At 40.0% G+C, this 72,089-nt stretch overlaps 6 protein-coding genes across 6 annotated transcripts; 4 read left to right on the forward strand and 2 right to left on the reverse strand.

Moving 5' to 3' along the window:
• Nucleotides 1-1,540: 1,540 nt before the first annotated feature.
• K441DRAFT_521787 (ankyrin) lies at nt 1,541-1,828 on the forward strand (the record flags this gene model as incomplete). Its single annotated transcript, XM_067642147.1, has 1 exon — nt 1,541-1,828. A coding segment is annotated over one exon (288 nt), but the record flags the coding sequence as incomplete, so codon positions are not given.
• A 3,290-nt stretch (nt 1,829-5,118) lies between these two features.
• On the reverse strand, nt 5,119-5,792 carry K441DRAFT_701064 (DNA binding methylated-DNA--cysteine S-methyltransferase). The gene is made up of 2 exons (XM_067653299.1): nt 5,545-5,792; nt 5,119-5,485 (listed from the first exon to the last, which is right to left on the reverse strand). Exons 1-2 carry the CDS (start codon nt 5,749-5,751, stop codon nt 5,333-5,335), a joined length of 360 nt encoding a protein of 119 aa, XP_067497187.1. The 5' UTR covers nt 5,752-5,792; the 3' UTR covers nt 5,119-5,332.
• A 374-nt stretch (nt 5,793-6,166) lies between these two features.
• Nucleotides 6,167-8,411, forward strand: K441DRAFT_670305 (uncharacterized protein). Its single transcript, XM_067650266.1, has 2 exons — nt 6,167-6,435; nt 6,498-8,411. Exon 2 carries the CDS (start codon nt 6,586-6,588, stop codon nt 8,230-8,232), a length of 1,647 nt encoding a protein of 548 aa, XP_067497188.1. The 5' UTR covers nt 6,167-6,435; nt 6,498-6,585; the 3' UTR covers nt 8,233-8,411.
• Nucleotides 8,412-21,384: 12,973 nt separating this feature from the next.
• Nucleotides 21,385-22,846, forward strand: K441DRAFT_670307 (glycosyltransferase family 25 protein). Its single transcript, XM_067650267.1, has 2 exons — nt 21,385-21,908; nt 21,962-22,846. Exons 1-2 carry the CDS (start codon nt 21,856-21,858, stop codon nt 22,746-22,748), a joined length of 840 nt encoding a protein of 279 aa, XP_067497189.1. The 5' UTR covers nt 21,385-21,855; the 3' UTR covers nt 22,749-22,846.
• A 1,017-nt stretch (nt 22,847-23,863) lies between these two features.
• K441DRAFT_592829 (uncharacterized protein) lies at nt 23,864-24,685 on the reverse strand (the record flags this gene model as incomplete). The annotated part of the gene is made up of 3 exons (XM_067644902.1): nt 23,864-24,143; nt 24,230-24,369; nt 24,440-24,685. The coding sequence occupies 3 exons, from the start codon at nt 24,683-24,685 to the stop codon at nt 23,864-23,866; spliced, it is 666 nt and encodes a 221-aa protein (XP_067497190.1).
• A 4,749-nt stretch (nt 24,686-29,434) lies between these two features.
• Nucleotides 29,435-30,066, forward strand: K441DRAFT_670309 (uncharacterized protein). The gene is made up of 2 exons (XM_067650268.1): nt 29,435-29,755; nt 29,815-30,066. Exons 1-2 carry the CDS (start codon nt 29,750-29,752, stop codon nt 29,956-29,958), a joined length of 150 nt encoding a protein of 49 aa, XP_067497191.1. The 5' UTR covers nt 29,435-29,749; the 3' UTR covers nt 29,959-30,066.
• Nucleotides 30,067-72,089: the final 42,023 nt, after the last annotated feature.

Genomic DNA, 72,089 nt, shown 5'->3' on the forward strand with positions numbered 1-72,089 from the left:
GCAGATGACTTATAAGGTATTGGCGGTAGTATTTAATAGGCTTATAGAGGTCGTGGGGCCTTACCCTTTTAGGAGAGCTTTGTTAAGGGGTCCTTCGGCGCATTCCAGCTTTAATTTGAACTCTATAAGATATACTATAGTTAAAATTAAGACTTAATTCTGGTGATACAATTACAGAAGTTGCATTTTAAAAGTTTTAATTTTTGTAATATGGATGCATATAAGTTAAACACACGTAATATTCTAACTTGAAGTAGAAGGATCTAAGCTTGTTTGGGTAGGGGGTATATACGTATTAATTGGGGGGTGTACGCGTATCATTTAGGGGGTATATAGCTATTAGTGTCCTTATAAAATGTATAGTATATGCAAAAAGTAGGCAACTCGCTTGTGCGGGCAACTCGCGTTAATAAATAACAGAGCACTTTAGCGTATTTAGCGGCTTGGCCCAAAACTTACCCTTGACCACAGTACATAATCCTAGCCTTACGATCCCGTTCTTACTTAAAGCGCCTACGCCCTACATTATAGACATATGGCGGATTAAATGGATAAATCGGAAGACTTCTCGCCGGAGGAGGCCTGGAAGGCGCGCAAGCCTAGGCCCGGGCCTAGGCCCGGGCCTAAGCCTAACCCACCCCCCCTAGGAACCCGCCCTGAAGCTCCTCTCTCGAAGAATAAAGCAGTCTTACACGGTAGCGGCCAAATCCAAATCCTGTCTGCAACAACGCCCCTCGAGAGTGCTAAGGCGGTGGACAAGGACGGTCGGACCCCTCTCTACAACGCCGCTCGGGCAGGCTTAGTAGATATTAATAAAGGTGCTAACATTAAGGCGGTTGATAAAGACGGTCGGACTGCTCTCCACAACGCCGCTCGTGCAGGCTCAGAAGATACTATTCGTTGGCTTATCGCTCAAGGTGTAGACGTTGAGGCGGTTGACAAGGACGGTCGGACTGCTCTCCATGACGCCGCTCGAGCAGACTTAGCAAATACTCTTCTTCTACTTATTAATAAAGGTGCTAACGTTAAGGCGGTTGACAAGGACGGTCGGACTGCTCTCCATGACGCCGCTCGCGCAGGCTCAGAAGATACTATTTGTCAACTTATTAGTAGCGGTGCTAACGTTAAGGCGGTTGATAAGGACGGTCGGACTGCTCTCCATGACGCCGCTCGAGCAGACTCAATAAATATTGTTCCTATACTTATCTATAAAGGTGCCGACGTTAAGGCGGTCGATAAGGACAGTCGGACTGCTCTCCACGACGCCGCTCGAGCGGGCTCAGAAAATTATACTTTTTGGCTCATTGATAGAGGTGCCGACGTTAAGGCGGTCGATAAGGACGGTCGGACTGCTCTCCACGACGCCGCTCGCGCAGGCTTAGAAAATTGTATTTATTGGCTCATTGCTAGAGGAGGTGCCGACGTCAAGGCGGTTGACAAGGACGGTCGGACTGCTCTCCACGACGCAGCTCGCGCAGGCTCAAATGCTTGTACTTTTTGGCTCATTGGCAAAGGCGCCAACGCTAAGGCGGTTGATAAAGACGGTCGGACTGCCCTCCACGACGCCGCTCGCGCAGGCTCAGAAGATACTATTCGTGAGCTTATCAGTGGAGGTGCCGACGTCAAGGCGGTTGACAAGGACGGTCGGACTGCTCTCCATGACGCCGCTCGAGCAGACTCAACAAATACTCTTCTTCTACTTATTGATAAAGGTGCTGATGTTAAGGCGGTTGACAAGGACGGTCGGACTGCTCTCCATGATGCCGCTCGCGCAGGCTCAGAAGATACTATTCGTGAGCTCATTAGTGGAGGTGCCGACGTCAAGGCGGTTAACAAGGACGGTCGGACTGCTCTCCATGACGCCGCTCGAGCAGACTCAGTAAATACTCTTCTTCTACTCATCGATGAAGGTGCCGACTTTAAGGCGATTGACAAGGACGGTCGGACTGCTCTCCACGACGCCGTTCACGCAGGCTTAGAAGATACTATTCGTCGACTCGTCGTTCAGGGTGCAGACGTCAAGGCGGTAGACAAGGACGGCCGAATTCCTCTCCACGATACCCTCCGTGCGAACCTTCAGGGTCTCCTCGAAGAGTTGGAGGTGCAAGCGATAGAGCCCGTAGATAAGAAACTCAAGGCGATTGAACAATCAATTCGCGCCGTTTGTGTTTCCGACCAAAAGTCTGCCTTGCACTTCGATTTACCGCGGGAGCTTGTCTACTTTCTACAGCAGGAACTTAGTCAAGATTGCGACCTAGGCCTGGTCCCAACTGTCACCGGCACGCCAACTAAAGCATTTGCCGCTACAGTCAGAGATTACATGAATTTTGCATGGCCATCGGCGGAATTCGATACCTTAGACCTTCTCACGAAAGCCCGAAAAGATCAAGGTCATGCGGGTAAGCTAATCTCTAGTGTCTCAGAGCTTTCCCACGGTATTCAATGTTCAGGCGACCCAATTAATGTCATCACGGATCACGGAAGGCTGTGAAAAAATAGCACTCATATTTCTTCATTTTATACTCTGCGACTAATGTTATTGCTAATACGTCGCTGACTTTCCCCAGAGATCAGGTCGAGCCAGCTTACCGCGTCGATTGCCCCTGCGTTATCGACTAATGGTGGCACTATGATATGGAGAGTTTCAGCTCGCGCATTTCAAGATGAGCTGATAACGTTTGCTCATCAGATATGTTGGCTTTCCGCCTGCTTCAGATCAGCTCCCAGACTAGGCATCTCGTGCTCCAATGTTTTTATTCGAGCAACGCCTCTAAGACCAATTCACATTAGCCTTGCAGATCTTCAACCGATACAGAATGCAGAATCGGAATTAGAACACTGCTGGCATCAAATGTTTCAAAGCTTTGTCATTGCGATTGGATTTCCGATTCCGAATCGCGAACATCAGAGAGGTATTGAGCTTCCATTAGAGCTCATGCTAACTCTAGGCCGGGTTCGGTATCCAGTCGATTGCCTTGAAAGCGTCGTTCTAAAAGGTCACTCCACTGCATTGATTCCGATGTCCCAGACGCAGGAGTCGATGCAGTGGCATTTTGAATCTCGGAAAGATCGAACAGAACCTATTGAGTTGGAGACGATCGAGAATATATGCCAAACGGCACTGAAAGGAGTAGACCTGGAATCGCTGTGCGACAGCTCCAAAAGGCATTTTCTAGGATTATGGGAGCATGCAGAGATTCATCTCGGAACAAATGACTCGAATCACAGGGTGATCACGAAATCTAGCGCTGATGAAGAAAGCTTTCGGCCGGTAATCGTTCGAGAATTTCCATTAACGATTGGATCAAGTGGAATGGGAGTTTTTGGCGTGCAAGGCCAGGCTAAATTTGCTTGGTCAAATGCAACTGAGGCTGAGCTCCGCGCTGAGGATCACCTCCTGATAGACCAAATACGACAAGCCGGAGAGAGCGCGTCCATCCTCTACGACAACGAAACGAAGTGTGGCTGGCTGGTATCGGAGCTGAGCCTCATTTACGAACTGATTCTCGCTTGGGCCATGAGGCAAAAGGACACTCACCGCCAAGCCTTGCTATCACGTCTGCCTCGAGCAGAAGTTGACCGCGGCAAAGGGAGGGCTGTCAGCGACCTCCTTGATAAGGAAGGCAACAGAGTCATTCTGCCGAGGAGCGGGAATCAAGGGGAGGTTCTTCTACGTGACCGATTCATCGCAATGTTCAACGCATTTCAAAAGCGGAAAGACCAAGTTCAACTAAAAAAGAGGGACGGCTTTCAACTATCACGAATCCTGCCATCATCTACCTTGTATGGTTGGGACTTTGATGATATTGCCTCTCAGATTCGTGTTGCCAAACGAAGAAAAATCTCTATTTCAGGTTCCAGTGGAGGGTGGGAGACGATCGCCTCGCAAAATCCAGACATCGTTGTTGTGCTCTGCGCCAAGGCAGGTTTCCCAATTCGGGCCAGGAATGGGACACACATTTGTGGCTATTGGACACCACTTCCACCGCAAAAGAGTTATCTGATTGCAAGTGTACCAACGCTTCTCTCTCTTAGCAGGAACCTTCCAGGAGAATCAACGGCCCCAAGGTTATCGACTGGTAGTCATTACTGCTGTAGACGCCCACACTCGAATCTTTTTGAGCCATGTCAGTTCAACGGCGCTGATCACAAGTGCAATCGACTCCAACAATTAATAAGCCGCCCTTCAAGAGATTTCCTATCCTTCAACATGAGAGGAGCGGAAGGCGCCGTTGTGTTTGGTGGAGGTAGGATTTCTAGGGAGGATCCATGCATGCGCTTTGAAGGTTACGCCCAACATGAGGGCAGCACAAGCGAAGCCCACCAGCCCATCTGGGAACCTTCACATTCTCCCGCCTCAAATTCCATATATCCTTGGGTCCTGGAGTCCGCTTATCCGTCCCCTGTTCAACTTAACTCGCAGTTAGATTCTGCGAGGAGCCTACCTCTTCCAGCAAACCCTCCAATAGCGAACACAAGCCACAACCTAGGATTGCGCAGCGACCAATACCAAATCACGAACTCATCACAAGATTGACCTCCCCATTACGCACAAATAGACGGTCTGAGATCCTCGAGCCTTTCATACCATTTCGGGCCAGACGAGTGAGAGGCTGCTTGACGCAGAGCATCCGGACACGCTGACAAGTATGGCCAACTTAGCATCGATGTACGGGAATCAAGGCCGGTGGAAGGAGGCCGAAGAGCTGGAGGTGCAAGTGATGGAGACCCATAAGAGAGCTGGGCGCGGAGCATCCTTCCGCACTGACCGGCATGAACAGTCTTGCGTTCACATGGAAAGGTCGGGATCGGGACGAGGAGGCTATCACGTTGATGAAAGGATGTGTGTAGCTAAGGGAATGTGTCTTACGTCTAGATCACCCCTTCATGTCCTCTTCGCGCGTGGTTTTGAATCGGTGGGAATGCGAGAATATAAAGTCAGTATCCTTATCGTTTAGAGAGAGTTTAACATTAATGGCAGTTCAAGGCAAAATGCATCTATGTCTAATTGACACTATCTTCTTTTATGCATCGTATTATAAGCTTCTTACTGGCAGAATGATAACTATATCTCTGACTTGAATGATTGAGCCAGTAAAGAAGACCAAAATATAGGCGATCGTATGTCGGGGCTAGATAGTAGGCTCTCCACTTGGCGCTGCAGTAATATCGTAATATACTATGTCATTCAAATAAATAACTATACAATGGAATAAAGTTAAAGCCGTCGCATAAGAACCTTGATCGCGCTTAACTATATCCCATGAAGCGAGGGGCAAGGGCTGCGATCCTTAAGTGGGCAAAAGCTTCTTGAAAGTGCACCGCTTGGTGATCACATCGTAAAGTTATCCCACCACCTCGACTTGTCGATCAACATGCCTTTCGCATCGAACTTGACACCCTCTTCCGAAAGCAGCTTGAGCTTCTTCTCGACGTTTTGCCCGCTCGGGGCCTTCTGCCAGTCACCCTGGAAGCCGCCAATGAACTAAACGTTATTGTTAGCCCTGCTCTCTACTTAAGCGACACCAATGCAGCTCCACTTACCCCAGTACTGGCAATGCATCGATGACACGGCACTTCAGGCGCGAAGGGATTGTTTCGTAACGCTCCACCCACAGCGCGGGGCGATGAATTCAGAGCTTTTGACATGGCGGCGTAGGTTGTGACTTTCCCCTCAGGAATCTGCCGAAGCAGGGCGTAGACACGCGTCTGATATTCGGTGACTTTGACTTGCTTTGCCATGCTGACCATCTGCAAGTTGTTTGAAGATGGAGAAAAGGAAGAATATGTCCATGAAGAGACGCGCTGTGGCAGTCTTTTCTACGTCCACACGAGATCACGGGGATGCCATGACAATGCTTTGAATGTGGCCAATCATGGGCAGGTGGCGTTTGCAGCATGGCCGGTGCGTGCCGTCGTGACTCGCAAGGTTCTTTTTGAAGTCCACCATAACAGTCATAAAACGGTCATATTCTCTTGTTGATTTGAATTTCAATCAAAGGACAGAGGCGCCGTTCTAGTTTATTATTTATTTATTTATTGTTGTTAAGTTGACTGCCACTGCACCCTGCTGGGTTCGTTGAGGCGCTAGAAGTGTAATGACCAACTGGGATCTTGCTTCCATCACACCGCAATCATGCCGGCCGTGCGGGTAGCCGATCAATTCTTTTCGCCAACCCCCCCTCTCCCCCCTACATTTGTACCTCCCACATTTGTATCTATCCGAGAGCTGCGTCTGTCCTACTCAAGTGGTCAGCAATGACTGATTCGCCTCATCGTTGTCCAATAGATCCTGTGTGAGTCTTTGTTAGCAAGTATGAAGTCTCCCTACAAATTGCTGAGTGCTATTTTTACTCTGGCGACTCATGACGTAGCTTTCGCATTCAATAATCCGCCTGGCGTGGACATCTGGTGTGGAAAGGCATATCGTGCAACGTAGGCTGACTCCCTCACCTCTTTGTTTAATTCAATTCTGGTACAAGGCCTAAGCAATCCAGAAACGCATCTTTCAATCCCGGCGGTTGGCTATTCGCGCCTAATGCGACATCATCTTCGCCATTGTTGGATCTCCGAGTCTATCCCCGTATGAGCTTCTACCTCAACGACCAGAATGGCTCTTTTATCGTCGACGCTCCAATCTCATACATCCAAGGCCAAAAGTTCTCCAATTCGACGTTTAACCCGGGCCCTAGCACCCCAACGCCTTTCACAACCCTACAGATTGAGATCATGAACCCAATTACGGGTGAAGTACTCGTCCCATGGACTAATATTCCCATAAATTCAACTGGAAATGAGTTTTCTATTTCTCTATCGTCGTTTACGCCCAGGCAGAATCCCTATAACATCCAGATATCTGGTGCTTCTCTAGATGGTATTCAAACTTTTCAAACTTTCACTCTTCTCACCGTCCTACCTAAGCCTGAAAATTCCGGTAGCGCTGTCCGGATTGACCAGTTCTATGGCGGGCTTCAAGTCGCCATAAATCCTTCGGAGGCTTCCATCTCCTGGAAACCAATCTTCCCCTTCTCCTTCTACACCAGCTGGGACTGGATCACCTCCGTATTGCTCAACCCCAACTCCACCTCCAGCCTCGACACCTTCAAAGCATCCGGCTACAATATCATCCACCCCATCCCTGGCGGCGGCGATCCCCCCTTTAACGCCACCCTCTTCCAGCTCTTCCTCAACAAAACTGACTCGCTCGGCCTATTCGTCATGTACGACATGCGCTGGACCTACCAAAACCTCGCCTCCGTAACCACGCAAATCGCGCCGCTCCTCGCCCACCCCTCGCTCCTCCTCTACTACACCGGCGACGAGCCGGACGGGCAAGGCGACCCGCTCTCCGCACCCGAGACCACCTACGCGCACCTCAAGCAGCTCGACCCCTACCACCCCACCTCGCTCTGCCTCAACTGCGCCAACTTCCACTTCGCATCCTACAGCGCCGGCGCCGACATCCTGCTCTCGGACGTCTACCCGATCGCCGTCAACACCAGCTTCTCCCCCGTCTACCACACCCCCTGCAACGCCACCTACGGCGACTGCGGCTGCGACGACTGCGCCGGCACGCTCTCCGACATCTCGGACCGCCTCGACGCCTTCGCGACGTTCCAGCAGTGGCTGGGGCTCAGCGGCGCGGCGGCCAAGGGGAAGGGTCCAAAGAGCCTGTGGGCGGTCCCCCAGGCCTTCTTCGACGCGGGCAGTTTCTGGGCTCGCTATCCGACGCCAGATGAGGCGGTCGCGATGGTGCTGCTGGCGTTGAACCATGGTGCCACGGGCGTGGTCGCGTGGGTGTATCCGACGGCGGCGGAGGTGGCGGGGGTGATGGGAAGGTTGGCGGGGGTTGTGGCAGGGGAGGAGGTCGTGCGGTTCGTGCTTGGGGGCTGGCGGGTGAGTTTGGGGGTTACTGGGGCCGGGGCTGAGGCCGGAGGTCTGGATGCGGCGGCGTGGACGGTTGGTGGGCGAGTGCTAGTTTGTGTTGTCAATCTGGAGGGCGGGAATGCGATTTCGAGCGCTGAGGTCGCGCTGCCGGCCAGTGCGGCGGGGATGGGGGTTGAGAAGGTGCTGTGGGGGAGCGGGGGGNGGAGTGTGCAGGGGGGTAAGCTGGTGAAGAGCGGGATTGGGGGGTTGGAGGCTGCGTTGGTGGTTTTGGGGACGGGGGGAGGGCAGTGGCTATATGGCGGAGGTCGGTTTATGGGGGTGATGCGGTTGATGGGTGAGTTGTGAGCTGATCTGATGGATGTAATGTATGCGGTGATTGTAATAGGTTACCTCGCACTATGAAAAACGAGAAATTATGATTTGGGGACCTAGATTCTAACTTCCTCACTGGAGACTCTACTTAAGCTTCGAGGCCAACTGGACTCGCTCTCATTAATACACGAAAAGATTTCTGCTAAAACCGCTAATTCCACGCTCAATTAACACACCTATCAGATGCTAAACTATTGTTAACAGTAGTAGGGGGGAAGCAATGACACTTCGAATCCTAGGGGAAATGGTCATGTTTCACCTTCTGCAGAATCTAGAAAGGCATCCCGCATATTGTTCTCGTTCCAACCATTTTAAGGACCTTCCAAATTTTAGCGAGGTCGTGGTTGAGGGATTGAGAGCTCACAGGAACTAGATCTGTAACTTCCGACTTGATGAACTTTGTCTCTTCGTTAATTATCTTGATCGCTTCTGCAGCATTCCAAAGATTTGATGCCATGTTGGCTAGGATAGTCGCGAGTGAGGTAGTACCCGAAACCACCCCCAAAGCCGCTATCGCCTCTGCCATATTGAAGCAACCGTGGGACTAGATATGTCACGTGTAAGAGCTCAAGTGACACAGAAGATGAGTGGGAAATAGCCCCGATATATGCTGGCCCAGCCTTGCGGGGTGTTCTGGTGCTGGGACGCCCAGGCTGAGCTCTCATGGTGGCTTCTGATTGCTTCATTTTACGTTAGGCTTATCTCAGTCTCTCTGAGGCACTAATTCGCAGCTCAGTGGGCTAAGAGCCTTCGCGAATTCTTGCCAGAAAAGCAGCATTTCCTATATTTCTTAACGACGTATACTCTCGTCCGCAGCCACACTTGCAGCCTTTTACCCCGCTAGCTCTCTGCCTCTTAAACCGGTTAGCGCGAGCCATAGTCAGCCTGCCAGACACCAAATTCCCTTACCTCAGCGAGCTCAGACTAAGAAATCGATTGTGCGGATATAGGAATATCCGCACCGTCCGCTAAGCTGATTTAGGACGGCAATCGTTTTCTTGGTCTGAGGCACTTTAGCGAGCTTTGTAGAAAACCTAAACACGGTTTATATAAGAAGACCTTATTAACTTTAACGAAATTGATCTACCCTCCCACAATACCTGTTAATATAAAAATTACACTAAATTATAGAGAAAAGCCTACTCTATAAGTTATAAGATCTTCAGCTCCTTATACACGCGCAACGTTAAGAGGAATTCGTCGCCGTAGAGGCCCCAATTCTACCTCTACACCGCCAAGCCGTGCAGTAAACACCAACGCTAAACGCTTACATCCACGCCGCCAGCCCTCTGCACAGCTAGCGGATATTCCAGCGGATATTCCAGCGGATATTCCAGCGGATATTCCATCTACTAGTCGGACAAAGACATTAAAGGAAGAGAAGGTTAACATTATAAAGGACCTTCTACATTAATAGGGCTGGTCTTTTCGCAGGCTAATCTTTAAGTACTTAGAAAGCAAAAACGGGCATAGAGGCAATAGGAAGAAGAAGAAAGTAGGGGACCTACTTATTGCTTTACTAGAGGAAAAGGAAATATAAGAAGAGCTTATTAATAGGGCTAAAATTCATACAACACTGGTAACCTATACTACCCGCTATATCCGGAAAGAACTCCGCCAACTATAATTATAACGCGGCCCCTTTAACATATAGACTCTAGATATAGAGTTTTAGGATATTAACCTTAAGAATGCGGCCCAGTTTATTTAGTAGCACGGTCCACTACTGTTCTAGCTTATTAAGGGGATATCTGCACTAAATAGAGAGGAACGCAGTCAGGATCCGCATGGCGGATGTATAGTTATAGTTGCCTCTATATTCCTCCTAGGGTTTACCTANAACTNNANAAATNGTTTCNCCCGTCTACTTAGTCTATATCTTTAGGCGCTTNGTATAAAGCGCNNTATACTNTCTTTCCTATATAGCCTTAGTCTAATTAATAGTTACAAAACTCTTAACGCTAAAAAGCTTAGGCTAGCTAAACGTTCTAAGGAAGGTCCTATTAATTCTAATAGCCCTTCTAACGCTAATAACCCTTAAAAAACTAATTAAGTCTTTGTCTATTTATAATAATGTCTATATTATCTATAATAACTTTAACTATTACTAAAAGACTTAATATTAGGTTATTAGCAAGATTAGTAAGTTTAATTCGTATACTATAGGAAAGATTTTACGCGGAGTCTACATGCCTAAAGGGGGCCTTAAGCAGTTAATGCTGAATAACACCCGTTAACTTAAGCTAGATAAGGTTATTAATACAGCTAGGAATAGGTTTAATAACCTTTAGAAGCGGATATCTATAAGTTTTATTACGGACGCCATTTAATACGCGTATTTTACTGTAGTTAATAGCATATTTAACTCTAACGCGGATATTAAATATCCGCGTATACTAGCAGTTAATATTCTCCCTTATAAAAGGATAAAGTATATAACTCTAGGACCTATTCTAAATAGCGAGGCTTCTATTAACGGTAACTATCGCGTAATAGAGAATATCTTCCTGGAATAACTGCAGTATAATTATAAAACCGCTTTTAATAACTGGCTTTTCCTAGTATATAGAGATTAGAAAACCGCAAAGCTTATCTAATTATATAAAGAGGGGCAGGTTAAGGCGGAAGGTGCGTATAATAGCTATAAGTAGGTGTTGCCTATTTTAGGGCTATAGCATATGCGATTAAACTTCCTATATATAATTATGCGTACATTCTATAGGGGTAAGGAAGCCGCGCAGCAGTTTTTAGTGCTTTACGCCTATATAAACCACCTAGGACGGCGTAATATTCTTAGGGAAAAGGTCCTGTTTTATTATATGGAAGAGCTAATCCTCTAAAGCTTTAACGCTCGTATTATTACGTTATTTCTACTCTATATCCGTAATAAGTGCAACATTAAGGTAGATGGTAAGGCTAAGCGATATATACGAAACCTATCTCCGCAGCAATTTCTGGAGCATATTAAGGATATCCGCATAGTAGCTTTTTTAAGAGATGTATACCGCGATGTAAATTAGCACTTAGAGCTACCTGCCAACGCATATTAGCTAGTAGTAACGTCATCCTCTGCGGGTACATTAAGCTCCGCTGCTAATAACTATAATATGGAGTTCTTCAATTATATCTGGTTTCTGTAGGTTATTAATACTTATAAGCTTTTAAAATACGCCATTAAGCATGCGGATATCGGACTACTAAAGTGTATAATCCCCCGCCTTTACTTATACTTTACTAGAAGCTCGTTAAAGAACTATGCATATAATATGCTGATTCTATAGCAACTAGTTAGAACAAGCGCTTATAATTTAGTGCTTTAACGGGCTATCCTTACCAATAGTTTAGTTAACCTTTAAGGGCGGCTAGATAGCTTCTTTAAGACAGATCGCCTTAATAAACTGCTGAATCTTTAACTTAAGGAGTTGCTCTGGACGTGTGGGAATTTGACGTTTAGTATAGACGAGCTATTTAAATAGAGTGTTCTTATAATAAGTTACACTAGCGCGCTCCGCGATATTTTTAAGTATATATTTGGTAAACGTATAAACAGCGAACATATAACTAAGTCTCCAGCGCTAGATATCCGCTATCTTGCAGATTAGATTAGGAAGGATTTAATCGTGCGATATACGCGGCACTCGGCGGATTTTGAGGCTCCTTTACTTCTATAGCGCGGATATAAGAAACTTATAAAGGATGGCGTAAATACATTTAACGCCTTTCTATTAACTATAGCTGGTTTACCATTTAATTCCCTTATATGCAGCTTTAGTGATGCCGATGAGAATATAAAGGTACTAGGGGAAGCTACTAAATATATTTACATAGTTTGTTGTCCTAATATTACACCTATACCTCTGCTAATATATATAATAGTTAGTATATAAGTTACTTAATAAATGCTAAGAGTAACAGTAATATATTATTTTAATTGCGGATATACTTTCATTATGCGTTAGTGTATACGGGACGTTAGGTTTAAGGCACCTGCTATTCTTTAACTTAGATTAGAGCGGCTCTTATAGGGTAGCATTACTGATTTTAATATGCGGATATCTTATATTAGCGGTTTACTATATAACCCTTATAAGGACGGATTCGATAAGGCTACGGATAATATGCTAGAGGACTTTTAAATACTTAGGCTTTTAGTACGTTTCTGTCTTAATATATTAATCGAGTTCTTTTTATTAATATTAACTCTAGCCGGCGTATAATCTTCTTAGTGCGTAGTATATAATATAGCAGTAGGCTGTTTTGTAGTGTAGATATATAAATATCTATATCTTAGCTTATGCGGATATCTTTATATTAGCTTATACGGATATCGTTATCTTAGCTTATACGGATATTATAATATTAATTAAGTATATCTATTAAATATAAGGCAGAGACTTAATTCCTATGTATGTAGTAGCAAAAAGGTATAAGCTACTATTTTATTATTATAAACTAGCAATAATAGCCAGCCCGCAGTAATAGCTAACTTATATCTACCTATATTTGATATCTAGTAGCCTAGCATTACGTATAAGCGCAATAATACTACGCCTTAGGAACGCAAGCTTATCCTTTATCTTACTTAGAGAATCTTTAAACTCACTAAACTGGCGATCTATAGCTCAAACATCTTTCGCTATATTAGTTACCCGTTCACGAACTATATTAACACGCATAGAAATAGCGATTGCTAAATACACCCTAACAGATTCCGTGCTAGCAAAAGTAGTAGTAGTAACGGCAGTACCTGGCGTGCTAGTAATTAGTAAAAGAGTTAAAGGAGCAGCGGCAAAGCGGGTGCCTTTATGGCCGCGTATACTACTATAAGTGGGAGTCTTAATAGGAGGGGAGGTCTTGGTAGGGGGAGGCGTAGTAGTGTAGGCGGGGATGGTGCGAGAATAAAGCTATACGGATATTAGCAATATCCGTATTATTAACACGCGGATATTATACCTTCTTAGTAGGCGTTTTGGCTGGACTATTGGCAGAAGCTAACTTCGCACGTTTTTTGCGCTAAGGTATAACCGGCTCTAGATCTAGTAAACTTTCCTATACGCGTGTTAGCTAACAGAATAATAGTATACTATTAGTACGTATCTTTCCGCACAACCTACTACCTATATAATATCTTAAGCACGCACCCCTAAAATAAGGCCTAGAGTCCTTCTTGTAAACGCGACATTTATGGCTATACTTCTTATATAGAGCACATAGCGGGTTGCGCAGCTTACTAAAGCTACCCTTAATATTCTAGACATGTGTTAATATCCGCTGGCGGCTTTTCTTTATATTCTCCTAAATACTAGCTTTTAGAGTGTACTATTTATTTACTAACGGTACTTGGATAGAAAGGCGCTCGTTTATATTTATGGTACTATAGAGATTATAAGGGCTGCGGAGATTGCGAGGGCTGCGGAGATTGTAAAAGTCGGCGTCATTAAGATCTTTATCTTTACCGCTATTTAAAGATTCGCTATCTGAAGAAACCTTATAAATGTTTAGGTTACTATAAGAGGTAAATTAGTAGATAAGATATTAAAATAGTATAACTAACACATACGATTTAATAGCTATTTTGGCCTTTAGATTCGTATCAGTAGCCTTTTTAGCCTACTTTTTAAGAAAAGAAGATAAACGAGCCTTATTAAGCCTCCTTTTAAAAGTATTAGGTAGCGGTAGTAGAGAAGTGGATAGCAAAGAAACTAATAGCAAAGTAGTCTATGGCAAAGATGCAGGTAACGGAAAGGCAGGCAGCGAAAAGGTGCGCGGATTTTCAGCGGACTTCGCTCTATCTATATTTTTGTCGTCTACTAAATCCTATAAAGAGCGCTTCGGTATATATTTTCTAAAATTACATTAGCTATAGGCACAATTTAGTATTAGAAAGCTTACTCTTTAGGAACAGAGTCTAAAGGCTTAATAAGAGCAGCTATGGCGTGCTCAACAGCATCCTCGTTCACTTCGCGCATATTAAGTTCCTTAACTACCTAGCTGCTGTTGTTCGCATCGACATCGTTTATAGGTATAAATAAAGGCATCGCAGATAGTAGAACGCTAAGGGATAGTAGATGAAATAACAATGATAAAGTTTGCGGTGTGGTGCTGTGAGGTAAAAGGTTGGTAGAAGAAGAGGTGCGGAGGTTAATTAAAGGTAAATATCTACGCTACCGATTTTATTAAATTAGCTTACTAATAAATAACTGCTACTATAATAACTTACCTTAGTAATTATTAACAGTGCGGATATATAAATATCTTTATCTTACCTTATATGGATATCTTTATCTTAGCTTATACGGATATCTTTATCTTAGCTTATACGGATATTATAATATTAATTATATCTATTAAATATAAGGTAGAGACTTAATTCCTAAGTATATACGTAGTAGCAGAGAGGTAAGAGCTACTATTTTATTACTCTAAACCTATAATAACAGTTAACCCGCAGCAACAGCCAACCGGTATTTACTTAAATTCTATATTAAGTAACCCGGCGTTGCGTATAAGTGCTATAATACTACGCCTTATAAACGTAAGCTTATCCTTTATCTTACTTAGAGAATCTTTAAGCTTACTTAACCGGCGATCTATAGCCTAAACATCTTTTGCTATCTTAGTTACCTACTTATGAACTATATTAACGCGTGCGGAAACAGCAATTGCCGAATATACCCCGATATTTTCCGTGCTAGTAAGAGCGGCAGTAGTACTAGAAGTAGCACTAGGCGTGCTAGGAATTAGTAAAAGAGTAGGAGGAGCGGCGGCGGAACAGGTGCCCCTATGGCTGCGCATATCACTATAAGTAAGAGTTTTAGGGGAAGAGGAGGTCTCTAGAGGGGGGATGGTGCGGGTATAAAGCTATGCGAATATTAGCAATATCCGTATTGTTAAGATGCGGATATTATACCTTCTTAGTAGGCGTTCTAGCTAGACTACTAGTAGAAGCTAATTACGTATATTTTTTACACTAAGGTGTAACCGGCTCTAGTCTTAGCAAACTATCCTATATGCGTGTTAGCTGATAGAATAATAGTATACTATTGGTATATACCTTTTCGCACAACCTACTACTTAAGTAATATCTTAAGTACGCACCTCTAAAATATGACCTAGAGTTCTGCTTATAAACGCGATATTTATAGTCTTACTTAACGTATAAAGCGTATAGCGGATCGCGCAGTATACCAGAGCTACCCTTAATATTCTAAACGTGGGTATATATCCGCTAGCGAGCTTCCTTTATATTCTCCCAAGCACTAGCTTTTAGGGTGTACTATTTATTTGCTAACGGCACTTAAATAAGAAGGCGCTCGTTTATGTTAATATCCAACGTTATAGCTTAGGCCATCTATGTACTGCGAAGTTTGTAAGAGCTGCGGAGATTATAAAAGGATAGAGGAGGGCTTTTAGGAGAGTCAGCGTTATTAAGGTTATTCTCTTCATCGTTATCTAAAATCTCTAACATTTCTATTAGGTTACTATAAGAGGTAAATTAGTAGATAAGATACTAAAAGAGTATAGTTAACATATACAATTTAAAGGCTATCTTATACTAAACATTTTACGCAGCAATTCTATTAGCCTGCCTCTTAAGAGAAGTAGAAGCACGATAAGGATTAAACTTCTTAAAAGTAGTAGGCAACGAAGAAACAAGCGGCTTAAAAGTAGGCAGCGAAGAGGTAAGCGGTAAAGAAGTAGGCAGCAAAGAGGTAGGCAGTAAAGAGGTAAGCGGATTTCTAGCGGATTTCGCAATAACCTTATTATGGTGCTCTACTAGATCCAATAAAGAGTGCTTTAGTACGTATTTCCTAAAATTATATTAGCTGTAGGCATAATTTAGTATTAGAAAGCTTACTCTCTAGATAGAGATTCTAAAGAATTAGTGAAAGAAAGAGCGTCCTTAAAAGCGTCCTTAATTATTTCATTATCAACGTCGCGCGTATTAAGTTCCTTAACTAAATAGCTATCGGACATATTTAGAGGTATAAAGGAAGACATTATAGATAATAGTATGCTAATAGACAGTAGATAAAATAACAATAATAAAGTTTACGGTGCGATACTATAAGGTAGAAGGTACGGAGGTTAATTAAAGGTAAATATCCGCGTTATAGATTTTATCAAATTAGCTTACTAACAAATAATCACTATTATAGTGACTTACCTTAGTAAATATTAACTACCTCTTATATAATACTTAAACTAAATAGCTAATATAATATAGGTTCTACGGGTTTCGGGAGCTTTAGGTATAAACCTTAGTGTCTCTCTAAATGAGAATCTAATAGACTATTTAAATGCGCATGCGGAGATTAATACTTAATACCTAGATATTAATTAGAGCTCTGCCTAAGTCTTAGTTAAGTTAACGAATAAGTGAAACGCTAAGGAATATTAAATACTAACCTACTAAAGCTGCGTTATATCTAAAACTAAGGGCGGAGATTAAGCACTAGGCTGTAGGTTCTGAGCTACGCTTAATTTAAAGAGCGGAGATTAAATATTAGACTGTAAATTCTAAGCTGCACCTAATTTAGAAGGCAGGGATTAAGCATTAGCACGCGAATTCTAAACTACGCCCAGTTTAGAGGGCGGAGATTAAGCATTAGCCTATAAACCCTAAGCCTTAAAGTTTCCTAGGAGCGGAGATCTAGTATCGCAACTTAAATCCTAAGCCTTAGGATTTTCTAGAAGCGGAGGTCTAATACTACGTTGCGAATTTTAAATTTCCGGATTTCCTACTACCTGGGAACTGGTGCTACGCCGCGGATATTAAACTTTGGAATTTTTTATAATTAGAGGTCTAATGCTATATTACGAATATTAAACCTTAGGCTTGTCCGAAAGTTAAGACTTAGTAGTGCACTATAAGCTTTAATACTTAGGCTGCCCTAAGGATTTAAATTCGATGCTATGCTGTAAGCTTTAATATCCGGATTACTTTAAGGGCTAAGACCTAATGCTGCGCTATAAGCTTTAATATCCAGCGTTTTAGCCGCGGCCTATTTATACTTATATTGCCACTAATATTAGCAAATAAACGTCTCTACGTCTTTTTTAAGATTATACTACTAGCTAGTACAGTACTAGAGGGGAGAATTAGCTAAAAAGACTGGCTTAGAGTTATATTGGCACTAGCTATATAAGTAGAGGTAGTACTTCTTACTTAAGCAGAGCGGCGGTAAGTGCTAGATTTACCTCCAGTTAATTCTGCCCGCTGGAAGGGAGCTAACTCTATAGTTGTTAATATATTAGCCCATAAGTCTACGCGTTAGGATAAGCTTCCTAACCACACTAGTAAGCTACTAGGCGAAGCATGCGGTTATTAAGCACTAGTATACGGTTAGTTGGATAAACTATTTAAAAGCCGCTATAAGCGATAAGCCTAGGTTAATAGATAAGCTGCTAAACCACTATACCAACCCTATAGATATCCGTCCACACCCGCTATATAAGCTAATTCCCTTCTAGTATTCTACTACTAAGTTGCTATAGAGGGTGCCGTAATACGGCAGTTTGCCGTTGCTATCAATACTAGATTACTATAAATTGCTGCTAATAACGGACTATTACCAGCAGGATCATTAATAAGGCCACGTTAATTCGTAATAACCGTACACGGAGATTACTGCGGAGATTAAATACCACGCTGTAAACTAGCGCCACCTATATTTAAGCCAACAATACTATTAGACCTCTGCTGCGGAGCTTAAGGGCTACACCGCGGACTAACACCTAGGTTGTTCTAAGATACAAACTAAGGCAGTAGAGAATTGTAAGGATTGTGCGGAGCTATATTAAGAAGCTGTTAGGAACAATAAAGGCGCTATGGGGAGTTATTAGGATGCTAAAGGTCAAGTTAAGGGTTCTATAAATATACACTAGACGATTTTTAAGCGGGTAGCCGTGTATCTAGAGTATGCGGATATTAAACATCCAGCTGTTAAGATGACTACGATAGAGTGGCATGCGTAGTCTGGGACCAGTTTACCTATAAGTCTTAGGTTAATGTAAGCTAAGTTCTTTAAGACTTAGTTATATCCGTTTATAAGCTAGATGCTAATAATAGCTATAAGGGCGGTAATACTTCGGTTTGCAACGGTTAATTAAGGCTAGCACTTTTTATAGTTAATGCACTAATAGGTCCCTATTGACCCACTAATAGTAGAGGCGTCTATAATAAGCTTCTAAATATAGTAATATATCTACTAGATTGCGACGCAGCCTATAAGACACTAGTACTAGAGTATCACGTTCCTTCCTTATAAATAAAGCGGATAAGCGCGTCCACTTCATCTCCTAGGAAGCTATAATCCCATTTGGGCAATATCCGCTTAAGGCCCTTATAAGTTAGCGGAGGTTGGATATAGAGTATACGGATTTAATCATTAGATATAATATAACTAAAAATTAGACTCTAAACTATATCCTAGTATGTTGTATCAAGCTATCCTTTAATTTACTTCTTAATACTTATAAATAGATCCTTTAAGTACTTACTCTTTACAATATTCCTAGTATATAGTGCGATAATATTATACTCCTTATAAGCCTATAACGAATTATTATAATTAAAGCAACAGCGTAGACCTCTAGATAACGGACTTGTCTCCTTATACGGCTTAAGTAGAATATTATATAGATATCTAGTAGCTTTATTCATAAGCTTATATAATATATCTAGAAGTACCGCCCGTTTCTTTATATTAGTCTTCACCCTCTTCTATTTTTCTATATACTTAATTAGTAGGGCTAATGATATTATATTCTTATTAAGTATTTAATCCTTCTCCTCCCGAGTAGATACCTATAAGATAATATTACTATTAATTATAATAAATAAAGCCAGATCGCTGGCGAAATCCGCTGCCCTATCCTCCTATATCGCCATCCTAGCAGTAATAAAGTCACAGCCGAGTTGGGTAGATAGAGGGGCTATAGGTTTTCGAAACTTTCGCTTTAGCAGTACAATATCTATAAGAGCGCCCTTATACTAGTCTTTAATAAGGATAATTATATATCCGGTAACACTATTGCGTTAGGCGGCCCGTCTAAATCACTACAGTATTATATTTAGGCTTTTGTTAGGATAATAACCGTATATAATAGAACGGACAATATCTAAAATATCCGCACTATAGGCTAGGGCGTCCGACGTAATAAGAATACAGGTAGGTAAGTCTTCTATATAGAAATTTTAATACTCCCTACTCTTATTATATTTAGATAATATTATATAATAACTCCGCACTGCTATTTTAGCCTACTTTATAGTATAGCCCTTAGTTATAAGCCACGAACGGATTATGTTTAGATACCTATAGATATAATTTTTAGCATAAAGAAAGATAATCGTCTTAGGAATTAATTCAGGGCTTAAAACCTTTTGTCTCTTTAGCTATATAGTACCTCTTACTAGATTTTAGATCCGCCTAACTAGTTAATAAATAGAAGTAGCGGGTATTTAACTAGAAGATGCGGATATCCTACTAGGCGCTACAGGCGTTTGGCTAGATAATGTGGATATTTTACTAGACCCTACGGATATCTAGCTAAGGGTTACGGATATATAATCCTCCTCTACTACCACCTCCTTAAATGCCTCTTTAATAATAAAGAATAGTGCCTTATAATTATTCTTATCCCTTCTCTTAATATAGCCCCTAATAATGGATAGGTTAGGCCGATTAATATTTATTTATTTAAGATCCGTTATACTCTAATAAAACCCTATTAGCTTTATTACCTTTATATATATCTCCTTATTAAGTATTACAGTATATATAAACTACGGCACTATTGGACTAAGCAGTAATTAGACCTTAAAGAGCTATACGTAATAGGGCTAAAAGCTCTTACCCTAGTTAGCAACTAGATAATACTTATTAATTATAACTAAGGAAATATGTAAGTAAAAAGTAGGCTAAGTAAGGATATAGTGGAACCGTTTACTTAATAGCAACTCTGGCGATACTAAAATATATATAAACTGACCCGCCTTAATATGTTTTAGGATATCCGCATATACTTTTATTACCTCTGTATATATAAATACGGGATTTACTTCTAGGATAGCCCGTATTTTTAACAGCTATTCCTCTCTAATTGCGTTTAAAGGCAATATAATAATAGTAACGGAAGCTTAAATTAGTAATGGAATCGCCTATATTATTATACTCTTACCCTATAATATCTTCGCCGCTAGGAATAAGTCCCTCCGCCTATATATTACCCGTCTTAATACTTTAATTTAACTAGGTCGTCCGCTATACGGATATAGAAGCTTAATAGCTCTATCTATTAAGCTTAACTATTTATTTTTACTTACCTCCCGTAAGGCCAGAAGCTTATCTTATATGTCCTATAACTGCCTCTCTACTAGGGACGTAAGATCCTTCTATAAATAATTATCTAGCTCCTATAAGCTCCGCGAGACCTCCTAACGTTCCCGTTTAACTATAGTCTTCCAACCCTAGTGGCTAGTGCTTTTCTTCTAAGCTATAGTGGGTTTTCTATGCGGATATAACGCCTAGTAGTAGTGGAGGCACTCTAGGCCAAGGGAGAATATTTTTAAGGAAGGACCTAACTATAGCACCTACTAAGTGTTGCAATGGCTTTAAGTAGTAAATGTCTATATATTTGTATAGTTTTATCTATATTAGCAGACTATTTAATAAGATATAATATGTGCTTATGCTTTTAATAACGCGTTTTTTAACTTTAATAAAATTAATATTAGGACCGAGCGATAGCTGTATTATAAAATTCGTACTATTTAGAAGCCCTAGTTCTTAAAAATATTNTATTAACTTTTNGTAATAATAACGCGTTNTNTNAATNAATNAATTAGATATCCGNAATATCCGTTTTNCGGATTTTGCTTATGCTTTTAACAAAACTCGCCAAAGCCTCTCAGACGTGATTTTGCAATTCGGAAGACGGCGTAGGTTATTCCGATGCTAGCTAAAAAATCGCGTCTGAGCTCGCTGAGGTAACAAATTCCCCTTCTCTAAATTAAAAATCTAACACATAACGACTACTTTCCGGAAATCATTATACTCGCTATGTGTGATGGCCGTTTATTTAGAACAGCTATTTTTGTATCCCACGCCGCCGCAAAGAGGCGCGCACGCAGGGCAAGCGGTTAATATAACCCCCCGGTTGCGGCACAGTAAATGCCATTATAATGGCAACACCAGAGTCTGACAGTTCACTTGATTCAATCACATCACAATGTACAAGTACTCACAAACTGTATATGTAGCTCCGGCATCTCGTAAGCGTTCTCGTTTCGCACTTCTCGTCTTTCTCGTCGCCATAACTGGCTTTCTGGGTTTCTGGCTACGCTTAAGTTTGAACAAACTTAGGCCTTCTATTCCTTCTGACACGTTTCCATCGAGTCCTGATTTCCTTCCTGCAAATTCTACGCTGGGCTTCGGCGCTGTTCTTGTCGTATCACCACTAGACTCTCCTCGCCGTTACAGTCTTCTGCAAGCAGCGAACGTCACCGATATCGACCTCACCATCCCAGATCTACCAGTATGGACCGAGGAAGACGAAGCACGATTCCGAAGTGCAGGCCCTCCCACAGAAATGACGAAGGGCATGATACTCGCCTGGATGAGCCATCTCCACGTGCTCGAATGGTCTGTATTCCCCTTGCTGACACCTTATCCGTAAACGAACTAACCAACCCCAGGTTCCTCTCCTCCGGCCTCGAAACAGCCCTAATCCTCGAAGACGACATGGACTGGGACCAGCGCCTCCGCAGCGTCCAAATCCCGCGCGCCGCCTCCTCCTTCCGCTCCCTCTTCAACACCATCACCACCTCCCCATCCTCCTACTACTACGGCTCCCCCTCAGACTGGGACATCCTCTACCTCGGCCACTTCGACCGCTGGGCCTGGCCGGACCAATCCAGCGGCGTGGGCTACCAGACGCCCTCCGACCTCGCCGCGGTCCCGCACCGGCTCTTCGCCGACGCAACGCTACCGCCGCGCTTCGACATGCACCCGCGCGTCGCCTCGCTGCTGACGGCGCTGGACGTGGCGCCGGCGACGCGCGTGATTCACCGCGCCAAAGTCCCGCTCGGGTCCTGGGCCTACGCCGTCACGCGCGCGTCCGCCGCGCGCATCGTCTCGGCTGAGGTCGCGGCCCCCGAGGCCCCCAAGTGGGTCGCCGACTCGCTCGACTCGGCGCTTGTGCGCGCCTGCGCTGACACCCTGCGGTGCTGGAGCGTGTTTCCTGAGGTGTTTCATCATCGCGAGGGGGAGGGGAGCTCGATGATCGATTATAAGGAGCAGCGGGGAGCTGGCGAGGAGGATTATGTGGCGGCGAGGCAGAGGAAGCGGACGGGGGAGACGGACCAGATTGGCTGTGGGTTTGCGAGTGGAGAGTTGGATTGGGGTAAAGATTTGGAGAGGCTAGAGCGGTTGAGGGAGGGTGGGAGGAGGGGGGTGTGTTTGAAGGAAGGGAGGCGGCAGTGAAGGGGGGAATGAACTCCTGAATAGACCGGCCTACTTTTTATGTATAGAATGTATTCTGAGGTTGAGCCTCTCCCTCCCGCCAGAAGTATCTTCAAGATTATGCATTAGCAATGCCAAATGATGCGATGTAGCTGATTAAATGCCAGTATAACCAGGCTCAGATGTGTCAAGAGCCAAGCCATGGTAATGCCATTCCAGCCACATTGCAATTTCGGTCGCATGTTGTTGCATGAAAATTGTTTGAGGTGAGATCCAATAAGCACCACCCAAACGCCTCACCTCCAAAGATTCTTCAAAGGACCATTCAAAGTTGTATCGCTTTTTAAGTCTAAGTTTGCATTGAAACAAAGTCCAAGCACGAAGTGCTGTAGGGAACGATAAAACGCCTTGTCGATATTTTCTTTTCTGCTTTCGAAGCTTTTCTTATTGTATTGGATTTACAATTTAAATACCTCGAACCTGTTATTCAAAAGCGGATGCCAGGCTTCGGATCGCGAACGGCTGAGGCCCAACATTTTTCCATTGGCCCATGTAGCCGCGAAGCCAAGGCTCAAAATTACTGTGGATATACTTTAAGACTCTTTGGGTCTGTTGAAGAAGTTTGCAGCCCCCTAAGCGTCAGGGCCAGCCGCTCCATCCAACTTATTTTACGAACCCCAGTATTCAACTTGGTCCAACTTGAAGAGGTGTTGTTCCTCTAGCAGTTATCAAAAGGCAAATCCAACGCAGGGTTGAGAACTTTAGTAAAGAAAGGTAATGATATTTTAAAAGTATCATCGTCGAATCATTCCATGTCCTGATACCATGTTAGCGTAACATGTCATAGTATCGAGAGCGGTCTAAAATACCTTCACATGGCAATGCCTATTGTTAAGGATGAAACAAAGATGTGATACGGAAATAGCCTGCTCGACTGAATTGATATTGGAGTTCAGATCAGTGGTTTAACTCAGCAAGATAGCTGTGGGTGCGTAGACAATACACTAGAAGCGGTTGGCTGGCGATAAAATTGGGGCCATGAAGACCAGCAAGGGCATATGCAATGCTAGTGAGAGGTTCTCGGCCGTGGTGGAATTAGTCCTGGTCCAGGTGTTCATACTTCTACCCTCTTTCCATCAATTTTTCATTTCCGCGTCTATTTCTCGGACCTCTGTACTCAGGCTTTGCACTTCTTCTCGCCCCATCATTTGCGCGCTCTTTTCTAAGTCTTGTACCACAGTCTCGAGTCCACGCACAAGCGCCTCAATTTCCGCTCGTTGTGCGGTAATGCTTGAAAGAAGCTCAGCATTCGAAGTATGGGTAACAGAGAGTTGAGAGTTCAGCAATGCGGAATGTTGTTCTAGGAAGGGCAGGAGGTGCGCAAGGTGCAATGAGGTTGGTGGGAGAGTGTGCGCCCTGCCAATATAGATTATCAGCTATGTTGTGGAACAATTGTATTATTTTCGAGGTTTGATCAAGTGAGTACCAGCAAGTTGACTTACGGGACCGGAACTTCCACCGAACCACCGTTGGAAGACGCTTCGGCAAGTTCTTTGCGCTTCTTCGCATCCACGATACACTGGTCCAGAGAGTTCAGGGACTGGACGATATTCCTTTCGACGAGGATGCTATCAAATTCAGACTGGTGGTCGGAAAAAGTGGTCAGCGGCAATCATGTGATAGAGCGCAAAAGGTGTTTCACGAAGCCTTACCTTCCAAACCTGTCCAAGCTTTCCTGTGAAGTCTCTCCAAAGCGCGTCCAAAGACTCTGGCACATATTGCGCGGCTGTTGGAAAGCATGCTGCAAAGCTGTTATAAGGGCATTTCTTCAGCGTCGCGTCAAGCGCGTTGTTAAACACATTTATGAGGGCTATCGCGCGGGGGCCAGGCGATTCACCAAGATGGGGTGGAGCCGCAGGTGAGGGAGAGCGGGAGGGTACATTTGTCGTCGCCGGCATTGCTAATATATAGATAATTACTCCCAATGAGAGTGATTTATTAGAGTGGAGGCGTAAATGCAGGCGCAAAGTTGGTATCCCTTTACCTCAGCAACGAGGGATCAGTTGGGCTCGGCTCACGTGTACGATACCGCCGATAGTGCCAGGTATCGGAGGTCCGGGTTAGGCTTGGCATAACCTTAGGTTACGCACGACCCCCTAAAGTCCGCGACATATCGTTTAAATATCACCCCCCCCCTTTTGTAGTGGCCCCTACTTTTTAGACGCGTCTTTAAGGCCTAGGTTAGTACTATCCGCCCCACGGACTCTTCGGCTCCGCCTCAGAGTCCTACGTAGCTTAATAGGCCACGTAGCTTAACGGGCTATGCCCCGCACCTTATAACTTTGAAGCTATATAGCTCCACGTGCAAGATAGATATATGAATATTTATAGTGTAGTAATTAATGCGATAGTCTTTATCTACTCTCTGTCCAAAATTGGCGCCGCTGCGGCCTTAGCAGCCCGCTTGGCGTCCTCAGTAGCCCGCTTCTTTACCGCACGCGCAGCAGCTCTAGCTGCCTTCTTTGCCTTAGCGCGGACTCTCTATAATACCTTAAGTCGTCCGTCCTTAGCAGATATAAGGCCTCCCTTTGAGACGACACGTTGGTCGCCTTTTTGTTGCTTTGCGCGCGCTTGTACCGCTACCTATGTCTTATATAGGTCTTCCTCAGCTAACGCGCGAAGCGTGGCATTAATACTAGCACCCTTTATAAGCTTATATAATGGGCCCCGGTGCCTTACGTCTTGTCTATATATATAATTGCGAAGCTTACCAATAGCTTAAGAAATAGATCTTGGTGTTATAGGCGTTTGGAGGGGCGTAGGCTGCAATAGTGGCTAGACAATTGGTGTTGTAGGTAGGGGTATAGATGGGCGTACAACGGCAGTTTGGTGTCGCAACTTAGTTAAAATAAGCTTAGGATTATATAGAATAAGGCTAGTTTTCTCCTATACTAATTTAATAGACGTAGGTTTAAATATGGTAACCCGAATATGGTATAGAGCGTATAGGAACTTAACAATATTAAAGTTTATACAGCCTGTTCGGACGGCCATCTTAATAGCACGTCGATGGTAGTGCTTATACGGCTAAAATAACACTATATTAAGAGGTTGTAGAAAGTGGCTTATATAGGCCGGAAGTGCTAAAAGATAAATGTTTCTTTCTTTATAATATTAAGCTAGCTCTATTATAAGGTGCGATCTATAGCCGTTAAGTAATAGCAATTAATACGCGCCTATCTATCGACCTGCGCTCTGCTTATTAAAGTACTAAATCTATTTAAACGCAAGATTATTGTTTAAGTAGCCTCTTATTTATGCACCTAGTATATACCCATCTGGTATATCTATATTATTAAGGTATTAGTATATAATTTGGGTACCTTTAATAATAACCGCCGGATTAAGCGTAATACTATTACTAAATATAACCTCTAACACTAAAGCAAAATCGCGGTTTATCTTACTTGCTAAGTGCAATCTTTTATTATCTAAAACTCGCGTTATAATCTACTACGCGCTACCTATCCTAATGCGAAACCTAGACTTGTTAAAGTTATATTCATCGTATAAAAGTATGCCGTATTTTGCCTTAATGTCCTTATATAACGTATACTACTTTATTATCTTATTTAAATTGTTTAAAGCAGCTTATTCTACCTTTATAGGCTTCTATCTAACCTTATAGAGTATTTCTTTATATTATTTAATAAAGTTCTTAATCCAGTTGCGTTTAAGAAAGGCGGGCTCGGTACTAAGTTAGGCGTAAAGGATAAGGATGCGCTTAGCGGTAGCGTGGACCTAATAGACTAAGGTATAAGTTCCTATATAATCCATGCGCTTAATATATGCTAGAAGCATCTGCTCCTGTATAGAATTAAGCTTCTTATTACTTTCTAGCCTCTATATCTTACTTTACACGCCCTTATAACGCGCTACAACACATTTATATAGCGCGTTAAATTTATCAGCGCACGTCTTAAGTGATAACCTAGGATATTAATTTTTGTAATTAATTGTATCTTAGACGCGCTTCTCTTTAGTTTCGTATTTATTAGATATAATTATGGTATATAGATCGCTGATAGAAAGTGGTGTATTAGATTTCGGTTAAGCAGGCCCGTTGAGCTACGTGGCCCGTTGAGCTACGTAGGACTCTGAGGCGGAGCCGAAGAGTCCGTGGGGCGGATAGGTTAGTCCTTAGCGCGCCTTTGACCTTACCATCGCCTTAACAATCTATTTTCTAACCCTCTCCTATTTTTATACCCGCTGTCACGGCTTATACAAATGTCTCTGAACCGAAGCTTGTAGAATGCTGTATTACGAAGATACTAAGCTAAGGGGAGGGAAAAGGGGGTCGCCAGGACTGATGTAAACAAATATGTAGGGTGAGTCGCCAAGGCGCTAGCTCTGGGCGAGCCAATCGCAGGTTGGCAGAATATGGCAGAATATGGCATGTAACATGCGGTAGCGCCGTTATATCACCCCCCTCTTTAAAAGAAAGCCTGCCCTTAAGCTTGGTTAGAGATAGGGTAGCACTAGGCTTATAAAAACGTAAGATTATAGAATATAAGATAAGGAGGATAAGGGGACATAAGTGCGTCTGGACCAAGTACAAAAGGCGATTATAGGTTAAGTAGAGGCGCTAGGCTAGAAAGAGTAGCCGCTAAAAGTCTTAGCACGAATCTAACCAATTAGATAACTTTAACCGGCGGTTAAAGTTCCTAAATATCTGAAATTTTACGGTACTGGCGGAAAACGGCAGAATATGGTAGAATTTGGTAGACAGCTGTAATTAGGGCTTTAGGGCGTTCTTATCCCTATACTCCTCCGGTAACTTATTATTTTTATTATATTAATATTTTATCTACTTATCTAGGTACTTTGGGGATCTAGGTATGTTAGGGTATTAGTTATAAAACTCTTTAAGCTTTTAGGGGCAGCCTATAAAGTTCTATATAGAGTACTAGGTTAGGTCTAGGTCGTAGCCCTTCCATTAAATATAGTATTTTAACATTCCCCGTACTATCTTATAGGCTAGTATTTTATTAACTTCTTATTTATTGTTACCGTTTACTTAAATTAGTAGGGGAGGCTTGTTCTTTTATCCGGGCAACGGGTTATTTATAGCTTTCCGTAGTTTATCTGGTAAAAAAATAGGGTGCACCTTAATTGAATCTGGGAGCTTTACCTTATATAAGTTACTTATCTTCTTAAGGACTATATACGGCCCTACTATCTAGTAGTCTAGCTTACAGCTAGGTTATTTAGTCTTTTAATTTCTTATTATAACCTAGACTATATCGCCGGGGGTAAAGTTAGGCTTTTAACGGTGTTTGTTTGCCTACTATTCTATTAATCTTTAGGCTTTTCTTAGGTTCTTATAGGCTACTATCTAGGCTTCTTTTAAGCGCTTAGTATACTATTAGGCCTTACTATAGAATAGCTTTTCTTATATAGTCTGGGGTTCTTCTAGCCTTTTCTAGTTAAAGTTTATATGGGGTAAGTATCCTATTTCTAGCTAAATCGGGGCAAACCCTATAAAGTTGTGGGGTAGGGTTACTTAGGCGTAGTTTATTAAGAGTAGTAGTTTAGACTAGTTGTCCTAGAAGTAGTTAATAAAGGGCTTAAGCCTTTAGTCTAGGTACTAATTTACAATTTCCGTTTAACCGTCTGTCTGGGGGTAGTAAGCTATAAAAAGCTTTAGCTTAATACCTAAGATCTAGGTAAACTTATTCCAAAAGGCTAATATAAACTATGGCCTATAATTAAATATAATAGCATTTAGTAGTTTATAAATTTAGTAGATATAGTAGACGTATAGCCGGGCTACCTCTTTAGCATTAATGTTCTTATAATAGGGGATTAAGAATAGGCGTTTGCTAAAATAGTTAACTATAGATATAACCATATCGTATCCGTTACGGTCTATAGGTAGTTTATAAAAGTCTATAGAGATATACTGCTAAGGGCGCTCTAGTATTAGAAGTAGCTTAAGTAGTCCTAGGGTTTTGTCTCGTAGGGTTATAGCTCTTTAGCAGTCCTTATAGTTCCGTATATATTAATTAATATTCGCAACTATTCTTAGCCAGTAATAGCGGTAGTTAATAATTTTACGGGTTTTATTCTTACTAGGATATGCTATAAAGACTTAGCAATAAGCTTCGCGGATTAGTTCTGTCTATAGATTATTAATATTAGGGACTATAAGCCGTTCCTAGTATAGGAGCAATCCTTCCTCCGTCTTAAAATTAGGGTTTCCTTTTACAGCTTAATTATAAAGGGCCCTTAGGGCGTTAGCCGTGCGGTTTATAGTTAGAAGGCGATTAATTAGCCTTATTAGCTTATTTAAGGACTCCTCTATTAGTGTTAGCTCGTTTTACTAAAAGTCTAGCTCCTTAAGGATCCTTAGGTTAAGCTATTCTAGATAAAGGAGGGCGCGCGTCTAATATTAGGTCTTTAGCTTATTCTAGGGTCCTATATCTTATTCTCTTTAGGTTAGAGTATTAGCCTCAGAGTATTACTTATTAGAACGATATATAATTATTAATTCTTATTTAACGTCTGATGCGGTCCCAATTAAGGTCTATGCAGACTACTGCCGTGATATAGATATAAAAAACCTCTAAGGCGAACGTGAGTGGTAATACAGAGTGTACCCCTCCAGGTAGCACGCCCGTACTACGTCAACGGGAGGAAAAATACCTTTAGGTCGCTGCTTTAAGACCCCCGTATAGGGGTGTCCTAATTGCCTATCTTGCCCTATCTGCCTTTTGTACCATGCTTCCTAATAGAGATATAATAATTGCTATAAAAATAATGTAATCCTACCCTTTCGCTCCTATTTAAATACCCTAGCGTGCATACGCCTATAGTCCTCCTACTTACAGCGTGATTTCCACCCTAAAGAAATAGCGGGATAAATATACTAGGTGTCTTGTCCTAGGGCCCCAACCTAGGTCCCCTATATCCTATCGCCTGCGCCTAGCTAGTTTTCGAGACGTAGAGGGAGACAAAATACTATGTGGGTAAGTCCAGGCCGTTGGGTAGAGTGGGGAATAAGAGGCTTATTACAGACCTCCTTTAGCGTATAGGGTTCGTCGTTCGGTTGCCGTGTACGGCTTGTTCGGTCGCCGTTCACGGCTCATCAGTTGCCGTATACGGCTCGTTTGGTTGTATAGGTATTTATATAGGAGGTAAAGGGGGGACGCCGTTTAAAGCTGTGCTTTAGGTGTACCGGAACGAATACGTGAAGACGTAGTAGAACTTATAGGCTTCCGCTGGGGCTTACCCTCCCAGCAGAGACTTCTTTGCACTACCACGTCGTAGCGCCGGCGCTGCGCAGCCGTATGCACGTCTCTGCGTTTGCTTTAGTAGTCTATTGGCATAATCTAGATGGAACGCCAATAGCTGCATACTAGGTTCCCGGGCTCCACCGCGTGGAGGTATAGAGGTCGATTTTATAGAGTCGTCTTGCCTGTGTTGTTGACTAGGTCTTGGCGCCAAGACCCGCGAAAACTCTGCTGTTCTAATGGCGTCGAGGGCGACGTATTCGAAAGCGCCCTGTAGCCACGACGTAACGCCGCTGCATTAGTAGCAGACGAGATCCTCACTCTCAGCTTGACCGTACGGACAAGATGAGACGGAAAAGAGCCCCTATAGGACAGTATGGGTCGGATCTCGATTTTGGTGTTCTTTTACGATATATAATTATAAAGAAGAATTAAAAGAGTATTTTAGCCCACTAGGCTTATTATTTAGTAAGCTACTTTATAGTTATAAAGTACTTTAGGGCTTTATAATCTGTATATATCCTAATCCGGGAGTTTATACCTTTAAGCTCTACATACTATTAGGAGAGTAATTAAATAATAGCTAGCATCTCTTTATCGTGTACTTTATAGTTATACTTAGCTAAGTCTATTATCTTTAAGAAGAAGGTAATAGGGTACTATTCGCCGTCTAAATATAACTATAATAGGATTCCCGCTATAACTTTATTAGAGGCATCCGTTTCTAGTATTAATTTAAGGTCTAAGTTATAGTAATAAAGGATTAGGAAAGAGATAAGCCGATCCTTTATTTCTTTAAAGGCTTCTATATAGCTATTATTAAAGATAAAAGGCGTGTCCTTCCTGGTTAGTTATATAAGAGGTTTTACTATAATTCCGTAGTTATAGATAAACTAATAGTAGAAGTTACAAAAGCTAAGGAAGAATTAGATTTCTTTTACTATATAAAGGGGCTTCCAGTTATAGATTTTAGGGTTAACCTTAATTCCTTTTATAGTTATAATAAACCCGAGGTATTTTATACGTTTTACCCTAAACTCGCATTTCTTAATATTAACTTATAAGCCTGCGTTCTATAGTCTCTTTAGAACCTTTTTAATATAAACTTAATACTTAAGTTCGTTGTCTAAGTATATAACAATATCGTCTAGGTATGCCGTATAGAATTTGTTAAGGTAATTAAAAAGAACATTATTTATATATTTTTAGTACGTAGCTAGTCCGTTTATTAGTCTAAAAGAAAGAACTTTATATTTATAGGAACTATAATAGGTACGGAACGTTATTAGATCTTTAGATATAGGGTCTATTCTAATTTAGTAGAAAGCTTAGCGGATATTAAGTTTAGTAAAGATCTTTACCTAGCTTAGATGTATAAGGGTCTCGTTAATTAAAGGAATAGAATACCGGTCCTTTTAAGTAATAGCGTTTATTTTTTAATAGTCAATATAAAAACAAAGACCTTTATTAGGCTTTTTTACGAATAGGATAAGGGAAGTAAAAGGGGCTTAACTTAGCTTAATAAACCCTTTATCTAGGTTATTAATTAAGTACTACTTTATTACTTTTAGCTTATCCATTAATTATTAGTAGAGGGGGCTATAGCCTAGCGAGTTATTGGCTTTTAATTAAATCTTATAATTATATATCCGGTAAGGGGGTAACTTATCTAAGGCCGCTTTTAAAAATGCATCCTTATAATCTATATAAATAGTAGGAAGAAGGCGTTTAACTAATTCCTTATTAGTTTCCTTAGCTAGCCTTTCCTTTCTATTATTAATAATTCGGTTAATCTTATATAGGCTTATTATAAAGACCTTATTGTCCTTCTAGTATATATTAAAGTGGAACGCTATAGCGCTAATTGCGGCGATATTTATGGCGGGGGGGTTGCCTAATAATAGGGGCGTATATAACTTTAGGGACTTCTAGGGTACTAGCGTTATTATTACTCCTTTTAGCTTCTATTGTATCTTTTAAAGGTTATCCCTTATATCCTATTAATGCGTTCTTTTCCATATCGGTTAAATCTGCGCGATTTAAACGTTATCTACGTCACTATCTATTCCGCTTTTATACGTAGAGTCCCCTTTCATCCTAGCGCTTTAGAAGAGTATCTTTATTAGTATAGAGTTCTTTCCAGCTTCGCGGCGGGCGTCTTTTTAGGTAAAAGCTAGGTCACGGGCCCGGATATCCTACTAGTAGGTAGGGTTAGCCCTTATAGCTAGTATCTTACGGTTAGTTTAGATCTCTCTAATAAAGGAGGGTAACCTTAGTCTATCCTCCGGCTAAATAAACTGTTTTTATTATATGTTTAACTAAATATTAAAATAGGATATCTATTTTTGTCTAAGGATTATATTATAGGACCCTAGGTTTAGGATATAAAAGGGGATACTATATTAGTGTCGTCCGTTAAAAGTAATATATAACTTTAAGACATGGGTAACGGGCTAACGGGCTTGGCCGTTATAGCCTTTTACCTAGATAGGCTTCTCTAGTCGGATGGCTTCTATATTTAGAAACTTAGCAATATTATTTATATAGGCAGTATTTATAAAGGCGAAGCTATTTACTTTAGTATTAATAAGGGCGGTTATATTAACTCTATATTTATTTTATAATACTATATATAAAACTATATAATGCTTTCCACCTATTAACTAACTAAGATTAATCTCTTTAAGATCAATAGGGTACCCTAGGGGGGAGTCTTTCCCTAGGGTTCTTCTTTTCCTAACTTATTAGACGTTTCTCCTTCCTCTATCTCCTTAATATCGCCTATACATCAGGAAATTTTTTTTGTGGCTGGTTGTTGCGGTTTGCGGCAAATCGCCGCAAACTGTACGATCGCGGTGGTCGTATATGGTCCATAGCGATTCGCGTAAACCGTACGTTTTGCAACAAAATTGCAGCATCCGATAGCAAATTGCGGCAAAACGCTCAACTACCAAACAAATGCTAGCATTTTGCTACCTTATAAATAAATAGCGCGCAAACTGTACAAACTGTACGAACTGTACAAACTGTACGAACTGTACGAACTGTACGAACTGTACAAACTGTACGAACTATACGAACTGTACGAACTGTACAAACTGTACAAACTGTATAAATTGTAATAACTGTATAAATCGTAACTATATCCCCACAGGTTGCTATAATATACTTTTAAATATATTTATATTATAACTATATAAAATACAAAGCTATCTACTTAGGAGGGGGAAGCCTTTCGCAAAAGCTCCAAATCGTCAATTGGCGGTATTCCCAATAATCCGCCAGCCGTGTACTAATTTCCTAACTAGGCCTAGTGCCTGCCTGCCTACCTGCCTGCCTACCTATCTATCTGCCTGCCTGCCTACCTGCCTACCTACCTGCCTGTCTACCTACTTACCTGTCTGTCTGTCTATCTGTCTATCTATCTGTCTATACCTGCCTATGCCTACTATCTATACCTACTGTCTGTGCCTACCTGTCTGTAATTTAGGGGAAAGGTCGGCCTGATCGAAGGCTCCGCCTGATTCGATTGATCGTATTAATTTGAATCGTTCTCTACGGCCGTTCGCTGGCTGTATATTCGAACGGTGGTCGTCTGGCTCTGGCGACGGTCGACGGTCGTCTGGTTCTGGCGACGGTCCTCAGCTGGCTGCCGTTCTGGTGCCTCCCAGGTAGGGAGGATGTAAGGAAGGAAGGGTAAAAAATAAGGTGGCTACCTAGGTATATAGATAAGGGGTACACTTGGCAGAGGCACGTGTAGAGGCTATCGGGAATATAGCGGGGACCCGATAGTACAGTAATGTGTCATGCGGAGCTTCGTGTAGAGCCTCCGTACGCAGAGCTTCGCGTAGAGCCTCGTGTAGAGCCTCCGTACGCAGAGCTTCGCGTAGAGCCTCGTGCAGAGCCTCTGTACGTAGAGCTTTGCGCAGAGTTTCGTGTAGAGCTTCGTGTAGAGCTTCGTGCAGAGCTTCGTGCAGAGTCTTAGTAGAGCTTTGTGTAGAGCTTCGTGCAGAGCTTNGTGTAGAGCTTCGTGTAGGGCTTCGTGTAGAGCTTCGTGTAGAGCTTCGTGCAGAGCCTCTGTACGCAGAGCTTCGTGCAGAGCTTCGTGTAGAACTTCGTGCAGAGCTTCGTGCAGAACTTCGTGTAGAGCTTCGTTGTAGAGCTTTCGTGCAGAGCTTCGTATAGAACTTCGTGCAGAGCTTCGTGCAGAACTTCGTGCAGAACTTCGTGTAGAGCTTCGTGTAGAGCTTCGTGCAGAGCCTCTGTACGCAGAGCTTCGTGCAGAGCTTCGTGTAGAACTTCGTGCAGAGCTTCGTGCAGAACTTCGTGCAGAACTTCGTGTAGAGCTTCGTGTAGAGCTTCGTGCAGAGCTTCGTATAGAACTTCGTGCAGAGCTTCGTGCAGAACTTCGTGCAGAACTTCGTGTAGAGCTTCGTGTAGAGCTTCGTGCAGAGCTTCGTGTAGAACTTCGTGTAGAGCTTCGTGTAGAGCTTCGTGCAGAGCTTTGTGTAGAGCTTCGTGCAAAGCTTCGTGTAAAGCTTCATGTAAAGCTTCGTGCAGAGCTTCGTGCAGAGCTTCGTGCGGAGCTTCTGCGTATTTATAGCAATTTGCGGTAATTTACAGCAATTCGCACAGGCTACTTATAAGTAGCTGCGTATTTGTAGCAATTTGCACAGGCTACTTATAAGTAGCTGCGTATTTGTAGCAATTTGCATAGGCTACTTATACGTAGCTGCGTGTTTGTAGCAAATTGCTGCGAATCGCCGCAAATTGCGACTTACGCAGGTTTTGCAGACCCCGATTTTCGCTTGCAACAACGTGCCCAAAAAAAAATTTCCTGATGTATCCTTTAGCTCCGGGCAGGACAAGATAAAGTAGCCCTCCTTATTATAGTTATAGTATATAGCTGAGGCAGGGTTAATTGGAGTATTGCGTTAAGTACTAGTTAATAGCGTAGTATATAGCTAGTTAGGCGAGGCTCGCCGGTATATAGTTGTAACCGCTTTTAGTATAAAAGCAGTTATAACTTATCTTCCTGCTCTAGCTCTTATAGGTATAGCTAGCGAGTTTTAATCGTTATAGAGTTGCTTCTACCGATTAGGGTAAATATTAATTCGCTTTAGTTCTAAGTCTAATAATAGGTAACAAGCTATAAGTCTTTCGTAAGTTAGTAGGTTATTTAAGGTTATAGTAATCTTTTCTTATAGCCGGATTATTAGCTTATTATATAGGTTTAATCGGTAGTTCTTAAGGGGAACCTAGCCTTCTCCTATAAGGTATAGGAATTAAGTTTAAAATTTAGTAAAGGGTTAGTTCGGTTTTATTATTAAGCAATTATAGTTATAACGGGCATCCTGTACTTTATTTAGGCTAATATAGATAGCCGCTAAGTGCCGTATTATCTTATTAATAGATATAAATTGGATAGGGGACTCGTCCTTAAACTTAGCTTAAAGGTACCGCTAGGCGTCCCCAGTGGTTCGACCAAAGAGGTAGAGTATTTTAGCTTCTTTAGAAAGNAAATGGTTATAGTTAACACAGAGCTTTCCTTATACTTAAATTCTCTAATTTTTAAAGGTAGGGTCTATCCTATTAGATAGTGGTTAGGGGTTAGGGAGCTTAACAGACTTTAATTACTTTATTATCGTGTCCGTACTCCCTAGTATATTATATTTAATAAAGCAAATAGGTTAGCTAGGGCTTTAGAAAGGGGAAGCTAGGCTATTTTATAGGGCTGTAAGGCTTTCTAGGATCTCTTATAGGGTCTCTTATATATTTCTTGCTTTAAGACGATTGGCTTTCTAGCTAGCCGTAAGGGCGCAAATCTGCTCGCGTACGTCTATAATATTATTATTGTCTTTAATTTCTGATCCTAATTAGATCTTAGGTTCCTCTTAGGTAAAGGCAGCTCTTTTAAATAAGCTTACTTTAGGTGCCATTGTTAGCTTCTTAGGGTTTATCGGTATTATATACTTTAGTTTTAATTCTAGGGGTATAGGTCTAGTCCTATTTAGCTTATAAGGTAGGATATTATCTAGGCCTTCCTAGGTAGAGTAGAGTTGTTTTAGTGTCTAAGTATAGCGTGTTAATGCGTTATTGCAAATAAAGTTTCTTTTAGGGTAGTGTCACAGCGACTTAGTTAATCGAGGCACGAGCGCCGTAGAACGTATGCAAGCCTGTATAATTAGTAGTCTATAGACCTGGATATCAAGATAAGGAGCAGAAGGTGGAAAAGGACACGTCTATATACATATACCAAGGCTTAAGCGAGCCCCCTGACTAGATCCGTTACGGTGCCATAATAGGTAGGATATTATTAAGGCCTTCCTAGGCAGGGTAGAGTAAGCTTAGTATAATATTATAGCTTATATAAATGCCTCTAAACTAAAGCTTGTAGAATGCTGTATTATAAAGATACTAAGCTAAGGAGAAGGAAAAGGGGGTTGCTAGGACTGATGTAAACAAATATATAGGGTAAGTCGCTAAGGCGCTAGCTCTGGGCGAGCTAATCGCAGGTTGGCAGAATATGGCAGAATTTGGCAGGTAACATGCGATAGCGCCGTTATACCCGCGCTAGCTTGCGCGGGGCTTCTAATTTTATATAGAAAGGCCTATTATAATTATAATTGTATAATATAGAGCCCTTTTCTTCTTCCCTTTTAATATTTACGCGTTTGGTAACTTTATTTACCCGCGCCGCGCTTACGAGTCTCCCCCTTACCTCTTACGGATATAGAATCTTTTAAGAATCTCCTTACCCTACGGTCCACTTTATGGTTGATAAAAGCCCCCCTAGCCTCTTTACCCTATAGCCTCTAAAGCGAATTTAAGGCCCAGATAGTACGGCTATAGAATATTTATAAGGCCTAGTGTTTAAAAAATATTATAAGGGCGTATAAGCTAAAGTAGAAAGAGTGGGAAGACTAGTATATAAGACTAAAAGGTAATACGGATGGCGCCTAGGTAACAAAAAATAAGCTTTACTTATTTTTAGAGTAGTAAGTTATTAACCGAGAATTATAGGCCGCTAGCTATTAAAAATAAAGGTTAAAATAGAAAGAGATATAGAAAGATAGTAAGCGGGCGAAGAAGAGGTAAAAGATGGCTAGGTGGGCGAGAGAGCAGCTAGAAGGGAAGGCAATTATAAGGGCAGCTATATCCGCAGAGGAGGAAGCTATAAAGGAGGAAGGGGAGATATAGGACGAGGAGGCCCTAGACGCCCTATTTAACGAGATAGTCCAATACTTAGTTATAAATAGCTACGTCTCCGCTATTATTAAGCTTTACGCGTAGCAGTTAGAAGGTAAGGCCTCTTAGCCGCTATAGGGGGCGAAGCTCTTAGCAATACTAGACAGTGTCCACCGTAATAAAAACCGTATTTAACGCGTTAACTTTATTAATTAAGGCCTATTTATAATTACTAGCGGCTATAACGTTAAAGGGCTAAAAAAGGCGATTACTTAGTACTAGGAGATAGGCTCTAAGATGCCAGGTTTAGTTAAGTCTTACCTTTAAACCGCCGCTAAGCATTTATTAAGGTTGTATATTACTACCGCTATATACTCTATCCAGTCCGTACATACTATTTACGGCTACCGTTTTCTAACCCGTTTCTTAGCCATACTACCGTTACTTAGGGTAAGAGTAGACGGGACGTTTAGCTTACTAACTTTATCCTTATTAAACTAGAGAATAAAGGGCCTAAACCGGACAGGCTGGCGCCGTATATAGTTATATCGATAATATAGGGGAAGCAGAATTAGTACGGTAAGGTTAAGCATATAGGCTATATACGCAATACTAACCCCATCCTCTACCCTCTTTCTATAATAGCCTTTTACTTCTTTAACCGCTAGGGTAAAGATAGCGCTAAGAGCTTCCTATCCTTTTAGTAGCCGGAGGACTACTATAACCTATATATCTTCCCTAGTAGTATTAAAGTACCGTAATAGCCGTTAAGCTATTATATGCAGTTTAAATAGAATAAAAAGATGTTCTAGGGGGTAGGGATTTACTTAAAGGAGAAAACCTATAGTGCCTATAAGTAGAGCGTCTGGTATACTAAGCTTAGCGGCGTTAAAAAGACCTAAATTAAATAGGCTGGACGCTAGAATACGGACACGATAACGGGAGCCTACCTTAGCTATCTACCCTATGCGTTTATATAGTTAATTACCGGCTTCCTAAAGAAAGGAAAGGGCTACTTTCTCCCCTACGCGCAAGAGATACCGGAGAAGGCCCTTTACTTAAAAATATAGCCTAAGACTAACGTCTAGCTAAAACGCATAGAGACCTACTACTTAGAGAGGGCCAATAATAAGGTTGTATGGCTTAGCCTTATAGGCTTAGGATTTCTTCGCCTTCTCTGTATGTTTAGGATAATCCTATTATAGGACTTAGTAATCCTACGTAAGCAGTTCCCGCTCTACCCCCTATAGAAGAACTCCCTCTTTAGCTGTAAGGAGTACTAGAGGTTTACCACGCGGGTAAAAAGCTTGCTAGCTAGCGTAGTTACGCCAAATAAGATAATAATGCGGAAATACTGGCCCGCCTATAAGGCCGTAGCTAGGCTAAGATATAAGGCCGCGATCTTAAAGATAAAGAGGGTTTAATTACGCGTGTAGACGATCTTAGAACGCCTTAGCGAGATAAAAAGGTTATTAGTATTATTTGCACCTATATAGATCTAGTAAGGGAAGATAGGTATCTAAATAGGGCCTACGGAGTCCGTATATCCATCTTTAGATGGCCCTATACCCTTACCTTTACCTATACCCGTACTCGTACTTATACCCACGTCCGTTCCTAAACGCGTTAATGGCTAAATTCCGTCTTTAGATAAACCCTCTCCCGTATATCTAACCCTTAGAGAAATACTAAGGGGTCCTTAACTATCTACTGCCGTAGAGCCTGCTTAGCTATCTACTATAACGTCTACTATACCCATATAGCAGCTGCCGTAAGCTTCTACTATACCCCCGCTATAGCTATTATAAGCTTTTACTATACCCCCGCCGCAGCTACCGCAAGCTAACGCTTAACCTCTCCTATTTATTCTTAACCTATAGGCGCCGCTAAGGAAATATAAAATGCTTTAAGGCGGTAATTTAGTGTTCTAGCTTTAGGCTAAGTGAACTTTAGGGCTAGCAGGTAGGCCGTTAATTAAAGCTCTTAATCGCTGCTAGGGGGCGCGCTAGCGGGTTAACGACGAGGCTATATTCTGTAGCTATCGCCGTAGGATAATTAAGGATATAAGACGACGCGTAAAAGACAGTATAGTAAGAGATAAGAGACAGGCTATTGACTAGCTAGAATAGCTACGAGGCTAGCATTCTTTAGATTGGCTCTATAAGAATATCTAAATAGTTATTTTACTACAGTAGTTAAGACGCTTTAATATATAACTGCACTGTAACTAAGACGCCTTAATATATACCTGCACTGCAGCAGCTAAGACGCCTTAATATAGGACTATAGTAACCATAGTGCAGTCCTATATTAAGACGTCTCGGTTACTAGAGTATAGTCCTATATTAAGGCGTCTCAGTCACTGCAGTGCAAGTGTTTTAAATTTAGAGTAATAACGTAGCTAACCGGGAAGCAAGCTACCCACGTAGCGAGCCATATAAGAATATGTCTATTATTTTTTATTTTATAGCAAATTACACCAAAATTAAAAAGCATTAGCATATCGCACGATGCTAAATTAATCCTTGCCCTCTTATAAAGCCGAAACTACTTTATAAAATATTATATAAGATCTTTCTTCTAGTATTAAGCCGTTGATTTGTAAGGCCTTTAACGCCTATAGAATACGTAGATCTACTATAAGACATTATCTTATTAGCTATCTCCTACAATATAAAGCTTACCTAGGTTTATTATAACCTTTATAGGAATAGTAAATTAATAAATATAAATATAAATATTAGTCCTAGGGCCTTCCATTAAAGGTTTATATACTTTTAGAAATAGTTTATTCCCTTTTAGGAGAAGGCCGTACCGTAGGTAAGTATTAGAGTTAAAGATATATTTAACGCCACGGTCTTAATACTATATTAAGTTATTAGCTTAACTACTAGAGAACTTAAAATAACGATTTAGTAGTTATATATAATTAGTTTAAGTTTTTCCATGCTATATATAGGCGATATTAAGTTAAGTATTTAAATTTTATTTATAACTTTAACAAGAAGGGAGTAATATTAGGCCTTATAGCAATAGCCTAGGTAATTGTATTAGGCAAGATATATAGGAAGAGGCTAAAAAATCAAGTAGTTATATAGCTAGGCACTCATAAGCTAGTGTTTATAATTAATATAATTTACCCTACTAGCTCTTTACCGTCTACCTTTTTAATTTAGAAGTTATAATACTACTAAATAGAATAATATTAAGTTAGTAAGTAAAATAAGGGCCTTCGCGGATATATATATACTACCTCCTCTATGACGGCGCTGGGGCGCGTCACCTAATCAGGGGCTCGCTTAAGACTTGGCATGTGTATATAGACGTGGCCTCACCACCTTCTCTTACTCCTTAGCTTAATATCTTCGTAATACAGCATTTGTTCGCTTTATCTTGCAAGCATTTATTTAAGTCTTTATCGAGACATTTGTTTAATAGTTCGAGCCGTTATATCCCCTAGCGGGCAGATAGATAACTCCTTAGGCCTATATTATATTTGTTAGTTAGATATCGCGCGGGGGCCAGGCGGTGGAGCCGCAGGTGAGGGAGAGCGGGAGGACACATTCGTCATCGCCGGCATTGTTAAAACATGGATGAATAAATAATTGGTCCCAGTGAAGGTGATTTATCAGAGTGAAGGCGTAAGTGCGGGCATAAGGTTAGTGTTGAGAATTCCGCCAAGGCACACGTGATTGACCCGAGGTAGGAGTCCGCCCCACTCCGTGCACGGTTCCACTCAATGCACACCAAAATCAAATATTACCAAACTTCGATTTGAGGTTACCTCAGCAAGCTCAGACGTGATTTCGTTGGTGCGGAGTCAATCGGCCCGCAAGCGGGTGACTAACCACGTTCGTGGTGCACCACCTGAATCACGTCTGAGCGGGTTTCGTAGCACTTGTAGACGGCGTCAGCCTATTTTATTGTAAGGCAGTATTGCCAGGGTGTACGGTAGGGAGCAGGCAAGCCGAGCATGAGTCACAAGGAGAGTCGATGGAAGAGGACGATATGGTAATGAGGGTAGGCAATAGCCTCGTACGGAGACGAACCGATGAGGAGGGAAAGGGCTGCAAGCCCGAGGAGCTTATAAGGAGGTGCCAAGCCTAGCCTTCGGCTAGGCCTTGGCTACCCCTTAGAGCTCCTAGGCGATGCAGCCGAGTAAGGGCCAAAATAACCCTTACATTTATGATTTTCCCTATATTCGCGGTTGAATTGCTCAACCACAACGGCCTAAAATACTACCAAAAGTTGATCGATTAGAGAGATGACTTAATATTTTATGAATATCGGGTCTAAACCAGCCCGCGGCTGCCCAAAGTTAAGATCATTTTCGCCAAAAAAAAACCCGGTTGTTAAGGACGTTAGACTTAGCTATAATGTTGTAACGGGTATATATATAAAGCCTAAAAGTCAATTAACTATAAAGCTAGTTCTTGTGATTATTTTAAGCCTATATGCAGCCCTAGGCCTTACGTGAGTAGCTTTATTAACTTTGTTAAAGATTACATATATCCCCATACAAATTTAGGCAACGGACGTCACAACGGACGTCGCAACAGACGTCGCAACGGGTATATATATAAGGCCCAAAAGTTGATCGATTATAGAGCTGGTTCTTGCGATTATTTTAAGCCTATATGCAGCCTAAGACCTTACGTGGGTAGCTTTAACAATTTCGTTGAAGAAGGTGACTGCTCTACGTACAAAACAAGTCGCGTCGCTTAATAAAGTTTGTGAAAGTCTCTCAGACCATACAGGGGCTTACAGCTCGGCGTGGTCCGAAAAAAGCTCGGCGTGGTCCAAAAGTTCAACGTGGTCCGAACTTTAAATTCAACCTCGGACCCGCTCAGCTTCGGACCACGCTTAGCCCCCATATACATAATACACATGCAATTTAAATAAAATAGAAAATGCAAAGTTATTTATCTATAAATTGTAAATATTATAGTATATAATTAGAGTATATGCTATATATATGCCCCGATATAGCTATATAAGGTAATGGTAATTAGTTATTAAAATATAGCCTATATACACACGTAGTATATTTATAATAATAGTTATACTATAACTTCTTCTCTATAATATTATAGCGTATGCTATAAGTATATATAGCGCAACGTAGGCATAGGCCTTATATATACTAATAAAAAGACTAAGGCAAACTTTTAATAATAAATTTAATAATTGTATATACTGTATATACGCTTACTATAAGTAATCTAATAATTATAGATTTTAATAACCTATAGGTAGCCTCCGCTACTAATCCGTCTCCCTTTAGCTATTACTATAGTAAGTATATACGGTGTTACGGCACTAGCAGAAAACGGCAGAACTTGGTTGGCAGAACTTGGTTAGCAGAACTTAGTAGAACTTTGCGGTCACGTGACTAGAGGACCGCATAAAAAAGAACTCTACTTCAACCGGCGCTGCTCTTCTTCTCCTTTTCTTTCTCTAGCTTTAGATCCTCGTTAATAGACAATCCAATTATATAGGCTTACGCGTCCCTCTTACCGTGCTCGTGCCTTAATTAACTAAGTCGCTAACATTATCTAAAGCTTAACACTACTTTTTCTTCCTAAGAAGGAACTTAAATATATCTACAGACTATAAATAGGATAAGGACACAGAATAGAACCCTAAGGATATTACTAGGACTATAAGGACAGGACAAAACCAAAAGGATATATATAATACGACCTTAGAATACAAACCCTAAGAATAGGACACGTACGGACTAGAACCCCTAAAAATAAATAAACACCAGAAATTACCTAATACCCCTACCACTATACCAAGAAATATAGCAGCCGGTAAAGTAGCCGTAGGACCCTTAAATACCTTTAATGGTGAAATAGTTACTGTCTTAACCCCTTAGGCGGAGCTTACGGCAGCTAATGCCGAAATTAAACAACTACGAGAACTGCTTAAAACTAGAGACACCCCTATATCTAGCAATGACTTATTAGACAGACTTGCTACGGTCCTTAAGGCCCTAGCCCAACGTATAACATTGTCGCGGTCCGCGAAGGTTGCAGACCCCCTACTACTTACAGACGGAACCAACCCTATATTTAATAATTGGAAGCTTTAATTATAAGACAAGCTTAAAGTTAATAAGGACCACTTCCCTACTACTTAAGCTAAGATGGCCTACGTCTTTAGCCGTACTGGCGGAGACGCCCAGACGTACCTACGTCCGCGATATACTGCAGACTTAGCAGATCCTTTCGTCTTAGAAAAAGAAATAATTAACCACCTATCTTCCATTTATAAGGACCCCTTTAAGATATAAAATGCCCGCCTTAATTATAAAAGCCTAAATATAAAAACAACGGAGACCTTTTTGGCCTTCTAGACCCACTTCCTATACCTAGCCAGCTAAGCTTAAATTCCCTATAAAGACCTACTACTAAACCTCTTTAACAAGCTTACCCTAGACCTACAGCGCGCCGTATTACCAGTTTATACTACTATATAGACGCTAAAGGTACTTACGGACTACTATCTAGCTATTAACTAAGGCCTCCGTTAAATTAAGGTATAAGCTAAGCGGTATAAAGCCAGAAACTCTTCTAACTAGACTATAAGCACTATAAAAACGGCCTATAGTGCCCTGGCACGATCTACAACTCCTACAGCACTAGCTGTACAGCCCGCCGTTAATCTAGTAGCTAGCCCTACCGCGGGCCTAGCGGTTATTCAGCCTACCTATAGCAACCCCTATAGACAGGCTCTTAGTAACTAAGGAGCTTGCTTCTTATACGGCTAAAAAGACCATTTTATAAAAGACTGCCTAATAAAGGCAAAAGCAGACGAGGTTCTATTAATCTAAAAGGATAGTATAGAGTTAGAAAAAGAGGAACCCAAGAAAAAGACTCCTCTTTAGGGTTAAAAGGGATTAATATGTTATATATTAATCTAGGTTGGCTAGTTAGTAGAAGAAGCTGCACTATCCCTTATACTTTATTCCGCAATAGATATTAAGTTTTAACCTCTGCTTTAGCTAACTCTAGAGCAAATGCCTTTGCCTTAATAAACACCTAGTATACCGTAAAGCTAGCTAACTTTTTAAATATACCCCTTAAAGAACTACCTAAACTAATTCCTATTCGCGGGTATAACGGACGGATAGGACCACCTATTACGACTATCTTACGGATTTACCTCCGTGTTAACAGACAAAGGTAGTATAATATTCCCTTTCTTATTATAGACCTAGGAAGCCACAATATAATCTTAGAAAGAAAATAGCTAGCCTATTTAGGCTTATAGCTTAATATATAAAGTAGACGGCTAATTTAGCCCGAAACCCTACCCCTAACCCCTTCCTTTATAAAAGAAATCAGTATTATAATGGAAAACCTTATACAGCCCCAGATCAATACTATTTACTAGGCCAATGCTATGCGTAGGGACCAGGCCTTTAAAAAAGATATACAGCTTAATCCGCAACGGATCTGTATACTACGCCGACCCTAGACTACCTATATTACGCCATCCGCACTAGAGACCTAGGAAGTTAATAGTAACCTACCTAAGTTCCCCCTAGAGAACTTAGGCCCTACGCAGCTATAAAGGAAGGCTAGAAATATCAGACGCTATACTAAACTAATAGACCGGAAGGATAACTTACGGAAAATAGAATGTAAACTAAGGAAGATTATAAACCTTATACCGTAAAATATAGCCTAATAGAAGTCCGTAAAGAAACCTACGGACCTCCTACTAGTTAATATCTGCTATATTAGTGCCGTAGGATTCTACAGGAACTTAGTTTAACCTAATACTATTACCTTTACGACTAGCTTATACGAAATTAATCGAATAATTAAGGAAAAGGAAAGCGAGCTTAGCGGACAGAAAAATAAGCTTATAGACGAGGAGCTAGTAGAACGAAAACTACCCCATTAACACTAGAAATTTAAGGACGTATTCTCTAAGGCAGCGTCTAATATACTCCCGCCTTACCGACCGTACAACCATAAGATTAAGATTAAGCCAGACAAAGAAAACACCCTTAGCTTTAGCCCCCTTTATCAGCAGTCTACTGCCGAATTATAGGCTACGAAGTAGTACCTTATTAATAACCTAGATAAGGGCTTTATTAAGCCTAGCTAAGCCCCTTTTAATTTGCCTATTCTCTTTACTAAAAAGCTAAATAGAGGACTCTATTTCTATATTAACTATTATAAGCTAAATAATATAACCCGCAAGGACCGCTATCCACTACCCCTACTTAATAAGACCCTAGCCTAAATAAGTAGAGCTAAGGTCTTTATAAAGCTTAATATCCGCTAGGCCTTTTACTAAATTAGGATGGACCCTAGGTCTAAGGATCTTACTATATTTTAGACCCGTTATGGAATATATAAATATAAAGTACTTCCTTTTAGACTAACCAACGGACCGGCTACTTACTAGCGGTATATAAACAATATACTCTTTAACTACCTTAATAACTTCTATACGGCCTACCTAGATAATATTATAATCTACTCTAAGAATAAGCTAGAACATAAGAAACACGTCCATAAAGTCCTATAACGGCTCCGCAAGGCTAGCCTCTAGGTCAATATTAAGAAGTTAGAGTTTAGTGTTAAGCGTATAAAGTACCTAGGGTTTATTGTCAGCACTAATGGAATTAAGACTAACCTAGAGAAAACGGCCGTAATTACCTAGTAGGTACCCCCACGGACCGTAAAGGGGGTATAATTATTCCTAGGTTTCTGTAACTTCTACTAACGCTTTATTAAGGACTATAGCAAGATTACCAGGCCTCTTAACCGCCTTACCTAAAAAGACTAGCCCTTTTACTTTAATACCGCATGTAAACAGGCCTTTAATAAGCTTAAGAAACGACTGGTCTCTGCTTCCTTACTTACCCACTTTAACCTAGAACGGCCCTTAATGCTAGAGACTGATACCTTAGATAGCGTAATAGCTAGTATTTTCTCCCAGAAGCAACCGGACGGAGAATAGCACCCTATTATATACTATTTAAAGACCATAATAGACGCTAAGTTAAACTACCCTATCCACAATAAAGAAATGCTAGCCATTATTTTTAGCTTTTAGTACTAGCAAGCACAATTAGAAGGGACCCCTAAACCTATCTAGGTAGTTTTAGATCACTAGGCCTTAGAATATTTTATAATAATAAAGGCCCTTACGGCCCAGTAGGCGCGATAGGCGGATATCCTATCTTAGTTTAACTTCTTAATTATATATAGGCTAGGCGCTATAAACCGTGCGGACGCCCTTATAAGGCGTAGACAGGACCTAGACAACTAGATAGCTGTAAAGATATTATTATAGACCTAAACGCTACTATAACTAGAATACCTTAACCCCTAAATACGGACAGAACTAAGTACGGACTCTTTAGATACCGAGATATGTCCTATTAACTCTATGGAACTTAACCTTATTAATAAACTATTACAGGTAAACCGTACGGCCTCTTCTCTATAGGAGTACCGTAAAAAGATAAAGGACGTTATAAGCCTATAGTCCCTTAAAAACGGACTACTTAAGTACCGCAAACGGCTAGTAGTAGCAGAGGAAAAGAACTTACGGACTTAGATTATCGCCGAAGCTTATACCCAGGTCTCTATAGCCTACCCTAGAAAGAATAAGACTTGTAAGATTATTAGTGATCGTTACTACTAGCCCGAAATAGTTATGGATATTAACCATTATGTACGGAACTATAACAACTATTATAGGTCTACAATTCCACGAGATAAGACCCTAGGACTATTAAAGCTACTTCTAATACCAGAGCGCCCCTAGCAGTATATCTTTATAGACTTCTATAAATTACTAGTAGACCGTAATGGGTATAATATAGTTATAATTCTAGTTAACCGCTTCGGCAAACGCCCCTTTTTAATTCCCTATCACAAGAATATCGACGCTAAAGAGGCGGCCTAACTATATATCCACTACATCTACCAAATCTACGGATTACTAGATACTATTATATCGGACTAAGGGCTATAGTTTATATCGGCCTGCTAGAACGAGTTCACCCGGATTCTAGGGATTAGGCTAAAGCTTTTTATGGTATACTACCCCTAGATAAATAGTTAGACGGAGATTATAAATTAATACTTAGACTAGAGACTTTGGCCCTTTATTAACTACTTCTAAAATAACTGGGGCGAACTATTACCCCTAATAGACTACGCCCAGGCAACCCTACCCCATAACTCTACGGGATTTACACCTATCTAACTAGAAATAGGGTATTTACCCTAAATAAGCTTTAATTGGGACAGGCCAGAAGGACCGCGGACCGTACGCAAGAAACTATCTTATAAGGAAGCCTAGCAGTATGCTAAGCGCTTAGAGGAAGCCTAAACGGTAGCCCGTACAAACCTAGAAAAGGCCTAGAAATTAATAAAACAGTAGGCAAATAAGCATAGGCGCGAGCCCGACTTTACCATAGGTAATATGGTTTGGGTTATAACAAAGAACTAGAAGACGGAACGGCCTAGCCGTAAGCTAGACTATTAGATAGCAGGACTGTATAGGGTCCTTAAGAAAATAGGCAACTCGTATAAAGTAAAGCTCCTAGATTCCATTAAGGTTCACCCTATCTTCTCGCTAGATAAGCTATAGAAAGCCGCGAACAACCTATTGCCTAAATAAAAGAATAAACCTCCCCTGTTAATCTAAGTTAATGGCGATAATAAATGGGAAATTAAAGAAATACTGGCCTATAAACTAGTAAGGAAAACGCTAAAGTACCGCGTTAGTTAGAAAGGCTATAACCCAGATCCTACCTAGTACCCTACATAAAACTTTATTAGTAGTCCCTAAAAGCTTTAAGAATTCTATAGCCGTTACCCTAATAAACTAGAACCCCTAAAGTACCTAAACAAGTAGATAGAGTGCTAGTATAGTGAAGATAATAAGCTACCGGAAGAACATAAGGATAAGAACGCCCTGTAGGTGTAATACGGACACACAAAGCTTAAGGGCAGGCTTTACTAAAGGGGGGGGTAATGTTACGGCACTGGCAGAAAACGGCAGAACTTGGTTGGCAGAACTTGGTTGGCAGAACTTGGTTGGCAGAACTTGGCAGAACTTTACGGTCACGTGACTAGAGGACCGTATAAAAAAGAACTCTACTTCGACCGGCGCTGCTCTTCTTCTCCTTTCCTTTCTCTAGCTTTAGATCCTCGTTAATAGACAATCCAATTATACAGGCTTGCGCGTCCCTCTTACCGTGCTCGTGCCTCGATTGACTAAGTCGCTAACATACGGAGTATATACGTATACCTACTTATAAAGCCTTATAGGCCTAATTCTAAATCTAAATCCCAATTAGGTAATACCTGGTAAGTTATATAATTGTATATATACGGCATATGCTTATAATAACTATAGCGCGCGCCGTAGTAGCTCTTATTAAAGGAAGATGTAAGTATATAGAGAATTATATATTTAGTGTATATACTAACTATATATAGCCCCGGCTGTTATAGTTTAAGATAATATAAGTATATACGGCTTTATATACTATATAGGTATATACTAAGCATATACTAAACCCGCCTAATACCGCCTTTATACTCTCCTTAGTAAATACTATAGTATATATTGCTTATCTATACCCTATACGTAGCATATACTAAGCTAAAGTTTAGGTGCGATATAATAGTTAATAGTACGCAAATATGCGGCTATATCTTTACCGCTTAACTGTTATGCCCAAGCCCAACCCACTTAACCATACAAACTACCAAAAAGGTAGCAGCAGTGTCTCGCGACTGGACGGGCTGCCGGTTGGAATGCCTTATAAGCTCTCCAGCCCATACCGCAGGTATGGGTAGCGCATCGCATGACATTAACTAAGTATATATATTATATATACGTAGTACCTACGGCTCTACTAATATAGCTATAGTATTACCGGTATATCCGTAATAAGCACAGCGGTGCTTATATATACTACTATATTAGTATAGTAGCCCGGTATATACTTACTATATATAGTAACTAACCTAACTACTAATAATATGCTAGTTAGAGAGCTAATTACGGGTAAGAAGTATATACTATATATATACAGCGTATATATAAGGCTAATATATTATAGCGTCCTAAAACGATTCGTTCTTTCTAGTACTTAGTAGAATACTAGATACCTATATAAGCCTAGGTATATCTATACCTATATATCGCATATACGTCGCTAATAGTATATATAGTCGTGGCGCTTTAGGGTCTAAGATCTTAGAGTATATAAATGCCTATATACTCTTTACGTATATCTACTCTATACTATATATATGGTATTTTCGAATAGTTGGGCCTTTTCTCAGAATTCACGATGAGAATTGTCAATAAAAATCGGGTAGCGGTAGAGGAACACCCCCCTAATTGATATGCGGACACCCCCCAATTGACACGCGGACACTCATCCCTCATTAAGTTTAGTTTGTTCCTAATCAAGTTAGAATATCACGTGAATTTGAGTTGTTTGCATCTATAATGCCAAAACATTACCTCGCGTTTGATCCTCTGTATATCCGAACCTTCGACTCGAGTTACAGCATCTATATCCGGCGTCCCCCCTTCCTCCCTCCCGTACGGTATACGACTATATACACGGCACCTACACGGTACGGCGACCGAACGTTACGGCACCGACCGAACGCATACGGTGCTGCGACCGTACGTATACGGCACTGACTGAACGTATACGGCACTGCGACCGAACGCATACGGTACGGCAGCCGAACGTATACGCCTCGGGAAGTCTGCGATAAGCCTCTTATTCCCTACCCTACCCGACAGCCTAGATATACCGCGCGGTATTCCGTCTTCCTCTATACCTTAATTAACCTAGCTATACTCTAGTACTATTAGTAGTGCACTATAGGGGCTTTATGGCACCCCTATAAGTGGCTAAGCGTACTTATTAGATGCAGGAGATAGAGAATAGGGGGCCTAGGTTAGGGCCCTAGGACAAGACACCTAGTTCTTACACGTCCCGCTATTCCTTTAGGGTAGAAATTATACTGCAAGTAGGAGGACCGTAGACGTATACACACATATATATATATAGGGCATTTAAAGGGGAGCAGGGGTAGGATTATATTAACTTTATAGCGTTTTAATTTATATAAAAGTATAGTACGAGCGGTAGATAGGGCAAGATAGGTAATCAGGACACTCCCGTACGGGAGTCTTAGAGCAGCGACCTAACGGTATTTTTCCTCCCGTTAATATAGTACGGGCGTGCTACCTAGAGGGGTACACTCTGTATTACCACTCACGTTTGCCTTAGAGGTTTTTTGTACCTATATTACGGTAGTAGTCTATATAGACCTTAATTGGGACCGTATTAGACGTTAATTAAGAATTAATAATAATAATAATTTCTATCTATAGTATATATAACTAAGAGCTTAACAATAAGAGCATTAATCGCGCCACTTCTATTAGTATATTTAGCCCACGATATAGGCTAGGTATTAATGTTATACTATTAATCTACAGCCTTAATTTCTAGTACGTTAAACTTAACGTTATAAACGCCTAAGTACTAGGTATTAACTTTAGCTTTAATTAGCTAGAGTTTAACTTAAATACTATACTCTTAACGTTATAGCTCCCTCTACTAGAGAGGAAAGACTTAGAGTTACTAAAGATTATAAAGCCTAAGGCTCTTACTAATAAGAGTTTAAGTAAACGCTGAATGCTTTAAATATTAAATTACTATATTGCAATTATAAATAATAAATACGCCGCCGCCAATCCTCTTTATATTACCAATCTTACCTATAAAACGTAGGCGAGGTAGTAGTGGAGTTATTTCCTCCTTATTCTTAGGTAAGCTTTATAAGCGAGATATTAGAGGTAAGCGGAAGGATATAGGCGAGTAAGGTGAGCTAGAGGCTATAGGTAGATAGGTAACTAGAGGGGCCCAATAAGGTGGAGCAAACTTCTTAAGAGGCTGTAGCTTAATATCGTGGTATTAATATATTCAGCGGCGGGGAGTTAGGACCCTATATTAAATACGGCGAATTATTAGGCCCTAATCGAGTTAATCTACCAAATAGACTTTAAGAAGCCTGCTAACTTTACGAGTATATACGCCAACTCTCCATATCGTCCTTATCGTCCTCTACGGCTTCCGGATTGTCCTCTATTTCCTAAAGCTCCTCTAGTATAAATTCCGACCAGAAGGCGTTATATTCGCGTCTTCGTGACTATTATAATATATTCGGGCGATAGATCCGCGGCGGAGGCGTAGGCGTAGACAATAAGGAGGAAGGAAGTGTGAGGTGACAAGCTCCGCACCACTCAGCCACAGCACAAACCCCAAAAGGTAAGCGAGTGACTGGCTTGATGCCAGGCACGGCTGTGCGGAACAATACATATAGGCGAGGTGACTTCGTCACCTGACAGGAAGGAAGCTTCGTCGATTTCGTTAAGGGGGAGGACTCTTACCCATTAATCGAGCCGCTACACGTTTTAGCGGAAGATTTATAATAAAGGCAAATTAACGATTGTATAATACGACTTCGGGTAGATATTAAGACTTTAGTACGTTAGGCAGGTTCTATATAGCTTTAATTTAATTGTCCCTAGTAACTAAAAGATCCTTGTATAGGTATATGCGTTCGCTAATATTACTATATAAGACTAGTAGAAATCGAGGCGAGCTTAAATACGCGAGCCGAATTGCCTAGTCGTGCATATTACTGTATCTTACTGTATCTCTAGTTATAGCTGCCAAAACGCAAATATAACGCTATCTCTATAGAGAGGTCGATAAAATTTAGCAATATCGTATGGGTATAAACCGCCCGATATTTGATAAAGATCACGACACTGCGGAGGAAGGCGATCGCGAAGTTTCTTGCGGCCAAGTATAAGGCTTCGCTACAATTACTATATACGGTTGATGGCAATCAGGCGAGATTGAATGCGCGAAGTGAATTTAAAATATCGCAGCGCTCGCTAAAGGGGGGGGGGTAACTGGTCGTGCGATGCACTATAGGAATTTTTTCAATTTTTTCTAATATATCTCTAAACAGTCGAACGCTAAGAAATATGGCTAAGGCTATCCGAAGACTATCCAGATAGTCTCCGGATACTATTAGCTGATAGGGCTATCTGGCCTATCCTCCACAGCATTGCTATAAGTTTGAAAATGCGCATTAGTGCCCTGCCTCTCTATATTAGAAGGATTATCTACTTACGTTGCAAGTTACACTACCAGGGGTATTACCACTCTGGTTGATATTACACTATAAGTTTAAAGGTGTACATTAGCACTATCCATTGCGCAAATAGTAATTAAAATTATCATCGACTTACATTGCGTACCCCTGTACAAGGGCATGTCGGTTGGCCAAACCCTCCGCAATAAGCAGTCCTATCAGCGGCACACCAGGCAACATTCTTCTGCAAGTTTAAAAATAGTACGTTAGCACCTCTATAACTAAACATTGATAGTTATAAGGGCCATGCACTTACACACTCGCACATCCCGTCACAAGGTATCCAGGTATGTCCTTTACATTCACACGAGTAGGTCGTTTGACACTAACAGTTTAAGATCCGTATTAGTACTTTGCTCTAAGAGTACTGCAACTCCGCTAAGTATAATTCTAAAGTCGTATACTTACTTGTCGCTCTTCTAATAAGGCTCTAGCTACTAGGTTTGGAACTGCATACGTTATAGCAATAAGCATACCAAGGACTAAGAGCTTCATTATTAATGCTTTACTAAAATATCTTCCTAGAAGCGTCTTTAGTAGAAAGGATTGATAAGATTTAATTAATGACTGCGCTGCTTACTATATTACGTTCTATCCTCTACGAGGGGATTACCTACTTTTATATTCTTTACTTATTATTATATTATAAGGTCTTCTATTTATTACTCGGGATTAATAGGATATTTTATCTATTTGCCGTCAAATATAACCTATCTCTAAATCGCTAACTATATATTAGAAACGTAGATCTACATAACGGAAGCGGGCGGCACCGGAGCATGGCAGCAGAGCTAGGCGAAAGCCATCACGGTCCTCAGCTGCGGCGAGGCCGAAAGGCCTATAAGGTCTGGGGACCCTAGGTAGGAGGGATCAAATAGCGCATAAATTAGGCCGAGCGAAAAACCGGGAACGGGCGACAGAAAGTTGAAAAAAGACGCAGGAGTGAAGGGTAGCGGTATTTACGGTCGTCGAGAAAGCAGCACGGTGCCCGTGTATGCGCGTTCCTCAATTAGGCGGGCTAAACCGGAGAATCAGACCCCTAAGCTCGGACACCCTACCAAAATCAAATCACCAACTTCCCCACCTAATTAATCCACCACTTCTTGTTTAATATGGCTTAAATTAAGGCTATAGCATAAAAAGCTGTTGTTAAATATAATAATAATAAAAGTTTGTTTATCTAAGAGTCTGCGCTAGCTTATAACGTCCTATATTTAATTTTAAGCGATTAATTATATAGGAAGCTTATATAACGATTTATATACTAATACTAGTAGTAATTAACTCCTACTTAAAAAGAGTTGCTTATAAATTAGATCCTTAAATAAGATTTATAAGGATTTACTCCTTTATATACGTGTATATAAAATATAGCTACCTAAACTCCTTACTAAAATAATAATATTAAGCTCTTAGATAAATTAGAGATATATAGGATTTTAAATTATAATCTATATATTAAAGCCGTATATACCTAACTAATAGAGGCTATATAAGCTAAAAAGATATATTATAGACTAAATTTAAGAGTTTTATAGTAATATTAAGTATATTTAAAACTAGAATAAAATATAGATAAAAGTAGTATTATATTAAAGGTCAATATTAATATAATTATTTTTAGAGACTTAATAAATTGAAAAACACTTATATAATTACTATAAGATTATAAATAGGCATTTATTATAGAGATTATCTCTATAACTAGTTGCGTAATTTATTTAGCTATTACCCCTAACAAAAAGAGCTTTAAACTACCCAGTTTTAATATAATAGGGGTTCTAGTTAAATTTATATAACTTCTAAAAACAGCTAGGAAATAAAATAAATAATATTTATATAGTTTACTACTATTTTCTTACCTAAAATAAGTGTTGGGAATAAAGGCAAGTAGTTACCATATGAGGTATATTGCCGTCACGTGTGGCAAGTTGCCGTTACGTGCGGCAAGTTGCCGTCACGTGTCGCCGCGGCACTAGCGTGGCGAGGAGCCTTAAGCTCCTCGCCCTCCCTAAAAGATTAATAAGAATAATAATTATTATACTATCTACGAACTGTAGCTACGTAATATTACCTTGTGTAACCAATACTAATTAGTAGTTAACTTTACTATTATACTATAGAATAGCTAGGTATTCCACCAAGAAGAGACGAGCTACTATACCAGTGCTACTCGTGCTAGAGGAAGCTGTCTTTTAAGGTCAGAACTGGTCCTAAATCTTAAATAAAACTCTTCTACGAATCTAAGGATCTAAAGGCCAAAACTGGTCCTAAGCCTTTCCCAGATTATAGATTCTTGCGTCCATTACGTAGAACAATACGCTTTATAAGTCTTCGCGATTTAAGGCTAGAACTGGTCTTAAGCCCTATAATCGCAAATACACGTTATAAACGCGTACTAAATAATAAGTATATATTACGAACGCGTACTAAACAACAATCCCTACGCTAATAACACTTCCCTCCCTCTAAAAATATGGCTACGCCTACTTTAAACAACTAGGAAGACTCCTTACTACTAAGGGTAGCTTCGTACGCGAAACTTATTAATAAAAATTGGGATAAATTTACCTTTAATATAATAACTTATACCGTAAAATAAGTTAATAGCTTTTTCCTATACCGTATTATATTTTACTAAAGTAAACACTACGCCGATTTACAGCTGTGGGAATATTTTAGGGAGGATTTTATAGGATGGACCGCTAACACCTAGGCACTTGGAAATGTTAATATTATTTAGAATTTTTAAGACTTTCTCTATAGGAATAGGGTATACGTTACTAAGAACAGTAACCTAATTGCTAGTAATATTTAGGCCGTTATTACTAGTATAAAAGAACTAGTATAGACGGAAGCTAAGATTATACGTTAACTACGGAAACCTAAAACTAACCTATATTCTTTAGAAGGTAACTTTAATTTAGAACGAAACCCCTAGAACGCTACTCTCCTACCTAAAGGTACTCTTCTACCTAGAGGTACTCCCCTACCTAGAGGTACTCCTTCTCCACCTCCGCCGCCTTTAGCTCCTCTACTCCAGCTAACCGGTAACCCTCTACTATAAGAAGTTATAAATCTAATAAAGGTATATTTGGACAAAAAGAAGAAGTTTAGAGGAGAATTATATAACATACTTAAAGTAAAACTATAGGTCTTCTATAACTGTTACAATAAGGTTAAAATTTAAAGCTACTAGTACCACTACGCTTTCTCCATTATATTAAAGGGACGGGCAGTAATATTCTATTATAACTATATTATGGGTGAAAACTATAGCTTTAATATAATGTTTTAGCTTACTAGAGCCCACTTTAAGACTAATAAAAATTGCTAACTTTATATATCCGAATGGCGAGAGACTATATTTTAGAGAGTTATTACTTCTAACCTAATAAAGACTTATTTAGAGTACCTTTAACTACTCTTTAATAAACTCTAGAAAATCTAACGTAGACTTACTAAAACTTACTAAAATAAGAACAGCCTAAGGGACTAGGTTATCTTAGCCTGCTATAGCGTTCCTAAGTATAACTTAGCGCTATATAAACCTATGGATACGTTTAAAGGAGTATATACTAAGCTACGCTCCGCTATAGGTACTGCGATATAAATATAAGAATCTTAACAGTTCTATACTGAAAACCCTACCTAACTAAGTATTCCTGACTAATATAATTATAACTAGACTAATTAAATATATAGTGGCCGTGGTAGGGAATACGGAAGAGGGTATAATTAATGTCAACTATAAGGTAATTATAGAGGTTTATTTTAAAGTAATCGCTAGAAGAAATACTACGTTTATAAGAAGCCAAATTGCTAGTTAACTAGACACTCCCTTAATAAGCGAAAAGAGGTATATAATAAGTTCCGTTAGAGTATAAGAAACGTTAAAAATTATAAGATTACTATAGCCTACTTCTAAAGCTTCCTGGTTTAATATAAAGGCGTAAAAGATCTTAAGGGTAAGGTTAATAAGGTCGAATAGCTCCTTATAGATATAGAAATTAAGGACTACTCTTCTAACCAATACTTTACAGAGTATAGTAAGGTAGATAGTATATAAACCGTCGCTATTCTTAATAACTAATCTACGCTCCATTCTATCACGAAATTAGATATCTTTAATAAGCTAAAGGAGAGTTCCGCGTTTTCCCTCAACAATAGATACTTAGCGTACGTCTTTTATGGTATTATGCCGGATATAGGAGCTATAGGAGTATCTATAGTAGGAGAACCTTAAGTTCGAGCTCTTTAGTAGCTTAATAGCTCTATTTAGATTAACTAATTAACGGCAGGCCAATATACAATTCGCTTTGGTAAAGGTACTGCGATCTCTCTCGGCATAATTAGGGTCTAAACCCCCTTAGGATATATCACTTTCCATATTATTCCTATAAACACTCCGTTTCTATTTTACATTAAAGATATAAATAAATTAGGCGTTAGGCTTAATAACCTTAAGAATATACTTATTTAGGGAGACAATTAGGTGCCCGTTATGCGCAAGTAGGGTTACCCCTAGTTGCTCCTTTATTAACTAGAAAATAGTGTTACTTAAAGCCACTTAACTAAGTTAGAATTACGCTAACTATACCGTTATTTTGGCTACCTATCCGTTTATTAATTGCTTAGGGTTCTTTAGCGAGTAGGCTATAAAGTTAAGGTTAAGGCAATTAAGCATCTTATAAAGTACTGCTATTACTGCTAAATAAACTAGAAGTCCCCTAGCCGATTTAAGTTCACCCTTAAGGATAACTATAACTTTAACTTCTGTATTATTATTAACGTTATATATTTTAGCGACAAGCCAGTGCTTTAAGTTGTTAACTTCTTAACCTCCTTCTAAGCCGCGCGTTTTTTAAAAGATATGTTAGCTAGAAACGCATAGGATACCCTTTAGTTATGCTAGATTAATATCTATTTAGGACCCTCTAATTAAATCGTCTATAACGTAGGAAAGAACTTCTTATCTATAGAGTTCCGATAATAGATAAAGGTAATAGCAATTAAGGTTAAGGAAGTCCCTATTAAGGTATATAATAGTATTAAAAAAGTGGAGCGATATTACGCGCCATTACGCCGCGTATATAAGATTATCTCTTTAGAANTAAAGNACGCTAGNNAANAACTTACCTTANAAATAGCTGNTAAAGCTATTAANAATTCCNCTNGCCNNGATNGACTNNTACCTANATTACTAGTCTTTAGCGCCTACCCTTAAATAACTAACGATTCTTTACTATTTTCCTCTATTATATAATAAGCCGAGGCTATTTATAAGGCAATAAAGGAGATGCGACGTCTCTACGCTATATACTAGGTTAATAACGCACTAGGAATAAGAAATGGCCTAAATACTTTAACTACGCTCGATCTGCCACTCCAGTCTAAAGTACGCGTATAGTGTAAAAGGGGAGGATGGTTAGGCCTACACTAACTTATTATAATTAATGGTTAAACTTATACTATTTAAATGCCTTACAGACCTACTTAATTCTATTTAACTATTATTAAGCCTTACTATAAAGATAATAATTCCGGGCCTTTGTAGGATGCCCTAAAAGATGCTTTAGAGGAGAACTATGATTAACGTGCTCTAGAAGACAACTACAATTCTAATATAATTATAGTAGATGCGCCACAACCATGACGCGGTAGAGGTCGCCCGAAGGGATCACAAAATCGCTAACATCTTATTAATTTTAAAGAATAATTTGTTGCTACTATTAAGAATAGAGTTAAGTTATTAATGGCCTTTATAATAGCTAAAGAGAAGGCTGACTTTAAGCTCATAAAATAGCTCCGAAAGGAAGGTCGTATTATAACCCTAGGAGCTCCTTTCTAAGCATCCGACAAGCAGGAGATTAACGGTCTTATTATAAGAGGAGTCTTTAAATTTGAGAAGTATGACCCTACTAAGTTCGATAGAGTTCGTATCTTTAAGTTAAAAATGGTTAATGAGATTAAGGGCAAAGCTACTAACGCCCTATTTAAGAAATTAAGGCTTATTATTTAAGGCTATAACGATAATAGTAAGGAGGTAATTCTTACGTAATCTCCTATAATTTAACGAGCTAATTAGCGAGTTATTGTTGCGCTAGCTCCCTCCTTAATAAAGAATAAAATAGTAGTTTATTTGCGAGATATTACCTAGGCCTATACCTAATTAGAGACGCACCTTTAGCGCTTAATATTGGCACACCTTCTAGAGCAAATTCGCCACTAATATCCTAAAGATACAATTATGGTTGTGCTTAAGCTATTATACGGAATCATAGAGGTAGGAACTCATTAGTGGGCTACCTATAGCAAGCACTATAAAGAGAGGCTTTTAATAACTATATCTATATTCAATCCCTGCTTCCTTATTATAACTATAGGAACTCTATTTAGAATTGTTGGCATGCAAACTAACGATATAATTATCTTAGGAGATAACTAATTCTTAGCTCTTAAAGAAGATAAGCTAGTAAAGGCAAATCTTATAGCAAAGCTAAAGGAAAAGCTTAATTTAACAATACTATTACTCTTTAATGGATACATCCTCTTCCTAAACCAGAATTCTATTGCTTTACACCAGAAGGATTAAGGTAAAAAGATTGACGTTATTAATATTAATTCTCTAAAGTAAGGATATGTGGAGTAACGCGCTTGCGGAGCTTATATTGCTTCTATCTATTAACCTAAGGCTTCTTTTAATCTTTCAGTTGCCGCTTAATACTAGGAACTAACTAAGGATAACGTTCTTGCCTTAAATAAGCGTCTTTCCTGGTAAATAAACTATCTTGATTGGGGACTACTCTATATACCTATTAATCTTCCTACCACTAAGCTCTTTATATTTGTTAATGGATTGTTTATAAATAATAAAGATTTTAGCTCCTAGTTGGGATATAAGATTATTATCGCGAACGAATCTACTAGAGAGAATAACTTTATAATTTACGGTAACCTCATCTATTAGAGCTTAACTAAGAGTAAGCGTATTACTTAAAGCGTTTTAGCGTTAGAGATATATAGAATAGTTGGCGGAGTTAATATAGTAATTATAATTAGAACTACCCTAAAGATAATTATAGATTAACTTAAACTTCCCGTTATTCCTATAATCGTATACACCGACTTATATTCCCTCTATAAGTGTTTAATTAAGCTTGGTACCATAAAGGAGAAGCGCCTTATAATTAATATTATAGCACTTTAGTAATTTTACGAGCGTTAAGAACTCTTTAAGATTTAATAGATTAATGGCTAAGATAACCTAGCAGATATAATAATAAAGGCGAACCTAAATAAGGCACTAGAGATATTTGTTAACACAAATACTCTACGTATATAAGTTAAAGGTTAGGTTAAAAGGGAGTCCCTAGAAATTTCTTAGTTACGTAAGGTCTTAAGATATCTAGGAACTTTAACCGGCGGTTAAAGTTGTTTAATTGGTTAGATTCTCTTGCTAAGACTTTTTTTAAGGGGGGAGTATAATATTCTGTAGACCCTAACTTAACTTAGCTAATTAGGATTTTCTATCCCCAGGATAGAAAATCGCTATTAGCTTGCTTACTACTAGCGCCTTAGCGGCCCTCCGAATAAAATATCTACCTGCAACTTTTAAGTAAGAAAGCACCACGTGCTAAGAGGCAAATTTTAGGATAGCGAGACTTATATTACAATAGCAATAGTAAGTAAGAAGAATTAACATTTATTCCGCTAGTTAAGCGGTATATATATATAGATGGCAACTATAAAAGAAGAGTTGCCAGTGTTGGGAATAAAGGTAAGTAGTTACTATATAAGGTATATTGCCGTCACGTGTAGTAAGTTGCCGTTACATGCAGCAAGTTGCCGTCACGTGTTGCCGCGGCACTAGTGTGGCGAGGAGCCTTAAGCTCCTTGCCCTTCCTAAAAGATTAACAAAAATAACAATTATTATACTATCTACGAACCGTAGCTACGTGATATCACCTTGTGTAACTAATAATAAGGTTATTTAGTAATAAAACCTAATTATTCCTACTTAATAGGACCGGAAGGTACTATATATATAAGTAGAATAATATCTACTATACCTGCTTATACCCCCTATATAACCTATATACTTTAGCTACTAGATTTACTATACTTTTTACTAATTAAGAGTAAGTATAAAAATTAACTTATAAGCTCTTACCTCTATTAATAATATAGCCTATATTATAAAGCCCTAATTTATTTAATATCACTACTAAACCTATAAGGATTAACTTGGTACTAAAATTATTAAATTTAAGTAGAAAGCCTTTAGTATTAACTCCTAAAACCTATATAAATACCTTTAATTATTATAAGCCAAAATAAGGTTTTAACCAGGTTGCTAAAGTAAAAATTAGTTTAATTTAGTAAGATTAACACCTTCTTTACACTAAAATAACTATAGGATATCTATAAACTAATTTAGAGCCCTAATATATAGTATATACTTATAGGCACGCTTAAGGGAAGTAAGAAGATAATTTAATTAAGTCTCTACACTAAATATAATATATAAAAGTTAAATTTATAGCTTATAATTATAGCTTAATATACTCTAAGACTAAAACTTAAAAATAGGTTATAGTAGATCTAAATGTAGAGTGTACTAATATAGATTTAATTAAGAGAGCTAAAGAGGAAGTAGTAGAGTAAAAGATATAAATTAAAGCGAAGAGGTCAAAAAAATAAACGAAATAGGCGGTATAGGCTGTAGAAATGGTAAATATAGAAGATCTTAAAATTGTGCAGTAAAGTGTCTAGATTTAGTGGTTGTATGGAGGTTTAAATAAGGGCGCCGGTTTTGGTAGGACGTCCGAGCTTAGGGGGCGTCTAAGTACCGGGGGTCCGATCTTATATAATTTTTTTATAAATAGATTACCTAGGGAAGTTATATTATACGCGTATTATATAATACTATACTATATAGGACTTAAGACTTTTTTTAAAAAAAATAAGTTAAAAGGTAAATTAACGAAATCGCCAATTACGTAGATTGCACGTAGGCTACGCGTAGGCTGCGTATTAAAAAAACACGATATAGGCTAGTCGGTCGAGTTGCTAAATGCCCTTAACTACGCGCCAATTGCGTTAACTACTAACTATAGAGGCTATTAATAGGGGACAATATTTTACCGATATAGTAATTTTACGTAAGGGTGCTCTATCCCTTAGATATCCCAGTATCCTTAGCCTTAGGTATCCTTTTTATTCCTACTACGCGGTAATTTAACTCTTAAATCCTATTTAGTCTTCTCCTTATCGGCAAAATATTGTCCCCTATTAACGGCCTTAATAGTTAGTAGTTAACGCAATTAGCGCGTAGTTGAGGGCATTTGGCAACTCGACCGACTAGCCTATATCGTGTTTTTTTAATACGTAGCCTACGCGCAGCCTACGTATTTAGTAACTAGAATTATATTAGGAGCCATTCTACCTCTTTTATACTAATAGTATATTTTAGATAATAAAGGCTACTTTAAAGCTATTTATAAGGCTAGTAAGTAAATTATAAACACTTCTTTATATAATCTATTATATTATTATACTATAAGTATTTAGCTTTACTAGTATAGTATATATATATAGCTAAAAAGTAGCTACTAAGAGTAGCAGATATAGACCTGTCTATATCTACCTACCTATCTATATTAACCTACCCGTTAGTATCTACCTATCTATACCTACCTATCTATACTACCTTAATTTAATCGATCGATCAAATCGTTTATAGTGTTCGCTAGCTAGTCGTTCAAACAGTTATCGTCTAGCTCTAGCAGCAGTCGTATAACTCTAGCGACAGTTATCTAGCTCTAGCGACGGTCGTCTAGTTTTAGCGACGGTCCTCTACTAGCTACCGTTCTAGTATCTCCTAGGTAGGGAGGATATAAGGAAAAAAGGAAGGGTAAAAAATAAGGTAGCTATATAGGGTAGAGGTACGTATAGAGGCTATCGGGAATATAGCGGGGACCCGATATAGAGCTTCGTGTAGAGCCTTATATAGAGCCTTTAAGTAATAAGACTATATAAGACTATATAGGACTATATAAGATTATATAAGACTATATAAAACTATCTTAACCCTAATATATAATAGTTAAATATCTTATAAGCTAGTATACTATAGGCTAAGAAAATAGTAAAAATTAATTTACGTAATTGGTATATAACTTAAAAATAATATATTATATTACCTTAATTATATATTAAGGAATATATATTTAACTTTTAAAGTTATTAATTTAGTTAATTATATATTAATTATTAGCGACTTAATCAATCGAGGTATGGACATATTAAGAAAGACGCGTAAGTCTATACAATTAGATTTGTCTATAAACGAGGATCTAAAGCTAGAGAAAGGAAAGGAGAAGAAGAGCAGCGCCGGTCGAAGTAGGGTTCTTTTATACGGTCCTCTAGTTACGTAACCGCAAGTTCTACTAAGTTCTACTAACCAAGTTCTACCGTTTTCTGCCAGTGCCGTAATATTACCCCCCTTTAGTAAAGCCTACCCTTAGGCTTTATATATCCGTATTATACCTATAGGGCGTTCTTATCTTTATATTCTTCCAGTAGCTTATTGTCTTCGCTATACTAGCACTCTATCTACTTATCTAGGTACTTTAGGGGTCCTAGTTTATTAGGGTAGCGGCTATAGAATTCTTAAAGCCTATAGGGACTGCTAATAAAGTTCTATATAGGGTACTAGGTAGGATCTAGGTTATAGCCTTTCCAACTAACGCGGTACTTTAGCGTTCTCCTTACTAGTTTATAGGCTAGTATTTCTTTAATTTCCTATTCGTCGTCGCCATTAACTTAAATCGGTAGGGGAGGTTCGTTCTTTTATCTAGGTAATAGGTTATTTATAGCTTTCCGTAGCTTATCCGGCGAGAAGATAGGTTAGATCTTAATTGAATCTGGGAGTTTTACTTTATATAAGTTATCTATCTTCTTAAGAACCTCGTACGGTCCTACTATCTAATAGTCTAGCTTACGGCTAGGCCGTTCTACATCGGGAAAATATTCGCAGGATAAGATTTAAGTAGACTTTGGTTTTCGCGTTTCGCGTAATTGACATGCAATTTGACCAACTCGACACGCAATTGACTAACTTGACACGCAGTTAACCTACTTGACATGCAATTTAACTAACTTAACACGCAGTTAACCTACTTAACATGCAATTTAACTAACTTAACACGCAGTTGACCTACTTAACATGCAATTTAACTAACTTAACACGCAGTTAACCTACTTGACATACAATTTAACTAACTCGATATGCAGTTAACCTATTTAACAACTTTAAAAGCTAACTGNATATCCTTTNANACGCAGTTAACCTACTTAAAAGTTAAATAATACGCAGTTAACCTACTTAACAACTTTAAAAGCTAACTGTATATTTCTTAACGTGCGATTAAGGTAAAGTTATATGCTATATATTTAACTATTATATATAATCTTATACAATCTTATACAATCTTATACAATCTTATAGTCTTATTACTTGGAGGCTCTGCACGAAGCCTCTGTGCATAGAGGCTCTGCACAAAGCTCTGCACGAAGCTCTGCACGAGGCTCTGCGCGAAGCTCTGCACGAAGCTCTGCACGAGGCTCTGCGCGAGGCTCTGCGCGAGCTCTGCGCGAAGCTCTGCGTACAGAGGCTCTGCACGAGGCTCTGCGAGAAGCTCTGCGGTATAGAGGCTCTGCACGAGGCTCTGCGCGAAGCTCTGCGTACAGAGGCTCTACACGAAGCTCTGCATCGGGTCCCCGCTATATTCCCGATAGCCTCTACACGTGCCTCTACCCTATGTAGCCACCTTATTTTTACCCTTCCTTCCTTCTTTATATCTCCCTACCTAGGGAGGCACCAGAACGGCAGCCAGCAGAGGACCGTTGCTAGAACTAGACGACCGTCGCCAGAACTAGATGACCGTTACCAGAACCAGACGACCATCGCCAGCCAGACGACCGTCGCCAGAACTAGACGACTGTCACCAGAACCAGACGACCGTCGCCAGAACCAGACGACTGTCACCAGAACCAGACGACTGTCGCTAGAACCAGACGACCGTCGCCAGAACCAGACGACTGTCCGCCAGAACTAGACGACCGTCGCTAGCCAGACGACCCGTTACCAGAACCAGACGACCGTTACCAGAGCTAGACGACCGTCGCCAGAACCAGACGACCGTTGCCAGAGCCCAGACGATCGTCGCCAGAACCAGACGACCGTCGCCAGCCAGACGACCGTTACCAGAACCAGACGACCGTTGCCAGAGCCAGACGACCGTCGCCAGAACCAGACGACCGTCGCCAGAGCCAGACGACAACGACTAGCCAGCCAACACTATAAACGATTCGATCGATCGATCGAATTAAGGTAGCACAGACAGGTAGGCACAAACAGGTAGATGCTGACGGGTAGGTAGATGTAGACAGGTAGGCAGATGCAGACAGGTAAGTAGATATAGATAGGCAGGCAGGCAGATATAGATAGGTAAGTAGATGCAGATAGGCAAGCAGATGCAGATAGGTAGGTAGATGTTGACGGGTAGGCAGATATAGATAGGTAGGTAGATGCAGACAGGTAGGTAGATGCAGACAAGTAGATGTAAACAGGTAGGTAGATGTAGATAGGTAAGCAGATGCAAATAGGTAGGTAGATACTAACGGGTAGGTAAATATAGATAGGTAGGTAGATGTAGATAGGTAGGCAAATGCAGACAGGTAGATATAGATAGGTAGGCGATACAGACAGGTAGGCGATGCAGGCAGGTAGGTAAGTTAATAGGTAGATAGGTAGAAGAGAACCATCGCTGTATTATATTAAATTATCTAAAATAATAATATTTATTTTGCTAGCCTTATAAATAGCTTTAAAATAGCTTTTATTTATTTAAAATATATTATTAGTATAAAAGAGGTAAATATAATTATGGTTGCCAAATGCGCAGATTGCTGGCAGGTTGCGCGCAGGCTGCGTGTCAAAAAAACACGACATAGGCTAGTCGGTCGGGTTGCCAAATGCCCTCAACTGCGCGCCAATTGCGTCAACCACCAACCATTAAGGCCATTGAAAGGGTACCATATTTTGCCGATGTATCTTCTAGTTCCTTATTATAACCTAGACTATATTACCTATAGTAAAGTTAGATTCGCTTCTATACTTATTCGCCTACTATTCTATTAATTTTTAGGCTTTTTCTAAGTTCGTAAGGCTACCGTCTAGGCTTCTTCTAAGCGCTTAGCGTACTACTAGGCTTCCTTATGGGATAGTTTCTTGTATACGGTCCGGGGCTCTTCTAGTCTTTTCTAGTTAAAGCTTATATAGGGTAAGTAGCCTATTTCTAGTTAAATAGGAGTAAATCTAGTAGAGTCGTAAGGTAGGGTCGCTTAGGTATAGTCTATTAGGGGTAGTAGTTTAGCCTAGGTATCCTAGAAGTAGTTAATAAAAGGCTAAAGTCTCTAGTCTAAATATTAATTTATAATCTCTATCTAGCTATCTATCTAGGGATAGTATACTATAGAGAGCTTTAGCCTAATACCTAGGATCCGGGTAAACTCGTTCTAGAAGGCTAATATAAATTACGGCCTATAATCGGATATAATAGTATCTAGTGGTCCGTAAATATAGTAGACGTAGTAGATATATAGTTGGGCCGCTTCTTTAGTATCGATATTCTTATAATAGGGAATTAAGAACGGGCGCTTACTAAAGCGGTTAACTAGGATTATAACTATATTATATCCGTTACGGTCTATAGGTAGCTTATAGAAGTCTATAGAGATATACTACTAGGGGCGGTCGGGTATTGGGAGAGGTTTTAATAGTCCTAGGGTCTTATCTCGTAGAATTATAGACCTATAGCAGTCGTTATAGTTCCGTACGTAACGGTTAATATCCGTAACTATTCCGGGCTAGTAGTAACGTTTACTAATAATCTTACGGGTCTTATTTTTTCTAGGGTAGGCCGTAAAGACCTAAGTATATACTTCGGCGATAAGCCGAGTCCGTAGGTTCTTTTCCTCTACTACTACTAGCCGTTCGCGGTACTTAAGTAGCCCATTTTCGAGGGACTATAGGCTAGTAACGTCCTTTATCTTTTTACGGTACTTCGGTTTACCTATAGCAGTTTATTAATAAGGTTAAGTTCTATAGAGTTAATAGGATATATCTCGGTATCTAAAGAGTCTATATTTAGTTCTACCTATATCTAAAGGTTGAGGTACTCTAATCGTAATAGCGTCTAGGGTCTATAATAAGATTTTCGCGGCTATCTAGTTATCTATATCCTATTTACGCCTTATAAGAGCGTCCGTACGGTTAGTAGCGCCTAGCCTATATACTAAGCCTAAGCTAATTAAATATAGTGCCTAGGACTAGAGGTTTGCCACCTAATTTAGTAGGCAATTTTATCGCGAGGTAAGAGCATTAGTGTCGCTTCTGTATATACGTACTATACCCTAATATATATATCTATCTATATACTTATTCCTCCTAAGTTTAATTTTAGACCTAAAGGTACTTATAGGCCTAAGGGTAGCGTATATAAGAAATAAGCATGGCTACTACTAGGGCTACTACCCAATTTTAAAACTAATGCTTAACTCTATATTTAGGAGACTAGGAAAGTATAATTTAGTGTATCCCCTATATATATATTACTAAAACCACTACTTAGTTATATTGCTAGCTTATATAGGTATATACTATATATATATAAACCCCTAATATCTTCTACTAATTATAGGTTAATACGCGCTTATACTAGGCGTATACTAACTTAAGGGAAATAGCGTATTGGCCCTACTACTCCCTCCACTAGCTTAAAGTGTAAGGTTAGTATTTTACATATATATGTTTAGCATACGCTAACTATATACGCAGCGCGGCCTAACCCCCCTAGGCAACTATAAGGAATCCCCCTTGCCGTCTCTATACCGCTAAAGTAGTAGGTTTACTTTATATATGCCCTATATATATATTACTAATATTTAGTATAGGGAGCAGAAAAATAACTAGCTGCTACTATAGTGGTAGTAAGAGCTCTAGTAAGTTTAGTTTATTCTACTATATATATTATGCTTATACTCTATATAAGCCTCTCTTACTATAGATAGAGCCTATTACTTATCCCGCCTTACTAGTTAAGTCCTAGTATATACTAGGCCTATATACTATATACTATATATATAATATATAGTATACATTATCGGAGTTTTAGTAAAGTTTACTAAGTAGATAGGCTAGGTATATGCCTAATATAGAACGCGGGGGCTATAGGCCCATATTAATTAATTCTTTATTTATAGTAATGGAACTCTATAATACTATACTCCTATACCTACTTCTTAAGCTCTGCTAGTTCCTTTATTTTATTATATATATTTTTAGCCTATTTTAATTTACTAATTCGTTACTTTATATTTTCTATATATAGTATATATGCCTCCTTTTTTATCTCCTCTATAAATAGGTTAAACCTATACCTCTTACCCATAGTCTAAAGAGTTTAACTTTAAAGTAGTAAAGGCGGTATCTGTACTCTATATACTATAGATACGCGTAATATATCCAATATTAATACTATATTATTATCTGCTATATTTATCTACGATATAGTCTGCCCACTAAATATAGTAGATAATTCTACACTAGGTATATACTGTAGATTTGGCTTAGAGGTATTAAATAGGTTCTAAGGATTCTAAGGAAGATTTAGTTTAGAATTTTTAGCTTATTACTTAGCTACTTTCTACTATTTCTAGGCTGCTTAAGCTTAGCATCTACTTTGTATTTGCAGCGTATATATATATATATATATTGTTTCTATAGCTATACTGCTATCCGCTTTAAGTCGCAATAATTTCTCTATATATTATCTATTCCCGTCTCTTTATATAGCTCTTATAGATTAAACATCTCTTATATATGGAGTTTAAGCCTATACTAAAGCATTAGAATATATAGCGCATATATAGAGCGTATATATTACTAAAGTACTATAGTAAGTACGTATAATTTTGACCAGTAAAGTTATTGTCTTAAAAGTAACTACTTTTACTAATTCTAGTATACTTTTATATATATGCCTACTACTTATAAGGGACCTTTAACTTTTCCTTTATAAGCTTGGCTAATATCTATATTTTCTTCTTATTATTTATTTAAGATATAAGCTCTGGATATAGTATGCATATACTTTATATATGTGACAGTTCTGGTTCCAGACCTGCCACGTGACCTTCACCGCCCGGCAGAATCCTGTATATTAGCATCATTCGGAGCTATTCTTAGCTCTTCACCTTAGTATTCTAAGAATGGATCAGTTCTACTATTAACGTCGTCCCAGTCCGTTATAATATACGCGCTATAAGTTTCTACTCTATCTCCGCTTCCTATATCTGCTTTATAATATATCTTACTTTATAAGTTAAAAAGCGCTTTACGAAGTTCCGTTTAATATATACTAGGCAGAATATAAGTATATATTAAAGGTATTCGTCCTATTTACATAATAGGTTAATTAAATATAGGTAATGTCTAAAACCTGTATACTATTAGTATATACTAGGCATATATAAAGCGTATATATTCTATATATATATTACTAGCTTATTTCTTATATATATTAACTATAGCTATATAAAGTCCAGTTCCATAAATATATGTAAATTATATAAATAATTAGGTAGTATCGCCTAAAACCTTAAATAGTAGCTTAAATATCTTTGTATATATAATACGTATTTCTAGGTTAAGAAAGGTATATACCTATACCTTAATTCCTATTATAAATATTAGCCTACGCCTAGTATATACTTAGTATAGGGCGTGCATATGTTTTAAATTCTTATTCTATCCCGTAATTAAGAATAGATTAATTTTACCTTATACCATTTTAAATAATAGGTCTATTTTAATATATGTTACGTATTGGAATGCCTTAGCTTATATATATATAATATACAATAAGGAAATACTCGTTATTAAAGTTATAAATTACTTAAATCTATTACTGTCGGAATGTATATATCAGAATATATGGACAGAGGTACGCGGTCGCGCGTCTCTAATTAGTCACCCTTATGATGACTCATCAGCCCCCTACTTAGGCACTGCGATCCTTACGATTCTTTGCTTTCTACATTAATAAAGAACAATCATTATACTATCTACGAACCGTAGCTACGTGATATCCCCTTGTGTAACCAACACTAATCAGTGGTTAACTTTACTGTTATACCACAAAACAGCAAGGTTTCTACCAAGAAGAGACGAGCCACTATACTAGTGCTACTCGTGCTAGAGGAAGCTGTCTTTTAAGGTTAAAACTGGTCCTAAACCTTAAATAGAACTCTTCTACGAATCTAAGGATCTAAAGGCTAGAACTGGTCCTGAGCCTTTCTAAGATTACGGATTCTTGCGTCCATCACGCAGAACAACACGCTTTATGAGTCTTCGCGATTTAAGGCCAGAACTGGTCCTGAGCCCTATAATCGTAAATACACGTCCGAACGCGTACCAAACGACGAACGCGTACTAAACGACAAATACACACCACGAACGCGTACTAAACGACAACCCCTATACCAAACGACAATCCCTACACCAACAACACTTCCCTTCCTCCGAAAACATGGCTACTTCAAATAACTGGAAAGACTCCTTACCACTAGGGGTAGCTACGTACGCAAAACTCATCGACGAAAATTAGGACGAATTTACTATTAATATAACAACTTATACCGCAAAACAAGTTAACGGCTTTCTCCTACACCGTATTCTATTTTACCAAAGTAGATACTACGCCGATTTACAGCTGTGGGAATATTTTAGGGAGGATTTTATAGGATGGACTGCCGATACCTAGGCACTTGGCAATATTTATATTATTCGGGATTTTCGAGACTTCCTATGGGAGAATGGAGTGTTTGTACCTATAAACGGGGGTATTATTAGAGACAATATTTAGCAAGTCCTTAACGCAGAAGAAGAGCACAAATGGACTCCACAAGAGATTGAGCACCAAAAGAAGTTTAACTCTCGAGGGAACCCTAATAACGGACAGCCACAAGCAACACTACAGACAACCTTAGGCTATCAAACACCTCAAGTTCCTCAGGCTGCCATATCTCAAACCGTGCCTCAAGCTCCATCCGCACAAGCTCCGTCCGTACAAGCTCCGTCTGGACAAGCTCCGTCCGCACAAGCTCCGCCTACACAAGCTCCGTCCGTACAAGCTCCGTCTGGACAAGCTCCGTCTGGACAAGCTCCGTCTGGACAAGCTCCGTCCGCACAAGCTCCGTCCGCGCAAGCTCCATCCTACTCAAGCGCCGAGACGTCTCCCCTAACCCCTACCGCGCTTAGACAACCGGCACAACAAGCCAGATCTGTAAACGATACCCCAACCCACCAACAGCCTCCACAAGAATCTCCGCAGCAATATCCGCAGCAACCTCCGCAAGAACCTCCGCAGCAACCTCCGCAAGAGCCTCCGCAGCAATCTCCGCAGCAATCTCCGCAACAAGCCTCTACTTCTCCACAAACATTCAACAAGCTTCAGAAGATTCAGCGTGGAGGGGAATTCTAAGACTCCTGTAGTTCCCAAGGTAGCTACAGAGGTGGCTACCAGCGTAATCTAGACAGGAAGTTCTTGTGGAGGGTACCGTAAAGAGAGAGTGATATAGGGGGGGGGAGCGGTTGGAACGGCACAGTCACGCAGGCAATCTACAAAAGAAAGAACTGCTAGTATCTACGGCAGCTACGAACCCAATAACTGTTACAACTAATATACCTGCGAACCAACCCTATAACAAGACTCCGTGCCGATATGCATACGATCCCGATTACCGTCGTGCCGATAAGAACAACCCGAACAGGACTAGGTAGAGCTTTGCTCCCTAGAACACGACCCCGTTGCCAGCATTATACTGTCGCCTAAACGACCCGTCGCTGGCACCGTACTGCTATTACAATAGACCCTTGCTGCCCTGCCTGCAGTTAACCAACCCCTGCTGCTTTATCAGCAGCTAACCGACCCTTACTGCCCTGCCTACAGCCAACCGACTTCTATTGCTTCCACCTCCAGCTAAACCGACACCTTACTGCCTTACTGCCTTGCTGCCTTTCTGCAGCACCACAAGCACAAAGAAAGAACTGCCAGTGTCGGAATGTATGCGTCAGAATATATGGACAGAGGTACGCGGTCGCGCGTCTCTGATTAGTCACCCTTATGGTGACTCATCAGCCCCCTACTTAGGCACTGCGATCCTTACGATTCTTTGCTTTCTACATCAATAAAGAACAATCATCATACTATCTACGAACCGTAGCTACGTGATATCCCCTTGTGTAACCAACAATTACTTAGTATTCTATTTATATTAGTCTATAGAGAATTCGCGTACTATACCTACTTCGCTTAGGCTTTATATATATATAGCGTATATCTAACCTATAATTACCTATATATACCGTCCCCTTTGGGAATTATAACATCCTCTCCTTTTAAATTAAAGTAGTAATTTAATCCTTTATATTAAGACTACTATATACTATATATAGTGTTTATATCTTATACTTCCTATATAAAGTATAATATTCTAATAATAGG

This window comes from Cenococcum geophilum (assembly GCF_001692895.1).
Source record: "Cenococcum geophilum 1.58 unplaced genomic scaffold K441scaffold_81, whole genome shotgun sequence".
NCBI classification, from domain to species: domain Eukaryota; kingdom Fungi; phylum Ascomycota; class Dothideomycetes; order Gloniales; family Gloniaceae; genus Cenococcum; species Cenococcum geophilum.

Coding starts and splice junctions, on each gene's coding strand:
- K441DRAFT_670307 (XM_067650267.1), top strand. CDS start 21,856: ATGACGAAGGGCATGATACTCGCCTGGATGAGCCATCTCCACGTGCTC. Junction 21,909..21,961: donor CATCTCCACGTGCTCGAATG/GTCTGTATTCCC, acceptor AACCAACCCCAG/GTTCCTCTCCTCCGGCCTCG.
- K441DRAFT_701064 (XM_067653299.1), bottom strand. CDS start 5,751: ATGGTCAGCATGGCAAAGCAAGTCAAAGTCACCGAATATCAGACGCGT. Junction 5,486..5,544: donor GATGCATTGCCAGTACTGGG/GTAAGTGGAGCT, acceptor AATAACGTTTAG/TTCATTGGCGGCTTCCAGGG.